Here is a 72,089-nt window from a genome sequence, read left to right as displayed (position 1 = left end):
AGGCCGGAGTGCAGTGGTGCGATCTCGGCTCACTGCAACCTCTGCCTCCCGGGTTCAAGCTATTCTCCTGCCTCAGCCTCCCAAGTAGCTGGGACTACAGGCAGGCGCCACCACGCCCAGCTAATTTTTGTATTTTTAATAGAGATAGGGTTTCACCATGCTGGCCAGGCTGGTCTCGAACTCCAGACCTCATGATCTGCCCGCCTCAGCCTCCCAAAGTGCTGGGATTACAGGCGTGAGCCACTGCACCCAGCAAACAGAAGCTTTTAAGAAAATATTTCCAATGGACATAGAATTGCGAAATACTGCTTTTCTCATGTATGAAAAAAGTATATTGTTAAGTGAATTAAAACATCATTAACATAAATAAGCTAACATAGGCTTGATTATCTTAGTTTGGTCATTTTTCTTCATTTTATTTCTTTTTATTCGTCACAGGAACAATCACTCTTCTTCAGCCTTTGAATCTTGACAACCCAAGTAACTCCAAAATCTACTCTTTGGAAACTGAGGCAACAGATAATGGGAATAATACCAGCAGCTATATGTTTACAGTTTTTGTGGAGAATGTAGATGATCCTATTTCCTGTGATCCAAGTTTTTTAACAGGAGCAGGTATAATACAAGTCAATTTTTTGATAAGATTCATGAGACAATAATAAAATTTAAAAATAAAACTGGAATTATAGTTTAAGCTTTCTAGTTTTATAAATGGGAGGTAAATAAAAGCAAATAAAGTGAGAGACATAGCATGTTCCTAAAAAGAAAAAAAATAAAGTTACTATAATTCAAATTTGAATTCAAATTATAGTTATTTCCGTGTGTGGCAGATAGGGGATTAGGAGTAATGACAAAATTATTCTGATTGTGTCTGTAACATATGGATTGATATGTAGCCTCACAAGTTATCAAACACATACAAATCTAAACAATAAAATACAATTTTCACCTACTAAATTGGCCAAAATATTAAAATAATAGGGAAAAAATCAGCATTGGCTAGGGTATACAGAAATTATCACTTTCATAAAGTGGGATTTTAGAATAGCCACCTAGAATACTATTTCATGAACAGTTATTTTAAAAATGATTATAATCTCTACCTATTTCTCCCTGAATTCATCTTTACAGAAATAATGGAGATATAATCAAGATTTATGTTCAAAGTTTGTAATAGTATAAGGTTTGAAATAACCAAAATGTCTAAGAATAGGAAATTGGTTAAAAGACACTATGTCCATTTGATGAATTGCTATCTAACCATTAAAGATTATCTTCAAAAAATAATAAGCATGAAATGATACATGATACAAACTATAAATACATTTCCTTTAATTTGGTGTATACAATAATATATATACCACATATAAATAGATAATTATAAACACATATAACATTTGTATAGAATCATTTATTTTTGTATGATTATAATAAATTATTCTTTTCCAACATTTTAGTAAACCTGCTCCACTATTCATTTTTAATGTTTCTTAAATTAAAAATTCTAGCTGTATTTATATAAAATTTCAGCCTCTTAAGTGTCATCATTACTCCTAGTAGTATGTAGTTATTTCATCTGCTATTCTTGCCTCCAAAAATACTTGCTTAAAATAAATTTTCAGTTGTACAAACTATAATAGATTTAAAGTAATATATAGAGGTAGCTTTCAGTATGATTACAATAGGCATAGTCTTGAAAAGTTTGATAAATTAAGTTTTGTAAATGAAATTTTATTCTTTCACTTACCTCATGAAAGAAAGCATGCATCATCTATTGGAATCAGTATGTCTTTGTGGATAAAATGATAAAATATGCTATTCTACTTTGTGTCAATCACAACCTCATACACTGTTCCCTAACCTCACTCTTAGGTGTATTTGTGTTTTTCATGAGGACCTAAAAACACAATCTTTAAAACATTTGAATATACTTGAGACCTTGCGCATGATTGGATCTCAGAAAACATAGATTGGCTTGATTTAATTTTGGCTGGGTCCACTGGATCTCAACAATTATATCTGCTCTATTAGTTAGTCTTTTCATTTTTTTCTCTCCATTTATTTCTAACTTTACTTGCTCACCTACCATAAAGACTTTACTCCTTCTGCTTTCTTTGTTTTACTGCTTTTCTTTCTCTATTTCTATTAAGAGAAACTACCCAAATAACTGGGAGGCAAAGAGATAAAAAAGAAGTTGAGGGCAAGTGGAACAAGGCAAACTTCATTAAAATAGTCTCTTTTTTTGTTTTGTTTTTCCTGGATGCCTGTTCATTGCTGCTCTATTTCTTACCACCAGAATGATCTCTTCTCAATGTTCAGAAACATCACCTTTTTGGAAACCCAAAAGTTCCAAAACGCACAACACACAGATTTATTACTTTGAATCAGAACATATCTTCTGATATACATAATAATAAACATATCTAAAAATAGAAGTTTATATTAAAGAAATTTGTTCACAGAAACTAAATTTAACCAAGAAAAGTCTCCTAGGTGAGCCTTGGCAATGTACCAACGAATGGGTTTGGTGTTTGTGAAGATATGATCTTTTGGACCACTTTGAAACAATTTAATTGATGTTCTTTGTAATTTCCTTTCAGTCTTCCAAAATTATAGTAAACTTTAAAAAGATACACGTGGATCTCAAGAAGGTCATTTTGACCCGATTTCTACTACAAGCTTGGCTGAACCAGCATAAACTGCTAGAGCAGTACCAAGATCGGGATGTCTTCCTCTTCCATCATCTGGGCTGTGGGCCTTGGGACATAAGAGAAGCGAGGACAAGAAGTCACTTTCTGTTTAAAGTAGGGCAACTCTGTGGGTCTCTGTGACCAAGAATTACCAAAGACATTGACATGATTTTCAAGCTGCTGATTTGACACACACGTATTCAATTCATTTACTGGGTTTAATTATCCAGTTGCTATAATTAACCAGAACAAATCACTAAATTAGAGAATCTGCCTACACATGTTCAGTTTGAAACAAAGGTTCAAAATAAGCAAGTCCTAGTCGCACCAAAGTTGTTCTATAACATCCTTAGAAAGTCCTGTAAAGAGACCCTTACAGGACTACCCAGTCTAGATTGTGATACAATATTCACTGGATTTGATATCCAAGATTCAGCTGCACAGTAAACATTAAGCCTTTTTTCTTTAAAAAAAAAAGTATTTGTAGAATCACATAACAGGTAAAGAAACTATCAGTAGTCTAAATGTGCATTTATGTTATTTGATTTTGGGATTACACAGAATCATAGTTGGTAGCATTGGAAAGAGGATGAGGGGCTATGGTTGGAAAAAGGCAAGTAGCATTTGTTGAGCATTTGAGAGTTGTGTTATGTATAGTATTCTATTTAATCTCCAAAACTACTCTAAGATTGGAGAAGTACTTTATCCCCATTGTACAGGTGAGAATAGTGATGGAGCAGGAATTCAAGTGCATTTCTTCCTGTCTTCACAGGCTGTGCTCTACTTTTTTGTACATGATTGTGAAAGGAGACAAAAAGCTTCAATATCCTAATATAAAAGAATAAAAGTAGAAATCATATCTTAGTGGCCATTGACTTTGAGCAATTATATCACATTCTATACAGTAGCCCAAAGTTTAAAGGTATGAATATCAACTTGAATTATGATGGCTCTTTTAAATGTTGATGTTAATGGGAGTAAGTATTTGTAGGGGTTTTTTGTTTCTCTGAAACAAATATGAAGAAGATCATTTTAAGGAAAATACAGCATGGTAATTTACGGTACCAGCATGAAGCAAGAAGTGAAAGAAAGACATTTGAATTTAAATTATTGTTCATGATTGTGTAATTGTATAGGTGTTTCAGTGTCTGTTCCTGAAAACATTCCTGCATCTACTTTTATATGTATGATTCTTTCAAGAGATCCAGATCTAGGACAGGAAGTTGAAGTAAGATTTTTTATTTTCATCTATTTATTTTTGCCCAACTTGGATGAGAAAAAAAACCCAAAAGAGTGCTCAATTTTTAATGCACAAAATATTATTTTGCCAGGCTGTTAATTAAAGTGTTCTTTATGTGTATGGTAGTCACTGAAGTGAGAGAGGAGACTTAAACCTTTGGAAGTAGTAACATAGAATTAAAATGCTCTGGCTTCAAAATGAAAGAAACAAGATTTCAAATGGTCTGAAAGCATTGTGAAAAAACTAGAGCTTACATCTATTGGCATTTATCTGATGACATTTACGAGCATGAATAGAATGTTCTTTCATTGTTCATTGCCTTTTATTCATCCCAATCAGGCATATTTTCTTTATTATACATACAATGTGAGTAAAGGATATTTTAGGCCTTCATATTAATTCTGGTTTTAGCAATAATTCATAAAGAGGAGAGAATAAATTTTAGGTGACAAAACGGTTACAGCTTAAGTGGGGGTAAAGAAGAAATTTAAGATAATTCATCACTGTGTATTTTCTCAGAAATTTTTCTGGTATACATATGACCTTTAATCTAATTATATTTGTAAGAAAAAAATTGTTTTCTTGATGATGCAATATATCATAAATCTGATTAATACACTGGAATACTCTGCCCGAAATTTAGTGAGTCAAATTCTCCATAGAAGAGACTAACTTTTTTTTCTGTTTGTTCATGCTTGCTATAAAGATACACATAAATATCACTTGGGAATATGGTTGAAACTAAAGTTTGGGAGAAAGCTCTGTGGAGAATTTAGTCTATATATAATTTTTCTGGTTACCTGATTATAATGAGATATTGATTAATCCACTTGATTACATTTTTTGCTCATGTGAATTTCAGACTGAGGACAGATTACAACACAGGAACAATGTAATTCCTGGTATATCAGGTTCAGCTCATCTATTTGTGTGAATGTGTTAGTGTGTGTGTTGGGAGGATAGAGTTAGGATATTGGGGTACGTGGGTGTGTGCATTTAAACTAGAATATGTCCATATGTGTGAAGGATGGGTGTCTACAAAAGTATCCATTATAATTATGTGCTTACATGCATAGTTTCCATTACCAAAAATTAATGTAATATCTAGATTTTATTGTAAAAGTCATTAGGAAAGAGAAAACAAACATTTGGAAAATGATGATGTTTAACAAATCTAAAACCATAATAATGGGGGAAAACAAAGAGATTATTTTCATAAGGACATTTAAGAGGATTTTAGTCTAATATAAGCCAACTTTTGTTGTTCACTTACAGGCAAATGAAAGATGGTTAATATGACCATCAAAATGGCTATTATGCATTCTTTGGAAATGGCATTGGGTATCAGATCTCCCAGGTTTTATTGGAGGGTTTTTTTGAGCTGGAATCTGGATGTGAGTGTTTATAATATAATTTCTTTTCTTTATGAAATCCTTTTCAAAATCTTTAATATTTGTCTTGATAACAATGGAGAGAAACATGCCGATGCCCATAAACATAATAGCTTTGTCCAAGGCAATATTTTATTTTTGCCATACAGAAAATCAATTCAGAGATGAAATCAAACGGCTTCTTCCAAATAATTCAGTGCATGTGCCTCCTTTAGATATACTTCCTGAGTATTCAAGAGGGAACAGCTTTTTTTTTATATTGGAAAAATCTGTAAATGCAACACTAGAAAGTAAACTAACTATGAAATTATTGAAAGCTATTCACCAAAAATGCTCTAATATTTTAGTATAAAATGCATTGGAAAAAAATACAACTAAAATGTGAAAGAATATATAGATTATTTTTGAAGTCTGGAACTGAAAGTAAGTTCAGATTTTAATTTATAGGCAGTCTTTGCAAAATTTATTTTGGTTTACATCTTGCCAAATCGTTGCATCAAAGCTGTCAGTTCAGAATTCATGCTTACTCAATAATGTATTAACCATGTTTGTGTGTGTATGTGTGTGCTGCAGTTTTTAATATTAAATTCTTCAATTAATGCCACTGCCTACTTTGCTTTGGATTTGCATAATGGTGTTATTTCTAAAACCACTGAACCTCTTTTGGACTATGAAACAAATCCTAAGGTGATACTAATTATAAAACTGAATATAAAACAATGAATACCTTTAAATACCCTTCAATAAAATAATTCTTAAAAACATATCTAAGTTGAAATGAAAAGTTATCAAATTTATGTAATTGCATTTTCATATTCACCAAGATCAAGCAGAAATTCATTTTAAAAGAAAATAAATTTAGACGCTTATGTGATTCATTATGTGTACTTTTTCATTAGACCTTAGTTAAATATTATTTCAATCATTGTGTGTGTTTCTGTGGGTGTATATAAAAGTTGGAGAAGGAATTGTCTTCATATTCAACAGCATGGAACAGAGGCAGTGTTCTGGGTAATTAAATAAAAGTACACTTCTTTAGTCTTGAATTATCTAAAAAAGTGCCTCTCTCTTTGGCTTTATGTGATTGTGGAGACCTGGTGTGGCCTTTTTTCCCTGCGATGACCTGATCAAATTTGAAATTTGCAAATAATTGGAAAGAAGAGTGAGGTATAAGGAGATGAAAACACATAACCAATCATTTTTTCCTACCAAATCATCCTGGAAAATGAGACTATTTAAATTTCAAATGTTTTCCAGTTTCTTTAAGCAATTCTCAACATTTCCAGTAGTAGACTTATCAGGCTGTTTGTTGTTGTTGATGTTGTTGTGTTTTGTTCTTGTGTCTGTTTGTTTGTTTTAACATCATCTTAACTAAAACATGACTTTCTAAACTGCAAATGTTTTGGCCAGAACTTATGTATAGTGAGATAACACCACTATGTGAGAGTTGAAGAAAAAAAAAAGCAACAACTATTTTTCCAGGACATTTGGCTAGTTGCTTATAATAATACTTTTCACCCTGGTATTATAGGATCATTTCTCCTATAGTCAACTTTGCTGTTTTCCATTCACTCCTAAACAAATTGCCTTTGTTCGTTTTGTTTCTTTGTTCTCTCATACAAAGTTCAGGATTAACTTTATTTAGAAAGTACATATTGACATTTTGATTTTATTTACTTATTTTAATTAATTTATTTATTTTGAGATGGAGTTTCACTCTTGTTGCCCAGGCTGGAGTGCAATGGGGCAATCTCTGCTTACTGCAACCTCCGCCTCCTGGGTTCAAGTGATTCTCCTGCCTCAGCCTCCCGAGTTACTGGGATTACAGGCACCTGCCACCAGGCTTGGCTAATTCTGTAGAGACAGGGTTTCGCCATGTTGGTCAGGCTGGTCTCAAACTCCTGACCACAGGTGATCCACCCAACTTGGCCTCCCAAAGTGCTGGGATTACAGGCATGAGCCACCGTGCCTGGCCGAAATTAAATATTTTAAGCACTTAAAAAAAACCCCCCACATTATAGCTTCTCTTATTTATTTTAGCATTTCCATTTAGTGATTGCTGTGAGAAATAGGCAAAACCTGTCTGTCTTTGGAGTTATGCGTTAGCACCATCAGTATCAACGTCCAGAATGTCAGTGATGAGAGTCCTGTTCTTACGTAAGCAATGAGTAATCTAAATATTTAAATGATAAGATTAAGCCACAGAAATTTTTCTCATAGCAGGATAAAGACCAGTGTTTGGCTATTGTTTCCACTGTTAATTTTTTAAAAATATTTTAAAGGATCTAGAAAGTAAACCTTGATGAGTTGTATTTTATTGCTCTTTTTACATGCACTGGAAGCCAACTCATTTATATTTCAGCCTTGAAACTGCAGAAGAGAACCAATTTTTTTGATGGAATAATCCAAAGCTTCATATTTTTCTGGTATTTATTTTTAATAATGAAAATATTCTAGAAAATGTACATTGATATGTTCATATTGCAAAGTCAATGTAGGTATTTAAGAGAATTTGGGCAAAAAACACTTGCTGATATGGACATATGACCAAACACAAAAATAATGAAAATCATTGCAAAAACGTCTGTAGTATTTTGTAATGTGGAATAAAGTAGCATTTACCAATCAGTAGAAGGACTTGAAAAAGGATACAGGTAAAAGAAAATTTAAGTTCATTTTATAAAATGTGAACATTCTCTAATAGATTTCATAATGTACAATGAAAAAACATTAAGAAGGCCAGACTTGAAACTGTTACACAATACATATTATATGAAATGTAAAATATTTGCTGTGTGACATAAATGAAAAAATACATTTGTTTATACTGATTGATAAAAAAAAAAAAATCCTTTCGTCCCACAGATATATACCAGATGCACCTATAAATATCTATGAAAATCTGTCTGTTGGAACAAAGTTGGTCAGGTTGACAGCAACTGATAGAGACATAAGGCACTCGGTACATTATCAACTTATAGGGACACAAAAATAATTTTCTATAAATGAAGGTACAATAATATTTTTATTGTGAATGATTTTATAAAATATATTCAACAGTGTTTTTTACTAGTGAAAAATAAACCTGATTATCATTCTATTAAGATGAAACCATCTTTAAAATATTTAGCAGCATATTTAGCATATTTTCATGAGGTAGAAATGATTATTTCTTCCTTCTCAGAAGTATGGAAATGGTCTGTATAATCTGGTTGCTCCAGGAGGCTCCCAAACAATTCAGACTCACAATAGCATTCCCTGGGATTTTATTGTATGATTTTTTTTTTTCTCTGAGAGGTAAATTTTCCTATGGAAACCAGAGCAGTAGTAAACATAAATTGAATATTTATTATATATCACATATATAATAACTTTGCATACATAATAACCCCTTTGGGTTTTTACTCTCCTAATTCTCACATAACATATGATGCCTGGAAAATATTTTAATTTATCCAAGCTCATGCTGCTGATTTCTGTGGCAGAACCAGCACTTGAATTCAATCTGCTGGATTTTGACATTTGTAACTCTAACTACCTTCCACGTGGCCAAAAGTTTGGAGTTTCTAACCCTAACGACATAAATATAAAACAAGAAGAAGAAGAAAAGAAAGATGTCTTCTCTTTTTAAGAGGTGATGTACATTTTCACACATGAAAAGAGCTGGGTTAAACCCAAACCATCTATCATATCAGCCAAAAGATCTCCTGGTAGAGAGCCAGAATCTGAGAAGGAGAGGGAAGATGACTTGTGGAGAGAAGGTTCGGTATGGCAAGTCAGAAGTTAAGGGGAGAGAGAGAGAGAGATAGATACAAAGACAGAGAGAAGGGTGCCAGAACTGGCAGTGAGAAGGGGATGGTAGGAGAGATGGGAGATTAATTACATACCAGGGGATTGATAAAAAGCTAAAGATAAATGAAGGATGGTTTCTCCTGTCAGAGATGTGAGTAACAATTGTGGAAAATGAGAAAACTGTAATGAACCATGTGGGGATACATTAAAATTGAAGGCATCAGAATGAACTTATATTTTTCCATATATATATGGAAAATATATATATATATTTGTACATGTATATCTATGTATATGTGCATGTGTGTAGTTAACAAATAAACATTGATGTAATTGTATGTGTACATATATGCAGAGACACAGAAACATAAATACATACATTTTGTGTCCCTACTTAAAGAGTGAAAGAACTTAGGAGCATAATATCAGAATAGCCATGAGTATAGCTATTACTCAGACAATGAGTTCTAAATACCATTTTTCCCTATAGAAGCTCTTTAGAGGAATGGCTCTTTTTGAGGCCACAGTAGTTAAAGTATAAAACGAGCAAGAACGCAAGAACATGCTTGAAGAATGATGAAGGTATGTCAAAAACAAAAATGCCAGAAATCAGCTTCAATTGTTCCCCTTTCCAATTCTAGAGCAATCTGAACGTCAAAATAAATAATACAGATTATAAATCATAAAATGAGAGTCCATGAGTCCATTAGATATAAATACAAAGATAAATGGACAGTTTGATGAAAAACAAGATGCTTATGTAGTTTCAAAGTATCTCTTTTCAAATTATTATTAGTAGTAGTAGTAGTATTATTATTAGAGACAGAGTCTCACTGTGTCACCCAGGCTGGAGTGTGGTGGCGTGATCTCAGCTCACTGCAACCTCTGGCTCCCAGGTTCAAGTGATTCTCCTACTTCAGCCTCCCAAGTAGCTGGGACTACAGGCACCCACCACCACACCCAGCTAATTTTTTTTATTATTATTATTTTTAGTAGTGACAGGATTTCACCATGTTGGCCAGGCTAGTCTTGAACTCCTGACCTTGTGATCCACCCGCATCGGCCTCCCAAAGTGCTGGGATTACGGGTGTGAGCCACTGCACCCAGCCTACAAAATACTTGTTATTTGCAAAGGGCGAAGTAGCAACTTTGGAGTATGGAAAACTGGCAGATACTCACTGAGTCAAGTAATTAAAATGGACTTCATCAGTAGTGAGACAAACTGATTACATTCAATAAGAATACAATATAATTTCTATGATATTTAATCAAAAGCTACATAACCTGAATCTCATTGTGAGCTCACATTAGGCAAACCCAGCTTGAGAGATGTTCTCCAAAATTACTAGTCTGTAATCTTCAAAAAGTTCAAAGTCATGAAACTCAAGGGAAGATTGAAGATCTTTCCCATATTGAAGGAGACTAAAGACACATGACAACACGTGATTCTGAACTGGATCTTTTGCTATAAAATATATTGAGACAATTACTGAAATTTAAGTGGAGGTCTTGGTGTTAGATGTATTGATGTTAACTTTCCGATTTTGATGAACCATGGCTGTTTCGAGAATACCCTGCTATTAGGAAATGTATGCTGAGGCAACAGGTCAGCTACTTACTCTCAAATTGTTCTGAGAAAGAAAAAAAAGCTCTTCCATCAACTTTAAAAAAATTAATAATTATACTAAAATAGAAATGAAAGAGAAAATGAGAGCTATAGAAGATAGGCAGAGAAGAGCCAACACCTTAAGTCATGTTCTAAAAATTCCTGAAGAAGCAAACAAAAGGCAAAGGAATACAACAAATGCTCAGAGGTATCATCCAAAAAAAATTCCTAAAATAAAAGATTTGAAAAGGCAAACTAGGTTCTTGGAAAAACTAATCCATAATGGCTGAATCTGAGTCAGATTTTAATAAACTATTAGATGTTAATTTTTTAGAAAAGTATTTGGGCCTTTAGGCAAAAAGAGTAGGTCACTTACAAGGGAATAATATTAATACATTGTTAACAGACTTTTCTATAAATCCTTTCTGTAAGTTAACGCAGTAACAATTTAGGAAACTTGAGGACACAAAATGTGATTTAACAAATTTACATTCAGCAAAATGACCTCATATATAAAAGACAGCATATAAAAATTTGAGAACATGGGAAACAATATCTCCTATTAGTTCTTCCTGATGCATCCGCTAGAGAATGCACTCTAGACAACCAAAATACCTAGAAACTAAGAACGCAGGAAATGAGAATGACCATCAATTATATTTTTACCTGTAGATTAAAAATCAAGCTTATAAAGGAGAGAGCACCTTTCACATAAGGGTTACGTGCTCTGCAAATATAGATGGGATAAAATTATTTAAAAAGGAATTCCCAATGAAAACATTGTCAGTTTTTCTTTTTGTTGATTTCTGTTGTTTTTCTCTTTGCCTACTGTCCCCCACTCCACCTACACCCTCTTCAACATCCCCACCTCACCTCAGTCATCTCTGCCTGGATTTCCTGTACTCATTTTTCAACACCCAGCCTAGCCTGCACTCTGTGCTCCCCACTCCACCCACCATGACCCTCCCATGAAATATTTTCTGAAATATGCAGTTAAGAAGACTTCTCTCTTTCCCTGTCACTTACCCAACCACCATTCCTTACAGATCCACAGTTGTGACTAGCGTGTGAGTTTCATCAGATCAATGACTGACCTTTATTTTATCCTTAGAACTATTTTATCCATGCCACTATTTTTAATTTATAACTTATTCATTTTATGAGTAATGAAAAAATTTGCATCTGCCTGCCTTTTAGATTCAGGAGAGGTCACACTTGCCTATCCTTTGGATTATGAAGACATAGCCACACCAAAGTCTTGGGTATTATATTTTAGAGCTTATGACAATGAGCGAATACATTCAACAACTGGGACAGTCAGTGTTTCTACAAGATGTAAATAACAATCCACCTCAATGCTCGCAGGATATTACCATGTAAGTTATGATACTAATTGTTTGGTCTTCAGATTTTGGCACAGAGAGAAGCAGGAGAAAAATAAATGGATAAGCATCGTACCATCCCTGGAAAGAAGCCAAAGCCTTTCATTCTTTCCTTTATTTTCAGACACTATGCAGCTTCTCTTTCCATTTCCTACCTGGTACAAGTGAATCTGCTTTATTAATTCTTTAAAAAGTATAAAAATTAAAGCTAGAAAGGATTCCAAAGGATTATTTTGTTTAGCTCATGCTTTCGGGGAGATAAAAGAGCTATTATATTAGAAATCATATATTTGTATAAACGCAAGGGTATAATTCGTTTTGTATTTTACTGACATTAACTTAATGACAGCTCTAAAGCCACATACAAACTTACTTTCTTTTTTCTGGCTTTTAAATTACATAGAAATTTAAAATGCAAGTATGATATGTTATTTCTATTATTAAAATGGAGTTCATTTACTCACAAAGTTTACACAGTTAATACATAGTAGGCTGGATCCTGAAACCTAGATTTTCTGATCCTTAGAGTATTGCTCTCTGCAGAATACTAGAGGGCTCAAAAAGACTTAACTTAGTCTAGGAGTAATCTGGTAACATACTCGTCTTTGATATTCTGGTAACGTATCTCTTTCCAACAGTGTGTGATTACAGAATTAACAGATCATGTGATAATCTGTTATTAATAATGATCACATGATGATCAATACTATTATATATCATATAGAAAGTTTGTGGAAAACCATAGCAATCTATGCTTCCAGCAACAAAAGACTATTTAGATGGACCTAAAATAAATTATACGCAGTAGAATTTTGATAGTCCTGCAAGTTGAACAATAAAAGCTCCTGCTTACTTAAAATTTTCACTTTCACAGCATAAATGATATTTTATAATACATTATAAAAGGCTTTTGGTGGTCTATGCTTGAATTACTTTCTCCCACTGAAAACAATATTTTATAAATACAAATGCAGGGATATATTTGATCACTTTATAATAAAAAAATGTCGAAAATCCACATACAAAAATGGTGCCATTGCTCCATTATACTCAAAAATCAACTTTTAGTTTGTTTGTAAACTTTTTGTCAGAGATGTTCTGCTAAAAACCAAAAGGCCAAAGAACAAAGAAGAATTCTGTAGCCACTCCAATAGTTGTTTGCTTTTACTTTCTATTCCAGCTAGTAGTCTACAGATTCATATTGGAAGGTATTAGAATTTTTTGTTTCTAAAACATTTTTCATGTTAACAAATTAGACAACTCACCTTTTATTCCTCTATTATTTTAATTCTAAGGTATTTTAAATGCTTAACATTAGATGTATTCTTTTAAAAAAGAGAAAAATACCATTATAATTTTGTGTACTAGTCAAGATACCACTGATTGCTGTTTTAAAAAATAACATATGCATATATCATTGGCTAAACCCAATAAGCATTTCTTTGCCCCTTATGCAAAGAGTAGTGCAGGTTGGTGGGCTGTACTGTGTGGCACTCTGTGCTGTGACTCAGGGATCCTAGACTACTCAATTGTTTGGCTTTGCAGTATGTTGCCTTGTGCTCCCAACCATATGAAGAGAAGTGAGAAAGACAGCATGTGGAAGGTACCCCCAAATTTTAATCATCATACCTAGAACTGATATAATGCATTTCCACTTGCATTTCATTTGCCAGCACATCTCACGTAGCCTACTTCAGTAGCTGTAGGGAAACTGGGATATGCAGAGGGACACAGGAATATTGGTAAGAATAAACAGTCCCTGCTAACTATCAAATTTAATAGTCAATAGTTCTCAGTTTTCTTATTTTTAAGTGGGAGACAAGTATATATTATCTGAGTAAAGAAAAAGCATGGAATATTTAATCTCAAGAGATCACATAGAGGTCTAGCATTTATAAATATAAAATTATTAATCTGAGATACTAATTTCCATTTTGTTCAATGATAATATGTGTGCATAATACTAAAGTTGCTGCTTATTCATCCAGCATAATAGCAATTCAATTCCCTTAGCCTCAGCAAGGATGCCGAATAATTTCTTATCTTACACAATTTTTCATCAACACTGTACTTTTCTTATTGGCAGAAGTGACTATTTAAAATATGAGCACATTTTTAAACATCTATTAAATATTATCATCTGCATAAATCTAGATTAACATGTTATACCACATTTTTCCCATATTCTACTCCTTTCAGAATTGAACATCCTGAAAACATCCCAGTTGAAACTCTTTCTTCTAGTCTCTAACTTGTACAGATAAGGATGGAACTGCTCCCAATAACAATATAACGTATCATTTGATTATGGATGCCTTTTCAAATGGAACATTTACCCTCACAAACAATGAACTGAGAGTATTTTTAAGTTGCTCTCTGATTGTGCCCCTGTGATTAACCTTAGATAGAAAAATATTTTATCGTCATGATTATAAAATTCTTAATGAACTACAGTAATTCAAATAGCTGATGGCAGAATTTGTTCCTGGATTTTTAATTGAACCTTAAATTACCAACAACATATCTTAGTTTGAGATGAATGCTGGAATGCAATTTTGATCTTTGGAACTGAACTAGGAAGGTTATAAATTTCCTCAAACAAATGGCTCTATAATAAAATACTGTCTATTTCTTTGGAATGTGCCAAAACTACTGAAACGGGACCATTCCCTTGACCCCTATGCAGGACTTGCGAAGGGGGTGGCTCATTTGCTCAGCCCTCAGCTCTCAACCCCTCACAGGATGGGGAGCATGCAGGTGAGTGGGTGCAGGGGCTGGAACTCATGCCTCTGGGCACTGGCAGGAGTACAACTCTGTGCTTCCCCATGGCGTCTAAGGGGGTACCTGTGACCCCGGAGCCCCAGAGGGTGTGTGTTACTGTGTGCTCTTTTAGCTTTGCTGTCCATGTACAGCTTAAGTGCTTAACAGCTCAGTGGAGGGTCAGGGTGACAGCCTTTCACACCCATCCTCTTGGTACCCAAGTTCTTGTCCAGCATCCAGGAAGAATCAGGCTGCACAAATGAACTGAAGAGTGGTAAATGTAGAAGAGCTTACTGAGTGGTGGAAGTGACTCTCAGTGGGATGGGGAGCGGGAAAGGGGATGGAGTGGGAAGGTGGTCTTCCCCTGGAATTTGGCCCCAACTGAACTCTGAAGTCCCGCTGTCAAGCTGCTCTCTCTGATGTCCAGCTGCTGCTTTTCTTCTCTCCTTCTCTGCTGCTCAGCCACTTTGCTGCTCTGCTGCCCCTCTGCCAGTGGAGCCTGGGGTTATTGGTACAGGATGGGGGGTGGGGCAGGCCAGGATGGTTTTAACATTTGGATGGGAAAACAGGTATACATGTGCTCACTTTGGGCCATAGTCCCAGGCTTGGGGGTGTAGCCTTAGCCGGGGACCACCCTTTTCTACCCAGTATTTCCCTGCCTCCTGTCCATATCACTACCATAGTTACTTTTAATAAATATATTCAATAACTATCAAATATGGTATATGAAGATAATTAATATGCATACTTTATTAGTGTATTCTGGGATGTACCATAGCTCAAATATATTACCAATTAAAGAAATTTAGAACTTTATTTCCAATAAATTTTGAGACCTAAGTCAGGCTATATGTTGTTATACTCACATATTTTTAAAAGAATAGGTGGGGTTAGATTAGACATTGTGTTCAACAAAGATTCCTGGGTAATGGCTGAACATTGCTGTGAAAAAAGTTGTTCAAACCCATGTTGAGTTTGTTTTCATTAACTGAGAAGAAACCAAACATGGTCTGGATGAGTAGACACAGGTAACAAGCACTACTTTTTTACCTTATTTTGATACTGAATTCATTGCAAATGGACCTCTATCCAAGTTGCATTTCACACAAACCCCTAACATTATCATTCTCTGTCTTATACTTTGTGGATGAGAAGCACAGAACCACTTTCACAATCTTAAAACAATGGATGTCCTTCACCTCTGCCTTTTAGTCCTGCTGTTCATGCTATTCATACTGCTAGAAATTCCTCCTCAGTTATGTTGTATCCCCAGTACTCACACACTTTTGCATAACCCTCATGGTTTTGTTTAGAGATTGTTTCTTTTAAGAGCCATCCCTGATACTTCTTCTCCCTCTTGTCTGGATTAGGCACGTCTCATTGGGTTCTTGCAGCATTTTGTATCTCTCCAACCATAGCACTAATCACACATTCCATCTGTTTCTCCCATTAGATGGTAAAAGAAAAAAATCTGTTATTAAACTAGTTTCTGACATATATTCAGTGTTTTTAGAGATATATATATTTATTAATGAGCAATTAATGGGTATAAATCTACCATTTGATAGAAGAAATAAGACCTAGTGTTTCATCAGTAGGGTGACAGCAGTTTACAATAATCCATTGTATAATTCAAAATAGAAGAAAATATATGGATATTTCTAGTGTAAAGAAAAGACAAATATTTAAGGTGATGGATATCCCAATTATACTGATTTGATCTTTACAAATTATACAAATATATTGTTGCATGTACCCCAAAATATGTACACCATGTATCAATAAAAAATAAAATACTGAATGAATGAGTAAACAAAATGAACAAAATTATACTGTAAAAGTCATTTTTGTAAGACATTGACAGGATTTAGTAACATTATTGCCAAATGCATCAATGCCACATTTTCATAATTCCTTGCAATTAGAATATATTGTTGATATGACTAGAATATCAAAACAGATACTTGTAAACTACATATATTACATTTGTATCCTGATAAACATTGAAAATAATAAAACATTAAAAATATCCTCAATTAGGAATATGAATATCATGGCACCGAATAACATTTCTTTGAATCTCCCTTATTCATGCAACTCTAACAAGAAGAAAACACATAAAACAAGCACACAAAATAAATGAGTAAACAACAACAAAATTTTTGTAGTGGACCTGTTCTAATTTGACTAAAATCATGAAACCAGCCACATAAATTTCCTAGAAGCAAAACTATTGACCCAGAGTATTTTATGATGGCTTTCTACCTTTGCCTGAAAATTATGAAATATTAATCTTTATTAAATTCCCTGGCATATGGTATAACCTCTTTTTCTTTTTTCCAACTATTATATTATTGGAATGAGAACAATAGTATTTTTCTCAAAGGGTGATTAAGTTCAAAAAGAGTCATAAAGTGGCAACATCCTTATCTTAAAGCAGCTAGAGAAAAGAAGCTAGTGTGTAAAAAAAGAAACTGACACAATTTTAATGCTTAGGGAATAAAAAATTTACTAGAAGAACATAGAACATGTGTTTGGCTTTCCAATGATGTTTGAATTTTAAACTCATAAAAGGGCATAATTAAAATACAAATTTTAAAAAATTAAAAATAAAACATTTGTTCTTAGATGCCATACATTGGCATGTGTATTATATTAATGATATAAAAAGAGCTTAGCAGTCACTCAAAACTATGATTTATAATAAGCATCAAGAATTTTATGTTAAAATAATGATTACAGCTCTAGTAGACTAGTAGATATTAACTTTAAATTTACCTTTACTCATTGAGGAATGATATTCACCAGGGTACCAGTGATAGCCATGTAATTGTAATGTTTAACAATGAATTACTATTTAATGAATCCAAATGATTTCATATGCAATATATTGAACTTATTAATAAAATAATAAAAAATGAATATTTCTTTAAGTCAGTATTACTAATCATGTATTTTATGAGGTTATTTCTCTTTAATGAGCATTGACCTGAAAAATCACCCCAATATATTTTTACTAGTCAATCCATTTTTTATTATTTTATGATGTAATATTTGATAGTAGATAACATAAGTAACATATTTGCAAGTAATAAAGCATAGCAATAAAATGAACCCCTGAGCCCATCATCTCACTTCAGAATTAGGATATTACTAACAGCTGTGCTGCTACCCTTTGCCATCCCTCTGCTTGTCTTCTAGACACAACCAATATCCTGAATTTTGTGTTTGTCATTGACTTGGGGATTTTAGAGTTTTGTCATCAATGTACATATTACTAGATAACATGGTTATGTTTGCTTAGTTCTTGACCTTTAAAAACGTGGTATATCTATGCAGTCTTCTGTGATTGATATTTGATTCATTACGTGTTTGAGTCAAACAGGGAGTACTCATTTATCATAGCTATCATCTATCTGTCTATTTATCATCTATCTGTCTATCTACCTATCAGTCACTTAGTTGCTGTAATGTCCCATTATATATCTTAATATTCCATTGTGTGACTATAACCATTCTCCCATTGGTAGAGATTTGAATTTCCTCCTGGTTTTTGTGTGTTATGTGTATCATTGTAATGAACATTCTTGTGTGTTTCTCTTAGTGCCCCCAGAACAGAACTGCCATGTTATAATGTATTTAAATGTTCAACTATATGAGTTAGTGCCAAGTTGCTTTCCAAAGAGGTTGTACCAGCTTATACTGTCACCTGAAATGGATATGCATTGCTCTTGAGCAATATTCTTATAATAACTTCTACTGTCACATCGTTTAACATGTTTCTGCCTGATTGATAATGAGATTGCACATCATTCCATATATTCACCAATTCTGTGGATAAACATTAAATATTTGTATTTCCTTTGTGTGAAAAGCATAATCATGTCTTTATCCATTCTTGTTTTGTTATTGTTGGTGTGATATACTCTGATATTTTGGAAAATATCCTATATTTTCTTGTAAATATTTTTACAAGTGGCCTTTCATATTTAACTTTTTCTAAATGTAAAAGAACTTATTTTGTGATCTACAGTAAAGTAGGAATGCAATTAATTATTTTTCACTATTTGGAGCACCTACTGTCACAATGATATTTCTACAGACTTCTAATGCTATCTCTGACACATATAGAATTTCCATAGATGCTGTGTCTGCCTCTGGCTATTTCCTTATTGTAGTTGTAGTTCTTTTCATTGCTAAATTTATTTCTGTATTTTCATATTCTCTCAATATCGATAGATAGAAAAGGCATACAATAAATTTACAAAATAATTACTGGTGTAAATTATTAACTTCCTGACTGATATATGATTCAGTGCCATTGTTCTCTTTACTTTTCTTTATCTATTTAGAATATAGACTACAGAATTCTAATATTAAAAAGCACCTTAGAGATCACTTAATATGCTACTTCATTGATGAAAAACTATTTTCCCCCATTTGACTACTTTTTACACATCATAGTAACTGTTTATGAAGAGAATGTATAAGAAAATGGCAATCTATGACAAATGAATCAGGCTGAACAAATGCACATAAATATGACACCCTACTTTTGCTTTTAGCATATTTTTACAGTGTATGGTAATTACAAAGTTCCAGAATATACAGTAATATCATCTTAGTTTTGCAATAAATTTATAGTTGTATATTATATAAAACTTAGCTCTCCAGTACGGAATCCACTATCTACATATGCCTTTGAGCTCAGGAAATATGTTTTGTCCAAATTAAGATATGCTACAGTTTTCAATTAAGCAATGAATTTCATAGAATTAGAATGAACAAACATGTAAACATATCAGTATTTTTGATATTGATTGTAATTTAAAATGGTAGTATTTGGGATATGTTTGATTAAATAAAATACTTTATTAAAATTAATTTTACTGTTTATTTGTATTATTTTAAAATATGGCTACTAGAAAGGTTTAAATTTCATAGGTGGCACACATTTATGGCTCACGTTATATTCCCATTGGACAGTGCTGTTCTAGAATATCACTTTCACTAATTAGTTACCAATATAAGTTTCATATGTCTTCATTTTGGATTCATGTAAATGACAAAAGAGATGTTTAACCAAAGAAAACAAAGTGAACCATTGATATACTGTTTTTCATCTACAGATTGGACCTAGACATCTAGATTTTGATAATGCTATTTTTGCAGGAATGCATTTCAAACATACATTGTTTGTGAAAGTGTCTAATGAAGGAAGTCCTGTACTATCAAGTAAGAAATTACCAATTTGAAATATTAAAATAGTTTGACATAGAAAACACCCAGTGCATTTAAAAATTGGATCTGAGAAGTTTGTCATATTTATAAGTATTCCAATAATCTGTTAAAGTATGCAATATATTCTTATATTAACCTATTTAGTGCTCATGCACAGCTATTTAAAAACTGAGAGTCTACATAAAAACAAACTAGAGAGAATGAAACCCAAATGTTTAATGCAGCACATTACAGTTATTAAAAGACAATGTCAAAAATCAACATTTTTAGAATACTTGTGTATTTAAAATCTTTCTCAAGGAATTATTTGTTTATTCTACTTTAGAGAAAATACTAATACTCAGATTCTCATAGTAAATAGCATTTATTTCATTATTATGCTGAAGTATTTTAATTATATTTCAATTGGTGATAGTATGTCAGATTTTGGAAACTATGATCTTTAATTCAGAATAGTAGTATTTATATATAAACACACTGTAAAAGACAATTGCTTTGACAAGTGTTCAAAAAGAATCAATGGAATGTTTTACTCCTAAACTTATTTTAAAATGCTTTATAAGTGAAAAGGCAATAATTTAATGTTAAAACATCAATATAAATGTATAATTTATGCCCTGAGATTTTAGTATAAACTATAATAAATGTAATATATAATATGAGGTGTTAATTAAAAAAGAAAAGAAAAAAAGGATTATTGATAAGACACATTATTGCCTAAGCTGCATTTTTATGTGCTTTCTTTTCCATAGCAATTATTACACTCATTGTAAGGGTGAGTCTCATAAATGAACTGAATCCAATTGGAAGTGCGTCGGCATTTACCTTCAGTGTATTTGAAAATAGTCCAGTTGATACACTAGTTGGAAAAGTTACATTTACCGATGCAGACTGGCCATTTAATAATATGGAATATACCATTGTTGGAGGCAATTTGGGAACACCTCCCAAATTTTACATTGAACCAGATACAGGTATTGTAAAAACGCTGACATCAATTAATCATAAAAGTAAAGAGCTCATATACACTCATTGGAAATTTATTTTATTTAGAAACTATGATCATGAGAACATCTTAAAAACTTTCTCTTGAACTATTTAATGTTCACCTGGATTTGTTAGCTGTATCCATAAATTCTTACTTACCTAAGGCAAAGCACTAAAGCTTTGATCTTTGCTATATTGATCTTCAGAAAGGCTATGCATATGTGCTTTTCCATGTATCCAAGAACATGACTTAACAGGTGAGTAAAATAGTGCATACTTTAATACCTGTTATAATTACACTTTAGGGGTATGAATATATAATGAATTGATTTGTATTAGTTAATTTCTATTCATTATTGTAATGATTTCATTTATAGAATTAACATTTTAGAATAAATTGAAAATATTTACTAATCCTGGGATAACAGGTCTCCCTTTATTTTTGCATCAGGAGTGATAAAGCTATTAGATTCACTAAACAGAGAAATTGAATCACAGTACAAGATAGCTGTAAAAGTAACAGACTTGGACAACGATGCCATCCCTGACCCCCTCAGACAGAGAAGTGGTACTGCTCAGGTGACCATCAATGTTCTGGTAAGAATGACATTGTTATCCCTTTGAAAGCACATTCTAGAGAAATAAAAATGAAGGAAAGTTGTAAATGGTTACATTTCAGGGTCTTGGGTATGGATCTAAATTGAGAGAATAGCATGTTGGTCCAAAAATATTCTAATTGTAACATACATTGATACAATTGTCATTATATGCAAATTAACCTGTGTGACTTCTAAACTAATTTGATTGTCTTACAAATCTGAACTTAGATGAAGAGTGCTGATACCTCTGGTTGTATTTCAGAAGTTGTTGGAAGGATTATTTTGTGGTTAATCATATTTCCATAAGCAAGCAAACATACATCCTAGAGTTTTAAGAAGTTAGTTTGATACATTTTAATCTGTTTTGGTGGTTTGTCTTCCTCTTCTCACCCTCTCTGGTTTTCAAGGAAGAAATATCTTAATATTCTTTACTAATAAAGATTCTGAGAGATCAGCCTCAGAGTCTCACAAACATGAAGTATAGAGGCAAAAATTCTAAGTTTTTCTAAAAAAAATTTAATGCAAGAATATATTTTACTTGGCTTGTTCAAGACTTACATCAATAAAATTCTGTACATTACTTTCATTGGCAGAAGCATATAGAAAGAAAATTTGCCTTTATAGATAGTGCCAATTTTTTAATCTTATGATTTTGTTTACACTCTTTTTGCTACTTGAGAACAGTAAGAATTCTAACACTGGATCCTATGGAAAAGACAATAACTTCTCATAAAAAAATATTTAAAACCACAGACATTGTTTAGAGCCTGTGCATACTCTTGCCTGGTGAACACTTTCATATGTGTTCTTAGTGAGCTAAAATAGTTAGCAGTGGTCATGACTCTGTTACAATCCCCACTTTAGGCTTATTATGTCTGGAAAACACAATAAACCAGGCCAAAAATCTTTGTAGGGAGAAATTTAATAAAGTGACTTGAATGGCTTCAACCATGACTCAGAAGATGTCATAAGCTAATGAACCTATTCTCCTTATGCCAGCTTTCAATAATACATCCCAATACACTCTAAGACACAGTTTCTCAGTAGATGTCCTTCATAGTTGCACTTCTGCAAACTTATTAGTGTCACTTTCATTTCATGTGTGAATTCCTACATTCCAATAGGTATAAGAATAAATGATCTCTGTTCTTCATGTATAAAATCATTCAAATTTTTTCTCTTATGGGACTTGAAGTATTGGTTCAGGAAAGAATATTTGATTTCTTGAGAGTAGGCAAAAAGCTATACATTTCCTACCATCAGATGGGTGAGCTTAACTTTACTGAAGACACTGTTACTAAATTTAAATACCTTTTCTCTAAAAATACTTCCAACCAAACTTTAGGTGGAAGTTATCAAAATGCATCATTTAGAAAAAATAAGTTGAAGCCAAAATTCTCTAGTACAATAAAATTTTTTATACTACACTTTGTTCAAAAAAAGATTGAAGCTGACATATGAAAGTAAACTCAATAGAGTATTATTACCTAAAGCCAGGGCAGAGATGGATGAATTTTATCTGTAAGAATAAACAAATAACAAAAATGTATGTTATTTATAAATGGAAGTTCAATACTGTTATGGACTCAATGATTATACCCCCCCTTCTCAGTTCACACATTGAAGCCATAACTCCCAGTGTGACTGCATTTGGAAATTATTCATGTTTGTATTTGGAGGTAATTAGGATTAGAGGAAGAAATGAAGGTGAGAACATGGTCTGATGGTATTCATGTCCTTCTAAGAAAAGACACCAGAGAGCTTGCTCTCCCTCTCTGCCATATGAGGACACAATGAGAAGGTGGCTACCTGCAAACCAGGAAAAGAGCCCTCACCAGAAACTGAACACTGCCAGATCTTTATCTTGGACTTACCAACCTCTAGAACTGTGAAAAAATAATTTCTTTTGTTTAAGCCATGCTATGTATGGTATTTTGTAATGGCTGTTCAAAGTATCCTAAGAGTAATACCAATTTTGGCTTAGCAAACATAAAAATGTTAGAAAGTTATAGCATTAAAATATATATTTCTAGTAAATGATAGATACATATATATATATATATCAATGGAAAATAATAGTACATCTAGGATCCAAGATATAAAATAGTAGGTTAATGATAAATTATTACATAAATGAAGTTAGAATAAGAATCCATTTTGGAAAACAATGAACACTGTTTCCTACTTTAAAAAGATAAAAAATTAATATGTAACATAATCTTTAATATGAAGAAACATATGAAAATAATTATGAAATGTTAATTTAGGAAGGGTCATCACAAGGCAAGCATGAATTCTCATTATATGCAAATTAACCTGTGTGACATCTAAGAGAGTTGGGACCTCATGTAGGACAAGATTGCTAGGTCTAACTACAAAGACAGTTAACCTGTCTTCAGTCCAAAAACAGCATAGAGCAAATTAAAAAGGAAACAAAACATTAGCACAAATATATTTGAAGCATTTATAAAGTAATTTCAAATATTAATATTTTTAGTCAATAAAGTGTTTTTTATAATCAGAAAGAAAAAAATCTCAACAGGAATTGAAAGTTAATATATGAAAAATATTACCAACTTTACTAGCAAGTAAAGAAAGGAAAATGAAACAATCTAATTTTTTTTTTGTATTGAATTATAAAATAAAGCAGATGATATTTTTTGTTGGAAATGGTATGGGGAATTGACAGCTCATTTCTCTGGGAATTCAAATTGAATTGGCACAAGGTTTTTCTGAAGGTTTTTGGCAACACATACAAATTAATATTCACATTTTATGTGTGAAGAAGCTCTTGTTTACAGAGTTAAATAACCAACCTAGCATAGTTATTGAAAGTAGAGCCAATCCTTAGTCCCAGCCCTTTAGTTACAATACCCTTCTATCATCTGACAAAAACATAACCACAAAGACTACTCTCACGATTCCTGTGGTGGAAAAGTATCTCAAATCATAGCAATCATTATTTTATAAACATCTGGAAATCTTTCATAGATGATTTTCCATGTGATTAAATATTTTTCTCCACATGATCTCTATGTCTTGAAAATTTTAATTGAAGCAATTCGGATATAGAGTGTCTACCTTTTGTTTCTAAAATAACAACAACAAAAGACTCCTAATATAGCACCCAAAAAACACGTACACAAGATTCTGCTATATCCTCCCAGATAAACTAATTTCCAAATGTATGTTAGCATGTCTTAATGAGATAAATTTTACAGATGCCATTAGCTATTGCCAACTTCAAATTTGTTATTGCCAATTGATTTATTGATCTGAAGCTCATGTTTCTAAGAAAACTCTTAGGTCATGGTAATAAACTGCATCATGATGATAAACTGGTTGCTAGAAAATGCATATTTCACAGAAGCAAGAATTGGGTGGCACACATCTTTGTTTTGACAAAATCAGGCACTAGATTTTCAAGGAACATTTTAAAAGGAAGGAAGTTCAGCACACATCCCACTTTCACCCTACAAATAATTATCACCTGTTTTTTTGTTGTTTATTTGTTTGTTTTTGAGATGGAGTCTCCCTCTGTCACCCAGGCTGGAATGCAGTAGCGCAATCTCGGCTCACTGCAACCTCCACCTCCCGGGTTCAAGCGATTCTCCTGCCTCAGCCTCCCGAGTAGCTGGGATTACAAGCATGTGCCACCACACCCAGTTAATTTTTGTATTTTTAGTAGAGATGGGATTTCACCATGTTGGTCAGGATGGTCTCCATCTCCTGACATCGTGATCTGCCTGCCTCGGCCTCCCAAAGTGCTAGCATAACAGGCGTGAGCCACCACGCCCGGCCATATCACGTGTTTTATAATAAAGGCAATTCCTAACCACTATGACTTCCAAGGATATTTGAAATCTCTTTTGGCTACTGTCATTACGTAATGACATCTACTCATCTGCTTTCATCTTTGGATTATAGCATCAGCTTTAAGAACTCTGGATTTTGAATTCAATTTAATGCATCCTTTACTCTCTTCTGTACCTCTTAGTATTCTTCTTATCCTTCAAGGCCCAATGCATTCCTTTTATATGAAGCCTCACTTTTAAAATACAGTGCAAACATTGGGCCAAACTGTATGGTAGTTCCTCTGGTCATTCTGAGAACTAACTTATCTGCTTTCAAAAAGCTTGCAGCCTGGTATAGTTATTCTTATCTAGGTTGCATGTCACTCACTAAGATGCTCCATTTGGGGTTGTAAGATGTACAAATTTGTTTCAAATGTAAATTATAGATAACTCAAATTAAGTTACGAAAGAACAAATTGCTGCTGCCTCCTGCTATTCCTGATCCCAGTGTTAATGGTGGAGAGTGTCCAGGTTCTTGGCCTCTTGAAAAAAGCATTGGACAAAACACACAAAGCAAGGAAGAAATGATGGGTTTTACTGAAAATGAAAGTATACTCCACCGTGTGTGGGCAGGCCTGAGCATAGGGGCTCAAAGGCCTGTTACAGAATTTTGGGGCATTTAAATACCCAGTACTTGGGGTATACCCTATGTAAATGAAGAGGATGAAGTAAAGTTACAAAGTCATTTACTTGGCCTACGGACCTATGGAGAGGATATTTCCTGTCATACCTGAAGTGTGAATCGGCTTATGTTCCCTGCCTCCAGACCCTATTTTCCTGCCTCATCTCCCCACTGAGAGATGTGATCCCCGTAAATCTTTGTGGGAGGCAGAGGGACCAATGATCTTTTTTCTGTAACTGCTTCATGCTGGCTTGAGGCATAGTGGCCCTATCTGTTGGGGATCACAGAACTCATCCTGCTCTATCTAGTGGAGGCAGGGTAGCGTCTTGATGGCCAGGGGTGGTGTCTTCACCTGGAACTGGTTGGAACCTTTGTTGCATGATCATCTGAAGGAGGATAGTCTCTAGGCGAGAGGAAATGAATTTGGTTAAAATATTTAATGGGAACTTCCGGGGGTGGATAACTATGCTGTCAGAAATGTTTGTTATAAAGATTTGCAGAAGAAAAAAAAAAACTTGTTCGTTCTCGAATCCATGTGTTTCCTTAAAGTCTTAGCACAAAGACTCCATTTTGGTTTGGTTTCGTTTGGTCTGTTGGGGCCTGGTGCATGAGCTGAGTCCAAAACAATGGCCTCCCAGACTTTTGTTTTAAAAATTCCCCCTTTTTGGTCAGGTTCTCACTTAGGTGAGAGTGTGACCAAAACTTAGGGCCTCAGCATCACTCTTAGTTACCATCATTTTGGGTTTCTGGTCTCAGCATGTCATTTATAGATTACAGTGTCCTTACTGTTGCACATTTCTTTCAGCTCTTGTCATTCCCATTGAAGAGAGACCATAAGACATTCTAGAGATGGCTGCATGCAAGCACTTAAAAGCTTTGAGAGAATACAGCTCACCAGGGAGACTATTACTATGACTATTGGGAGGATAATACCAATAGTTCAGAGTATGTTCCTTACCCAGGGTCCCCATAAACCAAACCACCTAAAATTAAACAGATTAAAGAATGAGCTAAATGAAGAATCTACTTGCTTGACTACGTGGTCTTTTCATTAATCCTCTACAACTGAATTTTTATAATCTGCATTTGATGTATTTCTCCATAGGCCACAAGTGTCAGCAACTGCACAGGTACTTTTCTGTTTACTAAATTCTATTATTTAGCATAATTTTCACAAGATAATTCAAAGTCTGTTGTTTAACAATAACTTTTAAGTAGAATTAGCTACAGAGCCTATCATGAGGTATACATTTCTAATCATTGCTTCTTTTACTTTAAACCATGGGAAAAGGACCTAACAAATGATGCCCTTCTAGAAGAGTGAAGGCCTCCTGGCAGTGTACTCTTTAACCCATGATGTGGGTTTAGAGGAGTGAACCAATGTTTTGTTTTTGACTGATTATGAGGCAATGTATGTACCATTAAACTTTCTTGCCTACATTGGGCCTTTGTCTTTGTCTATCAAAGATAAGGTTATCCATGTATAAGGCTGGCTGCAAACTCCTTCACAAATAACAGTATAACCCCATAAGTGCACATAACAGACCGCTTTTTTGTTTGTTTGTTTGTTTGTTTGTAGAGGCATGAGCAAGAAAAAAAATATTCAAAGAAAAGAGTTTCACGACAGTAAAAGTCTTAACCTGTGAACTTGGGAAAGGCTGTTCACATCAAGGATGCCATGTTCTTCTTGGGAGAAATTTCCCTGGTTAACTTTACCCTTGTTAAGGTTTTACAGATTATTGGTAAAATACATTCCAATAGGTACACAGTTCCAAAAGTGTGGTGGGATCTCAATTTTGAGACTATGAACCCAAAGCCCAAGGTCCTGAAGTTTTGCTGTAGTGTGGATGGCAAGGACAGTCTTTCTCCGATGTTCTCAGAGGATACAAACCATAAAAAGCTTTTTCACCTGGTGAAAATACAGTGTAGCATAATAATCTGTTATGATACCAGCCCTCTTCCATGGGAAAACTTTTATACAACCAGAAAACATGCATTGACAATGACCCTTTACAAACTGTTTAAATGGCCCACCAAGTGACCAACTGTACCTGAAGCTTTAATTATGTGCCCAGGAATACAGGATCAAGCACTGGTTATAAACTATTTAAACAATTTCAGTATCAGCTGGTTTAACATGAAAATCTGACAAGGTATTTTCCTGGTGTTTAATTAATTTTTGTTCTACTTGAGTTAGTAGCTTTATACAAGGAAATTTGGTTATTTCTGTGGTTTACCATAACTTAGCATAATAACCATAATTATAATTGATAGCATATACTATTTTAGAAATCCCATACTATTTTGGAACATATATTAGTATTATTCACAAAAATATAACCTAAAGAATATTGAACATCATTTTGGCAATTCCATGTACCTAAACATGACAAATACCCCTGTTTACCTCATTTCTGGATGTTTTCAGGGGCCCTCTGATCCATCCAGAAAACCAGGCATTAAGAAAGACAAATTTGAAACTGAAGTTTGATTTTGGAATTCCAGATTACCATAAATTACTTATTTTGTCAAAATGATGATGCAGAAATTTTAAAGAAGCAAAAACCTTTTATAACCTTTTACAAAAGTAAAAATACATTCTACTGTTTTTACACACCTTGCATGTGAAACTGTTTCCAGTAGTATTAACTGCAAGTTACAGTGGCGACTCTTAGCAATTTTAACTTTAATGTAAAACCTGGTAAGTTGTGTTCTAAGGTTTGACTATTTCCAGCATAGTTAGGAGTGTGGCCAACTCCACGTTTCTCCTGGCCTTATCTAGCTGGAAAGCAGGCAAGTTAAACAATTTTCAAAAGCCAAAGAAGCAGTTTATGACCTGAAAGCATTTGGAAAACCTAATATTTGAACATAATTTAGACCACATGTGTATATTTTGAATACATTGTATTTTACCAATAATCTGTAAAACCGTCTTTATTTCCCAAAGACTGCTAAAGTCATGTGAACTAAGAGGCAGTACGTTTTCTACTTTTCTGGCAAAATATTTTATTTAAGCTCTCATTATTATTAAACCAATTAATTTAAAACTTTACAGAGGTGATTAACCAGTTTGCACAGAAAAAGGCCAGAGATTGACTGGTAAGAAATTCTTATCCTTTTGCTGGCATGCCAGGTTTCTGAGTTCTCTCTCCCTAAGCAGCCTTAGTGACCCTGCTTGACTGTATGCAAACAAACATATTGCCATGAATTAAGAATATTCACAAATAGTTTACAAATTTTGGAGAAATTAGGCAGAGAGAGAGAAATATGACTCCAATTCTATTTATGAAAGTATACTCAACATGCTTAAAGTATTAGCCTAAAATCTAAAAAGTTAGTTTATAAGGATAAAAAGTTGGTGTGTTCCATTAATTACTGCGGCCTGACCAAGGTACCTTAGGAATTCCAGATAAATGGAATAAATGATGACTCCCTATAAATGCATAGGAAACAAAATAACTATTCATAGAACCAAATACAAGCCTTCCACTAGAAACTAAAAAGCATCATGCTTTTATATATAAGGATACACAAGCAAAGCCAGAGGAGAATAAACAGCAAACAAATGAAAACTAGAAGCAAAAACAAACAGGAAACCAACCCTAAATTTTCCTACTCAATTTACCCTGGAGACTATAGTGTTACCTAGGGCCCCCAAAACCCACATAATGAATATTTCATTCCTGACACACAATTCAATATCCTTAAGTTCACCAATATCATTATACATTCTGTCCAATCAAGAAATCCACCTTAGGCACATGACCAATAAGTACTCTAGCATTATCCATGAAAAACAGTAAACATAGTGTGAAGCAAAGCAAGCATGTATGTGAAATTTGGCTCCATGCTAAATCCAGCTTAATGCTTAACTATATTAAAAAAAAAATTGCCAAACTGCCTATGCATTTTTTACAATACTTCTTATTTGACTGTAATCAAGACCAAGAGCTTTAACTATGAACATGTTAATTTGCAAAATGTCCCCAATTCTTTATTAGGTTCTTAAGAATATTTTATTATATAAACTTTTTCCACATCTTTCTCCCATACTTAATGATTCCTTACTACATTGTTTCATAAACAACCTTTTTAAATCTGTAATTTAACTTTTAGATAACTTTTGAATTAGACAAAATTATTCTTTTTCCACTGATAACGTAACTCTTTCTGGCACATGTTGTATACAGAATTATGTGTTAACCAGAATTTTATCCTTAGTAAACTGAAACTTTAGTGAAACCCTAAAAAGCAAGAAATCCTGAACTATTAGATATGGGCATTTATAGATAAGAACAACTCCACAATTTTAGTAGCATACTTCCCCATATTACAACACTTTCTTAATTGGAAATGACCCAGATATTAAATGAGCATTAAGAATAACTTTAAGATTTTAATTTACACAAAAAGTTTACCTCAAACATTTATCCTAATCACTGTACTTAATTTTTTACTTTTCACAAGGGAGATGAGACACTAATCAACATATGTAAAATGAACCATCCTTTGGTCCTGAAAGGCAGGACAACTCGAAGTGGGAGGGGAGTTGGGGCTTCCAGGTCACAGGTAGGTGTGAGAGGAATGGTTGCATTCTTTTGAGTTTCTGATTAGCCTTTCCAGAGGAAGCAATCAGATATGTATTTATCTCAGTGAGACTTTGAATAGAATGGGAGGCAGGCTTTCCCCAAGCAGCTCCCAGCTTGAATTAACACTGACATTTTAAAATATCTAGCAAAGACAAACATAAAATTCAGACAAAAATGTATACTGACAATTCTGATGGCATTTCTATTTTTATTCCATCAATAATTTTAAAGCTAGCTTGTTTAGTAAAGTTACACTTTAAGTCACGTGAACTTGAAAATTACTTACACTTATTTACTTAATTTATGAGCGTTCTTTTACTTATAAGCCAATTTTGGTAAAACATATAACAATAAGTGTACATACAAATAAACACTTCTAGACATGTATGCACACACAAATGAAGATCCAATGGCTTGGAACCTTAGCCATGAGATAGCAATAAAAGCTTGCTGGTTTTACTTCTTTGCCACAGTAGATAATCCAATAAAGGCTGTGAACCAAACTTTCGGGTAAAGCAGTCTCCATAGCAGTTTGATTTTTCTTTTTCTTTTCTTTTTTCTTTTCTTTTTTTTTTTTTTTTTTTTTTTTTTTGAGACAGAGTCTCACTCCGTAGCCCAGGTTGGAGTGCAGTGGCATGATCTCGGCTCACTGCAACCTCCACCTCCCAATCCCGGTTCAAACAATTCTCCTGTCTCAGCCTCCCAAGTAGCTGGGATTATAGGCATGCTTCACCATGCCCAGCTAATTTTTTTGTATTTTTAGTAGAGATGGGGTTTCACCATATTGACCAGGCTGGTCTTGAACTCCTGACCTCATGATCCATCCGCCTCGGCCTCTCAAAGTGCTGGAATTACAGGTGTGAGCCACCGCACCTGGCCTGGCAGTTTGATTCTTAAAGGCCAAACCTCTCCAGACTCCAAAGAGCCCTGGTGCCAAACAGTACCAAAGGGGGGTGTCACACATTAATCAGTCCCCCTGCTTAGAACCGCAGAACAAAAGCCTGGATACATGCAATGCCATTCTGCTTTCCCATTCAACAGTAAACTCCAGATTCCAAACAATGTTGGGGCCAAACAGCATTGCAACTGTGAGAGAAAATTCTAAGGAGGGCTTAGTACTAGACCTCAGAACCTCTGCGGAGAGCAGAGAGCATCCCCTTGGGGCAGGTTGAGGTCTGCAGGTCCCCTGGAGGGTCCTCCTGTGGGGTCCAATCTGACCTTAGGTGGGCACCAGCGGCGCGTGCCGGTTTTCCCCTCCAGAGCATACTATGAGCTTTGTAAGAATAGCCATGAACTGTAATGAGAACTGGGTGCCAGGTGGACCTTTTTGTCCTTAGCCAGTTGAGTATGATAAGGGAAGAATTTAGCATAAGAAAAGAATGTTTAAGTCCCCTGAAACATGTGTGAGTTTGCTCTGAGGCGCACCACACGCAGGGATCGGGGAACACCTGCAGAAAAGATTTTTTAAAAAGTCCTTCCCCCTTTGGGGCAGAGCAATTATAAACAGCCACTGAAAGACTGAAAAAGAAAGAAAGGAAACAAAAATCAAAAAGACCCAGATTCCTTAAGCAAACCTGGTGTTGGCAGTTAGGCGTCTCCGCATGGAAACCCCTTAGTTTCACTGGCCATGGCCAGAAACCTGCAGTTGCTTCCATGTTTAGGCGCTGCCCACCAAGGATCCCCGGTTGGAAAGGAAAAGAGAGAGAGAAGCAGAGACAGAGACGACAGAGAGGGAGAGAGAAAGAGAGAAAGAGAAAGAGAAATTCCCCTGTATGGAGCAGAAAGGAAAAGGAGAAAGGAGAAAAATAAATCCCAAACTTTGGGCTAACTTCTTCCTCCTGGCTGGCTCTCCAAAATATGTTAACAGTGGAGGGTGTCCAGATTCCTGGTTTCTTGAGCAAAGAATTGAACAAAACGCACAAACAGAGCGAGGAAGGAAGGAAAGGTTTTTATTGAAAATGGCAGTACACTCCAGGCCGGGCATGGTGGCTCACGCCTGTAATCCCAGCATTTTGGGAGGCCAAGGCGGGCAGATCACGAGGTCAGGAGATCGAGACCATCTTGGCCAACATAGTGAAACCCCAGCTCTACTAAAAATACAAAAATTAGCCGGGCATGGTGGCCCACGCCTGAAATCCCAGCTACTTGGGAGGCGGAGGCAGGAGAATCCCTTGAACCAGGGAGTTGGAGGTTGCAGTGAGCCGAGATCGCACCTCAGCACTCTAGCCTGGCGACAGAGCGAGACTCTGTCTCAAAAGAAAAGTACACTCCACAGTGTGGGAGCAGGCCTGAGCATAGGGGCTCAAAGGCCTTGTTACAGAATTTTGGGGCATTTAACTACCCTCTATTTGGGGTATGTCCTTTGCAAATGAAGAGGATGAAGTAAAGTTACAAAGTCATTTACTTGGCCTTCACCCTGTGGAGAGGATATTTCCTGTCATAGCTGAACTGTGAATTGGCCTTATGTTCCCTGCCTCCAGACCCTATTTTCCTGCCCCACCAGGAGCACCATAATCAGCAGTATTACAATTTACATGATTTACAATTTATTTCCATTTTCACCTAGAAGGTAAATATTCCAAAGAATTTCCTGGCACAAAACACCTGGAAATATATGATAGAATATAACTAGCCTTTAATGTGGAAATGTGACCTCAAAAAAAAATTAGGGGATATTTCAGGGGCCAAAAACAGAGGCTCCTCAATGCTGCCAAGTGCCCTGAGAGCACCTTCTCTGTAAAGAAGAGGCTTAGGTTTTCACAGTCACTTGGAAACAGGAAGTAAAACTTTGGGAGCAATAAGGGCAGGCAGTTGGAACCTCATAAAATAAGAGGTCCTTCAGGATGAAAACTTGGAAAGGACACCTTCACATGCTAGCCTGGAGTAGACAATAAGAAAGTTTGCCCATCTAGGCCTAGGCTCTGAATTAAGGGGAAAACGCGTCCTCCAAAATGTAAAGGAAATATATTCGGTTTGAATTATGCACACTGCAAATTATTGGAAAACCCAGACAAGACGTTAAAAGGAAAGGGGTCTTGGTGTTTTATTGTGAGGAATTCCTGGCAGAAACAAAAGCAAAGCTTCCCTAGAGAGGCCTAACATCCACCTAAGCGGCAGAAAATTCCTGAAGAAAAAAATTTGGCAGAAAATGGGCTCAGAATCTAAAATTACGAACTCTTAGAAAACAGCCATAACTTACAGACCAATGCACAGCTATTTCACACCCATTTCACTGGCTGTAACCCGAAATGACTGGGGAGAAGTGGCTTTGAACCTGGGTACAATGCACAGGCTAGTGTACTTTTGTAAGTTGACTTCGTGAACAGGTATTGTTTACTTCCTCCTGTTGTGAGATTTATTTCTGACTTCAGTACAGATGATAATATGACAGTGTTGTGGCTTTATTTTATATTAGTGAGCTGCTAATTGTTATTGAGATGCTAATTATTAACATATGTTATGGTGTTTACTTCACAATAAATCTGCACAGAAGCTCTAGGTAGTATTGGCATATTTGAGTATACCTTTTGTAAAAGAAATATGAAAAAATAACTTTTTTATAGATCATTTTTGCAATGACAATGATTAGAAATTAGTGACTACAATGTTTACATTGTACCTAGTTTCAAATCACCAAGGCATTCTGAATATTTCAACAAAGTGCTCATTAGTGAAAATTAAATGTGGTCCTGATATTTACAAGGGCACTATTTATTGTAATAAAATAAGCTGTAGGTCATTTAGTATTGTGTCGGTTGAGAACTTGTTACTAGAAGCATCCAACCAAGTTGCATTGTTACAAGACAAGGAGCCTCACGTTATTTGTAAAAAGTGAGAAAAACAATTTATTGGAAAATTGAAAAATAGTTCTGAGACCAGATGAGCTGAAGAAGTTTCAACAGATTTTCTTATCAAATCATAATTTGTGAGTTGAGTCCTGATACCTGAAACAAGTTTTTACAAAGTTATAAAAACTTGTCCTTTTAAATGGGTGTGACCTTGGTGGCTTCTCTTGGCTATCAGTGTTGTACCTTATGTAAATTAGGAAAAGCACATAGAAGGAGGTCTTTCTTGTGAAACAAAGCAAATAACTGCAAGGAAATGTACATTTATCTAATCAAAGACAAAATTTTTGTATCTGTAACACACAAGGTAAGTAAATCAATATTCACCAATAATGCTCCTGCCTAGATCTGAAGAAAAATTAAGAATATCTTTACTGATATACAAAAAAGTAGCATAATCATATATTGTCTATTACCCCATCATGTACTTGCTGACAAGAATTTGGATTAAAAAAAATGGAAGGCTCTTTTGTCTCCTACAAAGAGCATGATAAATTTCCTTAGAGCATATTTTCTAAATAATCACTGTCACTTCAGTGATTCTTTTAAAGAAACTGTTACCAAACACATGCCCTTTATTTGTAAACACTAAAAGGAGTATAGTGCTTTAAACTGGACATGTAAAAATATAAGCTATTTCTTTTACCTCTAAAAATACTAATAGAGTCAATGATATAAATTAATGTTTGTCTTTCTTTGAATGTGTTTATGGATAGTCAAATTCTTAAAACTGACTGCTGTTTTAAGGAACTAGTCTGAAAGTACATGGCAACAACCCCATTAAATTTATCTAGTTTTATAAGAAAATTGCCTCTTTGGAAAAGAAATTTTAAGAATTTTGCTTTCTAACAGAGAGATGTTAGAAAATTCAGAAATGACCATCTGAAGCATGAAGGCATTACCAAGAGCTGAATGTCTGTCTGTGGCTATTTTTCTCTTGGAAAGCTTTTCATGCCAAAAAAATAAAAATAAATGGATACTGAATCTATTTATCTTTAACCTGGATGCCTACTAACCGCTAGAGCCATTAACTATATGCACATGTATTTAGTGACAATGATGTTGCCAAATTTCTTTTATACCACTGCATGATGTTTAGAGCAGAGATTCTTCAGCCAGAATGCTTGGCTAAGAATCCCAGGTTCACCACTTAAGGTTTTTTGTGAAGCTGGGCAAGTTATTGAACCTTTCTTAACTTGATTCCTCATTGTAAAATGGTGATAATAGTAGTGCCTACCCCTGAAGGTAGACATGAGGTTTTTAAAAGCAAATATTTGTAAAGTACTGAGTGGCTCATAGTAATAAGCACTATACAAGTGTTCTATAAATGAATAAACCAGAAACATTTCCATAGCTGGAGAAGAAAGTGATGAAAATTGTTGTTCTTTTGCTTGTACATAGTTAAGATTGGATTTTCGTCATTGCCTCATCAAAACAAAAACTAGAAACCGCTTAAGTGTGACTGATAAACACTTCAAAAATATTCTAATTTTTTGCAGATTATGGAATAAAAGCCTCAGCATAAAAATCACTAAGCTTGGATATTTTTAAAAAGCATAATGTTTCGTAACTTGTTTATGTTAATATAAAACTGAGACTGTAAATCAATTTCTTGCATGCACTAAATATGGCATAACTTAAAAATTTTAAAAATATAGCATAAAGAACTAACCTACTACAGATTTTATTTATAAGATGTGAGATCACACTTTGAGAAAAAAATTTTGAAAAATGCAAGCTGAAGGAAACAAAAGAAGAAGAAGGAAAAACCCCATCACAGTTCTAGTAGAAATTTAAATTGGAAATTAATTGTTCTTTTTCAGTGTCCCAGTGATTTTTTTACATCTATATTTTGTCACAGAAATCTTTCTGGCTTATATAATAATAAACACTCTTTATCTTATGAGGTAGTTAAGCCCTTGAAGGCGGGATTCTTTCTTGTTATCTTTTATCTCTATGTAATAAGCATAGAATTTCTTTCATGTATATATATGTATATATTCAGTAAATAATTAAGTACATAATTACTGTCTGTAAATCAATCTATCTATCTACATATCTATCTATCTATCTATCTATTTATCTATCTATCTATCTATCTGTAAATTTCTTAGGAACTCTGAGTAGAAAAAAATGCATTGTGGCCTAAGTGCTTATTGTCACTAAGTATGAGAATTCTAGAGCTGGAGAAAACCTAAGAGAAACCTATATTTCTCTATCATTTTACACAAAAGAAACTTAGACTTGCCTCACTGATATTCAAAAGCAATGTGACTATTGATGTTTTCTCAAACGTGCAGCTTTGCAGTCATGTAGTTGAAGTAATGGCAGATAAATTATTTTGTGCTTACCAGATCCTGTTTTATTTTATGGGTACAGAGGGATACTACATTTTCTGACTTCTTTTCAGTGAGATTGGGGCCACATGACTCAGATATAGCAGATGCCCTTTCCCAAGCCTGCAATAAAAACCCAAGTGTAAAGTCCACTTTGCCTTTGCAAGGTGATTTTAGGTCGTCTTTTAAAGACAGAAACATTATGACATGAAAGGAACTTGGATCTCTAAGTCACTCCTTGAGAAAACTCTTCCAAGGTGAGCTTCTTAACATGTTTTATTGTGATAGGGAAGAATTAACCTTGTTCCAAGTTAAGTGAATCAGATTTCATGTTTTAGTTGTTACTGCAACATGGTATAGTCTATTTTGCCTAATGCAGAATTTCCTGGATGATAGTCAGATGTTCCCAAATAGTTGGAATTTCCACAAGTTTCTTCCCATCTTTATGTTGCATGCTTTTATAGCAAACAGCAATCTTTTGTTTTTTTTTTTTTTTTTTTCCTGAGATGGTGTCTTGCTCTGTTGCCCAGGCTAAAGTGCAGTGGCGTGATCTGCAACCTCCGCCTCCTGGGTTCAACCAATTGTCCTGCCTCAACCTCCCGAGTAGCTGGGATAACAGGCACATGCCACCATGCCTGGCTATTTTTTGTATTTTTTTAATAGAGACGGGGTTTCGCCATATTGGTCAGGCTGGTTTCCAACTCCTGACCTTGTGATCCGCCTGCCTCAGCCTCCCAAAGTGCTGGGATCACCGGCATGAGCCACCACACCTGGCAACAGCAATCTTTTTCTAGTATCAAGACACTTCTTTTATGCTCTCATGGTTTTATTTAGGTTATAAGATTATGTAAAAATTTATATAAGCAACTGGTTTGGGGAAAAATTATAGGTTTCAATTTTACCAGTTAATATTCTTTGAAACTATGTGCTTTTCTAATTGTTTGATATTTTTTGCAGTACTGGTAAATGATAAAATATAAGGAAACCCAGAGGTTTCTTGGTAAAGTTTAATATTTACTTATTTTAACAAATATTTATTTCAGCTTCAACAATAATAAAAGATAATATTGTGTTTCGAAAATCACAGAAAATGATATTGAAATATCTGTGCAATCTGAAATTTATCTGTATTGGCATTTTTATTCCAGTATTAAGTGATTTATTAAATCAACTACTTGAGATGAACATTGTCTCTGATTTGGCCTCATCTTTTATTTTTACTGGAATACAATTGACCTGGGGCTAATGACTCAATGTTATATGAGGGTATTATATATCATTACAAGAAACCAGTGTATTTCTTGGAAAAAACACACAGATATATACTCACATATAGATATATGTGTTTATCTGCATGTTTGCATATTTATATATATAATATACATATATGTATCTACAGAGAGAGAGAGATTTGATAATTAAACAAAACCAAGAGACAAAAATGGACATAAAATGGCATTTCCTGTCTTGAAAATTTCAAATTCTTCTGTAAATTATTCCATTGTTAAGTGGGGGAAAAATAAATCACAGGACTTATTCCCCATAATACATTATTAACCAGAAATACAGAATCTTTTATTTAATTTAAATTTTAGCAAAATTAATAAAAAGTAAGCATATATAACACATCTTTAAATAAAAGCATGTATATTTATTTCCTAAATGATAATTCACATAGTATTATTATTATTATTTTAGATGCATGAACTTAAAATAATTTTAATTATTTTCGTGGCATTATAATCTTGGGGATGGGATTTATATTCTATAACAGTACTTTCCTAATGATCTGTAAACATTTCTGAAAATATGAGAAATATGTGCATCCTATTAGCTTTAAATGCTGAGTGTACTTGATTATTTTTGTTTGCTTTCTAGGGCTGCTGTAACAAAGTAACACAAACTGGGGGTGGCTTACAACAGCAGAATGTATTCCCTTCCAGTTCTGCAGGCTAGAAGTCTAAAATCAAGGTGTCAGCAGAGCCATGTTCTCTCTGAACACGCTAGGGAATAATCTCTTCCATGCCTCTCTCTTAGCATCTGCTGTTGCTAGAAGGCCTTGGCATTCCTTAGTTTGCAGACACATTACCCCCATCTCTGTCCTTTTTGTCATCTCTGCCTTTGTTGTCATATGATGCCCTCCCTGTGTGTCTCTGTCTGTGTTGATTCTCCCCTTCTTATAAGGATATTACATTGGGTTAAGAGTACACACTACTCTAATATGATTCATCTTAACTTGATTACATACACAAAGAATATATTTCTAAAAAATATTAAACTCATAGGTATCAGGAGATAAAACTCGAACATATATTTTTGAAGGGCTCAATTCAAATTATAGCAATCACGTATGTCATCTTAGTCCATTTCTATTTTGGAAAGCGAGTTTAAAATAATGGTTAGAAGCATGGATTCTGGCATTAGGTAAACCTGGCAGACATTCCCATTTTTTCCTTATGGACTGGATAGCTTAAGAAAGTTACTTAACTCTGTGGACCTCAGTTTACTCACAAGTGACATCTGCTAACAATACTTACTCAAAGGGTTTGGCAGATGATTAAATAAAAATGTGAATCCCTCACAGTGCCAGGGACATAGTGAATACATTTTAGTATTTATTATTGTTTTAGCTGTTACAATCACTACTTGAGTTTTACTCAACTTTGAATGGTTTCATAGAGAGACTGAAATGCTCTCTAATTTTTACACTATCATGTGCATTTACCTACTTAATATGATAAGCATACTTTTTTGTAAAGGTTATTTGGGAAATCTGGCCAGAATTCAGTAACATTAATCAAAGTAGAACTAGATTATAATGTAGACAGACAGACAGACAGGTAGGTAGGTAGATAGGTAAGTAGGTAGGTAGATAGACAGATAAATGTAGATATATATAGGAAAGTATGAGATCAATAATTTCAATTTTTTAAATCCTCTGATCAAATTCTCAGGGTGTTTAATACTTATGCCCTATGAATTTCTCTGAGAAGATTGGGAGTAATAGTTTATAATAGTTTCCAAAGTCATTGCCCATGGAATAACTTTTATGGCATATCTTGGGAAAGCAATGCTCCTTACAACATGCATTGAGAAATAATGTACAAAAATTAGATAATTGAGATGAAAAATAAGATCAGGAACTGTGAATATAACAACATGGCTTAGATTATCTAAGTACTAATGAGCGGTCTAACCACTTACGCATGCATTTTGACAGGTAAAACATTGATTGATTGATTGATTGATTGATTGATTGAGATGGAGTTTTGCTCTTGTTGCCCAGGCTGTAGTGCAATAATGTGATCTTGGTTCACTGCAACCTCTGCCTCCCCAGGTTCAAGCAATTCTCCTGCCTTAGCCTCCTTAGTAGCTGAGATTACAGGCGCCTGCCACCATGCCCAGCTAATTTTTGTATTTTTAGTAGAGACGGGGTTTCACCGTGTTGGCCAGGCTGGTCTCAAACTCCTGACCTTGTGATCTGCCCGCCTCAGCCTCCCAAAGTGCTGGGATTACAGGCGTGAGCAACTGCGCCCAGCCCAGATAAAACATTTTGGAAAAATTATCTGTTGCAGTGTTCTGGATGGCAGCTTTAGGGATTAGTTTTAGGGATATTACTGCTGAAATTATTTGAACTTAAACAAAATGTTTTGGTTGACACGTCCTGATTCCTCTTTTTTTATCTTATTAAGACCATCAATATCTACTTGACTTTTCTAATTGTTTTATATTTTTTTACATTCACATTAACACTCAATTGGTCTTTTTCAAGACAAAAAAATTATTTACTTTCAAAACAACATGTATCTATTTTATATGTCATATTTTAGTTCAACAAATTTAAAGAGGAAAAATACAGTGGCTAGAACTTAATAGACATAACATCCCCAAATTATATGCTCTCAAGGTACAGTCTATCGGGTAAGTTAATATTCACTTACACATAACTATAGTACAAAGCAAATGGGCCAAAAAGGAGTCACAAGCAAAATGCTCTGGAGGATAGAAAAAATTTATTTTAAAGAGGCCAGGTTTGTGAAACTTGTAACTAAATGAATCCTGACATAAAAAAAAAAAAAAAGACTAAGAACAGTTAAAATCAATATGAGGTTTTGAACTTGATTATGCAAGTATAGAATAGGACCTAGGTGAAATTATGATTCAGGCTTCAAGTAGTGAAAGGGAACCAATTTGAAGATAGATAAAAGGAAATAGAAATAGGTTGGATCTTTATAAATTAGGTATCAAAATCAGGATGAATGTCTTATTAATACCGGACTAACATTAAGACCTTTTAAAGTAAGGAACCTGGTCTTGCTTTTAAGACTGCAAATTTTAATTCTCCCCCCAAAAAAGAGAAAAGAAAAAAGACAACAGACAAATGATTGCTTTGCATTTCTTTGTTTTCTACCCAAAACAATATTATGATGCATTTAGAATCTACCTACTGATAAAATAAATGACAAAGTTTTTTCTTTTATAAGAACAAATTTTTGTCAAATTTTGAAAATACTATTGTCCCAAAGTATTATACCCACAACCATATGCCTCCTTGTAAATAGAAGTTTTCTGACCCTTGCTGTAACCTCACTGGGGCAAAAATAATTGGCAGTAATTTCACAGAACCATAAACGTATTGCTTATTTTGAGTCATGTTAATATGCAGGCACCTCTCTTGTTTTTAACTACAAACAGTGCAAGCTGGTTCCGTTTCTGGACAAAGCTGTCAGAAGTACTTTGTAAGAATTTTGTGTTCTGTTTGTGTAAAGGTACAATTTATCTATTTATTTTAAAAAGGTGTCATGTGGCCAGAATTAGTCTAATATCAAAACTAGACTAAGACACTATTCAGAAAACTACAGACCAATATTTCTTATGAAAGTAGATGCAGATATCCTCAATAAAATATTCGCAAATCAAATCCAAAAGTCTATAGAAATAATTATATGTCATGATCTGGTGTTTATCCAAAGTATACAAGGCTGGTTCAAAATATATAAATCAATGAATATAATCCATCAAATCCCCAGGCTGAAGTAGAAAAATACCAGGAGCATATCAATAGATGCAGTAAAAGCATTTGATAAAATCCACCCTAATTCATGATAAAATCTCTAAGCAAACCAAGAATAGAGGAGTGCTTCTTTGAACTGATTTTTAAAATCTACAAAAAACTACAAATAACATCATATTTAATGGTGGAAAACTGGGATTTCCTGTTAAGATCAGGAATAAAGCAAGGATTTCTTCTTATACTACTGCTTTCAACATCATTGATAAGGCAACAGGACAAGAAAGGGAATTAAAAAGTATACTGATTGGGAAATAAGAAATAAAACTGTCTTTGTTTGCAGATGGCATATTTTTCTATGTAAAAAAACCCAAAAGAATAGACAAAAAACTTCTGGAACTAATAAACCATTATAGCAAGATTGCAGGATACTAGTTATATATATGTATATATATATATATGTCATTTATTTATGTATGTATTTATTTATTTATTTATTTGAAGATGGAGTCTCGCTCTGTAGCCCACCCTGAAGTGCATCTCAGCTCACTGCAAGCTCTGCCTCCCGGGTTCACACCATTCTCCTGCCTCAGCCTCCCAAGTAGCTGGGACTACGAGCACCCGCCACCATGCCTGACAAATTTTTTTTTGTATTTTTAGTAGAGACGGGATTTCACTGTGTTAGCCAGGATGGTCTTGATCTCCTGACCTCCTGATCCGGCTGCCTCAGCCTCCCAAAGTGCTGGGATTACAGGTGTGAGCCACTGTGCCCAGCCTAGTTTAATATATTAAAGTCAATTGCTTTCTTTTATATATCAGCAGCAAACAGGTAGAAATTGACATTAAAACTGCAATACTGTTTACATTAGCACCCTTAAAAATGAAATACTTAGGTATAAATCTAACAAAATATGTATAAGATGTATATGAGGAAAACTACAAAACTGACTCTAAAAAAATTGAAGAAAAACTACATGGAGAGTTGTTCCATGTTCATTGATAGAAGACTCAAAATTTTTAAGATGCCAGTTCGTCTCAACTTGATCTATAGATTCAATGCTATCTCAGCCAAAAGCCCAGCAATTTATCTTGTGGATATTGACAAACTGATTCTAAAGTTGATTTGGAGAGGAAAAAGGCCCAGAATTGTCAACACACTATTGGAGAAGAAAGAAGATTGATACTACTATGGGACTTCAAAATTTACTATAAATCTACAGTAATCAAGACAGTGTGGTACTGGTGAAAGAATATACGACAGAATAACAGAACAGAATAGACAGTCGAGAAATAGACCCACATAGTATACTCAACTGACGTTTGACAAAAGCAATACAAAGATAGCCTTTTTAACAAACGATGCTGAAACAACCAGAAATTCACATGCAAAGGAATGAACTGAGACAATGACCTTATGCATTTCCTCAAAAAATTAAGAATGGATCATAGCTCTAAATATATAATGCAAAACTGTAAAACTCCTAGAAGATAACATAGAAGTAAACCTAGAGGACTTTGGGATGGGACTGAATTTTTAGATATTATACAAGATGAAAGGAATGATACATGAAGATAAAGAATTGATCATCTGGACTTCATTAAAATCAAATTTCCCTTTACTATGAATTACAATATCAAGAGTAAGTGAAGAAAACTCACAGTGAGAGAAAGTATTTGTAAAAGACATGCCTGACAAAAGACTGTTATTCAAAATATATAAAGAACTTTTAAAAATCAACAATAAGAAAACAAGCAACCAGAATAAAAAATGAGGAAAGGACTGAGCAGGTAATTCACCAAAGAAGATAGATAGATGGCAAGTAACCATATGCAAAGATGTTCAATATCATGTATCTTTAGGGAATTACAAATTGAAGCAGTAATAAAATATCATGATAAACCTATTAGAATGATGAAAAGTATTCTAATACACTGACAACACCAAATGCTGGTGAGTATGTGGAGCAGCAGGAACCCTTATTCATTGCTCTGGGAATGCAAAACAATGCAGCCACTTTGGAAGAGTGCAGTAGTTTCTTACATACTCTTACTGTATGATCTGGCAATCGTGCTCCTTGGTATTTTACCCAAATGACTTAAAAATATATGTCAATACAACACCTGTATACAAATATTTGCTGTTGCTTTATTCATAACTGCCAACATGAGGAAGCAGCCAAAATGGCCTTCAGTAGGTGAATATATAAATATACTGTGGTACATCTAGACATTGGAATTTTATTCAGTACTGAAAAGAAATGAGTTGTCAAGCCATGAAAAGACAAGGAGGAAACCTAAAAGCATATTATTAAGTGAAAAGAGCCTGTCTGAAAAGGCCACACACTATATGATTCCAATTATATAATGTTCTGAAAAATTCAAAACTATAAATATAGTAAAAATATCAGTGGTTTCTGGGGTTTGGGAGAAGAAGGAATGATTTAGCTTGGGAGAACACAGGATTTTTAGGTAGTGGATTTTGTATGATACTACAATGGTGGATACATGTCATATTTTTGCCCCAAACCATACAACATACAACACCAAGAGTAAACCCTAATGTAAATTATAAACTTTAGTTGGTAATGATGTGTCAATGTAGTTCATTGATTACAACAAATGTCCCATTGTGGTGCAGTGTATCCATAGTGGGGAGGTTGTGCATGTATGGGAAGAGGAAGTATATGGTAACTCTCTATTTTCTGCTCAATGAACCCAAAACTGCTCTAACAAATGAAGTTTAATAATTTTTTTAAAAGGTGCACACAGATCAAAGAATGGCTTCTTTTCAGTAATATCTGTAGTAACACTTTTAGTGCTTTTTTTCTGCAAAGGGAAAAACAAATGTATGATGAATATTGTGAGGATTTGGGGGTCTGTAATGGAAAATTAACCTAGGTTCTTTGCAAGTACTTGTGAAAGAAGTCCAAGTTAGACTCAGCATTTATGAAGTTTATAAATATATGTTTACTTGGATTTTTCCATTGAATATTCACAAGTTCACTGGCATGTTGGAAAGAGCTCATACTGGATTGCAAATGTTTGTTATTAGTGTCTCTTCCCAACGTTTCATTTAGTAACACCTTGGTAGCTTAAATATTTTAAAAATATTTACATCATGGAATTTGGCAAACTATGGATTAGAGACTTCTTTTTCTTTGGAGAGGGGGTTGAGTCAGTTGTTAAGTACCAGCACACCAGTGAATCCCACTAGCCTGTAAAGTTTCTATTGTGGCATAGGGCCTGTCTCATAGTTGGAGTTCAAAAAATATACACTAAATTGATTAATCAGTTTTATAAAATGATTTTACAGTGATGTTATGATTGAAGCCAAATGAGAGAACTCAGTCACCAAAGGTGGAAGTGCATTTGAGAAAAGAGGGTGAAATTAGAGTTTGGTAGAGCATTTCTAGTAGGTAATATAAGAATTAAAAATTTGGTACATTTTAACAGAAGAACTGAAATGGGAGAGTTCCCTAACCCCTTCGAGGGACTTGTGACAGGGGTGTGGCTCATTTGCTTGGCTGCTTCTAACTCAAACCCTTTATGGGAGGGAGAGCACGCAGGTGAGCAGGTGCTGGAGCCAGGGCGAGCACTTTGGGCTCCGGCCCCATGGCAGTGTCTAGGGGTGATACAGTGCTCTTTCAGCAGTTGCCATCCATGGGCAGCTAAGTGTTAACCAGCTCAGTGGAGAGTTAGGGTGACAGCCTTTTTCACCCTACCCTCTTGTTACCTGGGTCCTTGTCCAGGATCCAGGAAGAATCACGTCACTCAGACTTGAAGGAAAGTGAATGCTGAGGTTTTATTGAGTGATGGAGGTGGCTCTCAGTGGGATGGGGAGCAGGAAAGGGGATGGAGTGGGAAGATAATCTTTTCTTGAAGCTTGGTTGCCTCTGGCCGGGCTTCTCTCCAAAATCGTGTTGTCTGAAGTTAAGCCACGTCTATCCATAGTCTCTGACGTTCAGTTGCCTCTTCGCCTCTCCACGTTCAGCTCTTTGTTTTTTCTCTCCTTCTCTGCTGTGCTGCTCTGCTGCTCTGCCAGTGGAGCTTGGGGTTTATATGGGTACAGGATAGGGGTGTGGTGGCCAGAGTGGTCTTGGAAAAGGCAACATTTGGACATGAAAACAGGAATGCCTGTTCTTATTTAGGGCCGTGGGTTTCCAGGCTTGAGGGTGGAGCCCTCACCAGGGACCCCACCCTCTTGCCTCCTGTGCATATCAGAACTAAAATGTAAATTCAACTTTGTGCATTCTATTGCAAACTGGAGGTGTAAAAGGAAGTCAAGGGTTTTATATTCTGCAGAGAGTGAGCCAAAAGTTACTATTTTTTTAGAAGAGTAGTGGAGCTAAAATCCAAAAGGCAAAAATTGATGGATAATTGAGTGTATAAGTGGAGGCAGAACGAGTGTGGGAGTGTGAAAGAGTACACTGTTCCCTCCCAATAGGAGACCTGACTAGGTTTCAAGGCTTCATTCTACTTCTTAGGTGGTGCCTTTTTTCTTGCACAAAGAGGTAACTTCTCTGTGGTCTATGTGCCTAATCAGTGAAACAAAGATGATGAATTGGAAGGTCATTTCCAGCTGGAAAGTTACATGATTCATGCATGGTTCTTTGAGAGAAAAAAATTGAGTCAGTAGAGGATAAAAAAAAAGATGATACTTAGAGTAACAATGTTCATTTTTGCATGCATAATAAAGAATCCTGAAAATGTTGATAGACAGAAAAGATCTGAGGTAGAGAGTAAGTTACAGTATTTAAAGGAGGAAGGATATTTATAGACTATAATGAGAAAAAGAATATAAGTAGGGGTACTAAGGTTACAAAGCGATGAAAAAATTATTTCTAGGGAAAAAATAAAAACAATTATATTTATTAACAACATACCATATAGTTGCTGTTCTAAATACTTTGTATAGAACATATCCTTTAATTCTTACAAAAATATAAAAGATAAAAAGGTTTCATTTCTATTTTACAAGAAAGTAACTGTGAGGTTCCTTGTCTAGGAACTGCCATGGAGACAAAATTTGAACCCCAAATTCTGACTCAAGAATGTGTAGGCTGGTAGGCAGAAGCCTGTGGCTGGCACCTGTTTGCTCATTCACCAGGCTGGTGACTTAGCCAAGCCATTTACTACTCAGAATCTCTGTTCTCTTACTCATCAGATAGGAACAATGTTTTGTTTCCCATCTAACTCCTAGAGCGATTATGAGGCTTACTTGATAAATTGTGCCTGTAAAAGGTAAAGTATGATAGATACGTGGTTTTTTTTTTTAAATGGACAGTCATTGAACCTTTATGTCAGGGGATAAAAATTAGGGGATTTAATCTGGAATGCCCTGTATTAATTCATTAAAGTAGACAAGGCCATATGCTGAATATAAATAAATAGTATTGGAAACTTAAGGGGCATGGAAAAGATTTGGACAAATTAATACTGGTTAATCCCCAGTAGTATTATATTTTTACTCCAGTTTGATAGTGGGAAATTTGCCAGATCATAACAAAGGAAATTCCAGATTATGATTTAGCAGAGACTTTTGTGTTGGCTTCAGTGCCATTTTGCTTTCTGTCAGCATTCATACCATCTTAATATATTAGTGCTGTGTGTCAGACATAAAACTGCACTTGCAAGGGAAACAGATTTCTCATGAGACTCTGAACATTAGGATGACAACAACATTGGATACATATACACATGCAAGTTTTCTTTCTCAGTTTTCTCTTTTCTTCTTTGGCCCAAACAAGAAAATGCAGAAATAAAGCCAGAAGGATGTTAGATTTATTTTTGTTATTTGTTTGAACCTGAATATGAATTTGCTTAGATTTTTAATGATGTTGTTTAATCCTTACTACTTTACTCGTGTTTTTCTAATGCAGCAAATCTTAGAAGCCAGGATGAAAGCAAGGGTGGGAAGCATTATTATTACTTTTTTATTTTGTTTAAAAAGAAGAGTCTGTATGAGGGGGAAAAAGAGACAAAGGGAAATTATGTCCATGCCCACCCACAATTCCTCAGCTGGAAAGCCCTCCTAAGTTAAAGTAATTAAAGTCCAGCCTCTGGCTGGAGGCTGTGTATGTATAAACCCCAGAGATAGCATAAAAATAGCCTTTGGGCATCCTCTGAGACAGAGGATGTTCAATCAGATTCCGAGAACTCAAGAACATGTGTTTTACCAGGGAGAAAGCCAAAATACAAACTTTCCTGTAAGTACTACAAATACCATATGGAAAACTGATCCCATAAACTAAGAAGAAAAACATAATAAAGGAATGATTTTTGAATCCCATTATGCCAGTTAAGGGATATATTCCAGTCTTTCAAACTAATTTCCAAAAAGTACAACCGAATTAAAAGGGAGGATTTGAGTAATAATTCAAGTACCATTTCTGGTTTTCTTAGCAAACCTTTGTACAAATGGCTACCCTGACTTCTTACTTGCAAACTAAACCCATTTTCAAAAGAGAGAGAAAGAGATCATTACTTTCCATTACTTTCATTGGTTCCTGTATTATATGGTAGTTCAGATTAGTGTTTGTTTTCCTTCAAATAAAGCTGTTGAATGGTAGCAAAATTATCTTGCCTAAGTTGTAGAGAGCCTCCCACTATGTAGGGATACTTGACAGGCCATATTGTCTGTATTTGGGAAATTACTTATTGCATTTGTTTATAATATAATTATTAAGGCAGAGTAGAGTTCAATAGTGAGATCATAAACTATAATTAACATAAAGTCTGTCCTTACATAAAAATATTTGTTACATGGTGTTTACTATAATTTCCAAATTATAAGGCAGGAATAATGACATTTGATCAAATCTTATATTTTTCATATGGCCTTATGCTTTGCTTGTGGTTTATAATATTTAAAATTTTACTTAATATAAAATAAGTATAATTCAAATATACTTATATTTATTGTCTATTTTAGGTAGTCCTATTATTTCCTGGACGATTACTTCTGTTTTACCATTTTGCGCACTTATAGGGATTTTTAAAAATAAAAAGCCCATTGATTTTAGCTCATAAAATTATCCCTCTAGAACAAATTTGCCTTTATTTCTGTCTTGCACTCTGTGAATACCGTGTACTCTGAATCAAATTTTTTATTAATCTCTTCATCAGGATTTCCGCAGTATGAAAATAAGGTAAATTTGAACTCTGTACCAGAACAAACACAGGTTTGTGACTTTAATTTATCTAAATGAACTTTTGATTTTCCTTACCAGATCTCTGGGCTGAGAAATCTTTCTTGCTGTGGAATGTATGTAGTTCTAGTCCCAGTGAGAGTACCAGCTTTCATGACTTGTGACTCTGCACAGACTTTCCAGTTTTAACTTCTTGTCTCACACAGTCTCAATGCCTAGCGTCCCATGATCCCTGAGCAAACCATAAATGGCAGGCCTTTTTACCGTTTGGGCCATGTGCAAAGCTGCCCAAATTGAGCCTCTAGTGTCCATGCAAAGTGAGTTTGCACTCTTGTTGCTCTGGCTTTCAGTTTCTTCTCCATGGGTGACATCTATAAACTTCCCCTTCTATCCTGTAAATTCAATTCTGTATGCTCAGATTTATCATTTCAGGTATTTTGTAATAGAAGAGTGTGATAATTAATTTTATCTGTCAACTTGACTGGTCGAAGAGATGCCCAGATAGCTAGTAAAACATTATTTCTGGGTGTGTTTGTGAAGGTGTTGCTGGAATAGATTAGCATTCGAATCCGTAGATTGAGTAAAGGTCTGCCTTTGTTGATGTGGGTGAATGTCATCCAATTCATTGAGGGCCGGAGCAGAAAAAAAGGTAGAGAAAGGGCAAATCTTGCTCTTTTCTTGAGCTGGGACATCCATCTTCTCCTGACCTTGGACATCAGATCTCCTGTTTCTTAGACCTTCAGACTCTGAGACTTATACCAGCAGATTTCCACCCCATCCCCTCAACCCTGGTTCTCATGCCTTTGGTCGGAGACTGACTTATATCACTAGTTTTCCTAGTTCTCCAGCTTAAAGGCAGCAGACGGTGGGACTTTTCAGCCTCTCATAATTATGTGAGCCAATTCTCTATCTATCTATCTACCTACCCACCCATATCCTATTGGTTCTGTTTCTCTGAAAAATTCTGAATAATACAAAGAGGCTTCTGTCAGATTTTTGGAAACAAAAGCCTGAAAGGACATTTTCATTTAATTCATAAAGTTGACTTCAAGTACACAAAACTGGACATTCATGACTCACTGTCATCATTGTTATGCTATGGCCTTCTTTCATTAGATAAGTCATTTTTATTAAAAATTAGCACCTACCATACAAAATAATACCCAAGATCTTGATGTTGTGTAAAAACAATGGTAAATAGCAATGCAGTTGTCAAAATGAAGAAATTATGGTGAAATGACCAGTAATAACACCCAGCAATATGCATGGGACCTAGCAATCTGCTATTCATTTTTTTAATGACTTAATTAAAGGGGAAGATTAGGCTAATAATTCAAGTACCAAAAGATTACAAACATCATTATAGACACTTTGTAAAGTTATAAAGTTAAAACAAAGCAAGACAATTTTGAATACTTGTTTCAGGATGAAGGTTATATTTGATGATGGTATTATTTTTAAATTTGTACAAATGTATGCAGTATATGTGCAATTGTGTTACATACACACATTGTGTAGTAGTCAAGTCAAGGATTTTAGGGTATGATAATGATATCTTGAAGGCAGGTAGAAGAATGAAACAATGGGGGCAGGACAAACCTCATAATTAGGCATATATTAATTTCAAACTTCTTTTTTTTTACCTTTTATTTTAGGTTAAGGGTATATGAGCAAATTTGTTATAATAGGTAAACTGTGTGTCATGGGGGTTTGGCATACATATAATTTTGTCACCCAGGTAATAAGCATAGTATCTGATAGATTTTTCTCCTGATCCACTCCCTCCTCCTACACTCCATCCTTAAGTAAGCCCCAGTGTTTGTTATTCTTCTCCTGGTATTCTTGTGTTCTCATTGTTCAGCTTCCACTCATAAGTGATGACATGTGTTACTTGGTTTTCTGTTCCTGTGTTAGTTTGCTTAGAATGATGGCCTCCACCTCTATCCATGCTGCTGCAAAGGACATAATCTCATTCTTTTTTATAGCTGCATAGTATTCTATGGTATATATGTACCACATTTATTTATCCAGTCTACCATTGAAGGGCATTTAGGTTGATTCCATGTCTTTGCTATTGTGATTAGTGCTGCAATAAACGTATGTGTGCATGTTTCTTTATAGTAGGATGATTTATATTATTTTGGGTATATACCCAGTAATGGGATTGCTGGGTTAAATGGTAATTCTGTTTTAAGTTCTTTGAGAAATTGCCCCACTTATTTCCACAATGGCTGAACTAATTTACACTCCTACCAGCAGTATATAAATGTTCTCTTTTCTCGGGAACCTCATCAGCATCTGTTATTTTTTTCTTTTAATAATAGCCATTCTGACTGGTGTGAGATGACATCTCATTGTGGTTTTGATTTGCATTCCTCTAATGATCAGTGATATTGAGCAGTTTTTCAGTGTTTGTTGGCTGCTTGTATGTCTTCTTTTGAGAAGTGTCTGTTCATGTCCTTTATGCACTTCTTAATAGAGTTGTTTATCTTTTGCTTGTAAGTTTATTTAAGTTTCTTATAGGGGCTGGATATTAGACCTTTGTCAGATGCATACTTTGCAAATATTTTCTCCCATTCTGTAGGCTGCCTGTGTACTCTGTTGATAGTTTATTTTGCTGTGTGGATGATTTTTAGTTTAATTAGATCAAATTTGTCAAGTTTTGCTTTTGTTGAAATTGGTTTTGCTATCTTTATCACAAAATATTTGTTCTTTCCTATGTCCAGTATAATATTGCCTACGTTGTCTTCCAGGGTTTTTATAGTTATGGGTTTTAAATTTCAGTCTTTAATCCATCTTGAGTAGATTTTTGTATATGGTATAAGGAAGGGATCCAGATTCAGTCTTCCGCATCTGGCTAGCCAGTTATCCCAGCACAATTTATTAAATAGGGAGTCTTTCCCCATTGCTTGTTTTTGTCACCTTTGTGGAAGATCAGATGGTTGTAGGTGTATGTCCTTATTTATGAGCTCTCTATTCTGTTCCATTGGTCTATGTGTCTATTTTTATACCAGTAACATGCTGTTTTGGTTACTGTTGCCCTGCAGTATAGTTTGAAGTCAGGTAGCATGATGCCTCCAGCTTTTTTCTTTTTGCTTAGGATTGCCTTGGCTATTTGGGCTCTTTTTTGGTCCCACATAAATTTTAAAATAGTTTTTTTCTAGTTTTGTGAAGAATGTCATTGGTAGTTTAATAGGAATAGCACTGAATCTTTAAATTGCTTTGGGCAGTATGGACATTTTAACAGTATTGATTCTTCCTATCCATGAGCATGGAATGTTGTTTTCATTTGTTTGTGTCATCTCTGATTTCTTTGAGCACTGTTTAGTAACCTCTTTATTTTCAACTCAAACAACATTATGTAAAATTTGAATATTACCACACTGCATTCAGCCCTCTGTGGAATTTCTTTTTACTTTGCAGCCCCAAGCAGGATTGTGTGGGATTGCACACAAAAGTGTCTGCGTCAAGCTAGGGGGGTATTAATGTCCCTTTTATAGTCTCCTTATGACAGAAATAACCAGTAATGATGAGATTAATTCGTTGATCCATTATTTCATTTGAGACAGATTCACTGGTTGAGCAGATATTTTATGGTACCATACAAAAATAAACTGACAATAATGAGATAAAGATGTCTCACAAAAATTTGGTAAGCACAGCATATGTCATTTGTCACAATAATGTGTAATTAAACTTTTTGAAGGAAAATCTTATTGTGACTTTAAAGAAAAATATAATTAACAAAGATTTTTTTATTCCCTTTTCTCCAGAGAAAGGAAAGATTATTGAATATTTGGTGAATGTCTGTAAAAGTTAAGATAGTTAAATAGATAAAAAGAACCCTGGAACCAATTGCAAATTAATATTCTCTCCCTAAGGTCCATAATGTTCTATGACCTCTGCCTTCTCCCTGGTCTTGGAGTTTTTAGGAATAGACTAATTATTAAATACCTTTTCAATAAGAGCAGGTTAACTTCCAGTCAAGATCACATAGTCCATTTTCTCCCTGCTTTCCTGCCAGACGAAACTGTGAACCCTGGAAATAACACAAGAAGCAACCTAGGAAGAACTTTGAAAGATGGGAAGAATATATTATTTCTTGGAACCCCAGGATTTGAGGAACAATATATTGGCATATCACCTCACGTCTTCCCACCCAACAGGAGAAGGTAAGCCAGACTTTATTTCCTGAGCCCAACCTAGGAACAGAAGGCAGCCTACAGAGTACTCATTTCTCCTCAGGAGGGAATGGGAATCCTTCTGACAATGTCAGCAATGTCCAAAAAAATTGAGGATTAATCAGGATTTTCACCAACAATAAGCAGCTCTTAGAAGCGCTCTCTTGCGACTAGATCTCTTACAGAGAGACAACAAGGCAGGTAAGCTGAACAAGCAAAAGACACGCAACCACTATAAGTGGCCAGCCCTGGGATACCTTTCAACCTCATAGGCCTGAGATTCTCCTCCACTGCCTAGGGACACTGGGACAGCAGAAGACACTGCAAGGGGGAATTCTCAGTACAACAAGGACCTGGCCCAGAAAGTGGTCTATGTCTCCTAAAGGCAAAAGCAATGCTTTTCAACATAAAAAGTGCCTAGTCAAAGAAGCATCTTTATCTGTGTATGCCTGTGACTCCTCCCTTCCACCAGTAAACACTGGGGCAAGTGGGAGTAACTAGAAAGATGCAGACAGAGTCATCAGGCTTGAAAGACACTTTGTCCCTGTGGACTTCAGATCCACCTCTTGATGGAGCGACACCCAGTGGGAAAAACCTTTTTACCACCTCAGAAAGGACCAAAGTGAACAGCAAAAGTCCCAGTGGCACCAGATATACAAACTAGACTGAAATAACATTGCAAAGCATCTGATAATTAAACTAATCATTGGGAACACAGCTCACGAAAGTGAGCAATGCCCGTGTGTTAAACCTAAACATGACAGCTGTTGCTGCAAAACAATTTAACTAGGACCCAGAATCTTTTTATATAAGAGAAAATATTCAAGATACAATAGAAAATCACCTGTAATACAAAGAAGTAAGAAAATCACAAGTGGAATGAGAAAAAGCAATCAACTGACTTCAGCACTGAGTTGAATCTGATTTTGGAATTGTCTGAGGAGGATTTTAAAACATTTATCATCAATATGCTTCAATGTGTAAATATGAATTCACTATCAGAGTATGGGATGCAACTAAAACAGTACATGAAAGTAAATTCATATCAGTAAATGCTAAAAATGAGTAAAGTTTCAAATTAATAATCTAAATTACTACCTCAAGAAACTAGAAAACCAAAAACAAAATAAACTAAAAATAAGAAGACTATACTATCAAGCTTGGTCCAGCAGCTAGACCATTTTACATACCCATCAACAAAGTGTGAGTGATTCAGTTCCACCACATCCTCGCCTGCATTTGGTGTTGTCACTATTTTTATTTTAGTCATTCTGATAAATGTGTAGTGGTATCTTGTTATGGTTTTAATTTGCATTTCCTTAGTGACTAATAACATGTTGAGCATCTCCTCCTGTGCTTATTTGTTTAAACTATGCTTATTTGCTTAAATGAACACATTTCTTTTATTCTTTAATATATGAATGCTGTTTATACCTAATACTGGCCTGCCATTTGTATTTATCAACTATCTGTCCTTTTTCATTTTACTTTCAACCTCTCTGTGTCCTCATACTTTTGCTATGTAAAAAGCTCTTTGTATAACTCTGTAGTCTAATGTTCAAACTCAATATTGTGGTATTTTTTTCATTGGCAACTGAGTACATTCACATTTATTGTGGTTGTTGATATATCCAAATTTGACTTTTATGATCTTAGCTGTACTTTCTAAAAACTTTGTCTATTGTTCCTTTTCTTAATTTTTTTCTCTTTTAGTACACTGAATTGTTTTCTGTTCTTTCCCTCCACTGGTTTCAAAATAATACATTATATATATATAATATATATATAATATATATGTAATATATATATAATATATATATTATATATATATTATATATATATATTAGTGGTCACCTTGAAAATTTTTCTTGAACCAGTCAGAACGAATTCATTAAATAGACAAAAGCCTTACTCATTTGAACAGGCAAAATTTAATATAAAGAATTTTACTTAAAAAGTACAAGTAAGATTATACAAGTCAATCCAAATATATCAACAACCACAATGAATGTAAATAAATGCAACTTGCCAATTTAAAAACGCAGACCATAAAATAATATACAGTTTAAAATTCAATATAAAGATGTTTTAACTAATAAATTGTAATGAATTACAAAGGTGCTATAAGAAAACACTAAGTGTTCCAAAAATAGCAAGTATAAAAGAATAGCTACTAACTCTAGGCTCAGGAAGAAAGGACAGTGAAAACACTGTAAGATTAGGAGAGGGCCTCCCTCTCTGAGGCTGAGAATATTACTGCTGGAGGAGGATGTAGCTACTACAAGAACATGCAGCCTCTTCATGGTAAAGAAAGCTGCCAGAAGGCTCTGGCCTGAACTGGTCTTTAGAAACAGACAGAGTATCCTGAAGACACAGCTGGCATTGCCAGGAAAGTAGTCCACTGATGGGAAAGCAGCCCACCAATGCTGCTCTGAGAGCATGCCTGAGGGTGTAGGTGGAACTACCAGTGGAAGTCATTTCCTGGAGTTACTTGGAAGCTGCTAGGTGGGGAATGTGAGCGGATAGTGGGTAGGACGCTGTCTGAGGATTACTGGAATCCCATGACAAAAATAAATAAATATATATATATAATGATTATAATAAAAGGAGGATTGAAACTTGGAAGAGAGGCATACTTCTGAGGGTTTTGCTTGGTACTGTAACTCCAGAACTCTCTATTCACAAAGCCTAGAACTATATCACTTAGTAAAGAGAAATGTTCAAAAGTTAGAGCACTCCAGCTTCACAATCAAGGCAAAAAGAGTGATTTAAAGCTGAAAGACAATAATTGGAAAACTGGTATAAAAGCTTAACAAACATTCGTACTAAATATTGAAAGCTTCTCCCAGTCAACTTCAAAATCTTAAAATACTTAAATTACCTCTGTCTCTTTGATATACATATGATTAATATGTATTCAGTGTTTGTATTTTTAATAACACTATTTACTTATTTTTATTATCATTGATTTTAAGCAGACATGGAAAGTTGTAGGTTTAGATGTACCAACCCATTGCCCCACTTCTTTGCTTTTCCTTCTTTCTTCAAGTTCAGACATTCCTTCTGTGATGATTTTTTCTTTTCTTCAAATAAATATTTATAAATGCCTTTAGAATGTGGGAATAGTAATGATAAACTATTTTTTATTTCATTTAATATTTTATCTTAAATATTCTTGAAAGATAATGTAATTAACACAAATTAATAGTAGCAATCATTGAGAAGTCTGCAAATACTACTTCTGTTAACATCTTTTCTTCTTTAGTGTTAGTTTTATGATGTGTTCTGATAGATTCATTTTTAGATATACTGTTTGAAGTACATTCTGCTTTCTATATATGTGAATTTATCTGTTCTTGAAAATATATGGTCACCATGCTTTCAAATGGTGCATATTTTTCTTCCTTTTTATTCTCTAGAACTTGGATACCAATTAGATATGAGACACTCTCATTTGATTCTCCATTTCTCTTAATCATTCCTCTTTATTTGTATTTCTTTGTACTACATTCTGTGCAATTTCTTTACATTTACATTCCAATTTACTGATTATTTCACCGACTACGTTTTGTCTACTGTTAACCTATTCATTGTTTTAAACCATTTTTTTTTAAATTTCTAAAAGTTACGTTTAATTCTTTTTAAATATGCTTGGATCATTTTTTATAGTCTTTGCTTCTTTTTCCTGATAGTCTATGTTTTACTTTTTAAACATTTTATATTTATCTCTTAATAATTTAAATATATGAAGCACTTAGAGGCCTAAACTCCTATTGACTGTATTAGCAAATGCTCATTTAATGGGTCATTTTCCTCTATGAGATCTTTGGTTTTGATTCATATATGAGTGATCTAATGGGAATCCTGGAGTGAAAGCTGAGGATGCCTTCTTCCAAAAAGAACTTACCTTTTGCTTCTGTTTTGAGACAGGGCTCATTACCCATTAAAAACTACTGTAATCTTCAAGCAGCCTTTTGTACCTGGTTTTCAGCTATCTTATTTCCTGCTGCTTCAAATCTGAACCTCAGGATCGAAGTGCTGATAAAGTCACTGGCCAGTTTTATCATTTACTTGCAAATTTGAGTTGCAATTTCTCTTTTTTAAAAAAAATTTCTCCTGACCATAAAATGTCAATTCTATAGATCCCATGGTACACATTAATCATAATATTTTACTAGAACCTTTTTATTTGTAGCAGTACAGCCCTTCAGAGCTGCTGATCTGATTACCATCAAAAGCAAAATTCTCAAATAGACTTTTTGATTACTTTAATTCAATTAATGTATGCTGGTGATAGTACTACAACCTGCTCTTTGGAAATCACTGGTGCACACAGTCAACGCACTTAAGAATATTTTAGAGTAAAAATTATGTATTTTGATTACAAATTTTAAAGAATTATCCCCCACTGTTCTTAACTTTTTATCTGATGAGCATCATCATGTTTTTCTGAGTTTCCACTTGAGATTTTTAAAGGTTTAAAAAAATATATTGATATATAAAATTTAAAGAGATATTTAAGTGCATGTTCCAGATGATTTTTTTAAATTGCCACCTAAACATTTTCTCCACGCAGATAAAAAATTTAGTTCTCATTAACTTAGTAAAAATGGGAACCCAAATCTAAGAGCTACATTTATGCGGACAATAAATTGTTAACTTTACAGCTCTACTGAAATTTCATGTAAACTAAATGAAATGTATCATATGAATAGTAGTAGTGCTAGTATAGCTCTTGTTGATTTAGATTATTAGTCTGCAAAACTGAATCATGACTTGTATCATATAATGAATCATACATAATCCATCATACTAGTGTTAGAAAAAATAAAGCCATAAAGCACTCACAAAATACAGTTTATAGTGGAAAATCTGTCACTTTACAAAAGGCAAATACAAAGTTCATATAACAAATAGAAATACTTGAACCTAAATCTAATTGGGGAATTGGAACATTTTAGGAATCTGTAACTATCATTTTGCATCTTGAACTCTACTGCAAAGACTTGGAATTTTTCATCAAATCCTCAACCATATTTAGTATTTATTGGACAATTCATTGAAACAGTGATCTTACACATTCTGCACATCACAATCAGATGAGTAGCTTGCTCAAAACAGAAATTGTTGGAACCCATCATAGGCCTACAAAATTAGAATCCTTGGAAAATTAGGTATTTTTAATTTTTAAGAATTTCAGATAATTCCGGAACAGACAATTCAAAAACAGACTAATCTCTAACTTAATTCTTATACTCAAATTATGTGAAATAAATTGGATCTTACATTAACCAACAATTGGACATACATTTATTTAGTAAAATTAAAATGGAAACATAATTTTTGAAAGGATTTGAGGTTTTCTTATCTGGCCGTTTATAATGGCAAAAAAGAAAATAATAAATTGTAATTTTTTTCTAGCTGAAGATGAATTTCTGTACTGTATTTCTCCTCTACTTCCTGTAAGAATTCTTTTCTAACTGCTGTCTCTTTCTGTGCTCTAAAAACCTAAAACACTCTCAGGTGATTGATTTAGCATACAGAATTTTTTAAAGATTTAATATATAAATGTTTTATCTCACAACTACAATGTTCATTTTTTGGAGTTAGACATATTGCCATATGGTATTATGTTTTCCCACAATTTCTAGAACAATATTTAAAAAGTGTACAAACACATTATTAATGTTTGGTAGTTTTATATTATGGATTATATGTACAATTACCTACAAATGTAATACTGCGATTACATTTATGATTTTTTTATTTAGCAGAGAGCATGTTACATTGACAAACAGAAACAATCAAGCTACCAATGTCCAGTTTAGGAACTTGGGAATTCTTTGGTTTGATTGATTGTGCACCACTGTACCAGAAATGCCTTCTGGGATCTCCTTCCTTTCCAAGTCAGACTATGCTCTTCACCAGAGATCACAGCTATTCTCATTTATAGGAATAATAAATGTACTATATTGTTCTCCATTTGTTTTGAAACAAGAAAAAGCACTTATCTTGCCTTTACATGAAGACATCTCCCTCACTCATCTGTCCATGTCTTAAACATACATAATTAGGTATTATAATTAGCATTTTATGCTCTGGTATCCCCAAGTATCCCCTCATGTGCATATGTGTCTATAACCACAAACACACACACAATTATAAATATATGTAATTATATATGTGCAAATATATGTACAAGTATAAATGAACATATATAAATATAGATATACAAATATATATCTAAATATAACAGGTATAATATTATATATACATAGATATGTATATAAATACATATATAAGTATGCATATACGTACCAAAAGATAGAGACATCTACAGGTGCAAAAGCATAAATGCCAATAGAAAAAGAAATGCCTTTCGGTGTTTTTACTTGAACTGTGTTTTGAAACACTTTTACTTGAACTGTGTTTTGAAATGATGAGGCTTCAGTTCCATATATATATAAATTAAATAGGGAAGAAGACATGAATAGTTAAGATTTGAGTAGCTACATTTTAAAGGCCCCACAAATTTTGATGTACAGCCCAGTTGATGACTTCTAATCTAGAAAATCTCTAAATTTCTTCTACCTTTCAAAGTCAATAAAATAATTTGAGTTTACATTAATTAATAACGGCATATACATTTATTTTAAAATATATATAATAAAATCCTAAATTTAGAGAATTTTTGTCTGATTATTCAAAATGTAAACAAGCCAAAAATATTTATATGACATTATAGTAAATTCTGAATGTTACTGCCTGTTAGTCTTCTATAAACTGTTTCTTAACTGTTATCACTGTGTCTTCTGAACTTTAACAGTAACACTGGAGTTGGCACATCGTTTTTGTTTCATGTTTCCAGTTCTATCTTATCAAATAGAAACAAACTCCTGGAGCTTAACTGCTATGGCATACTCTAATGTTGATTATTAAAGTTCTAGTTAAAACGAAAACATCATATCACTGTAAATAATAGAAGTTGCCCAGGTTAAGTACTAATTTCAACAAGAATATAAGCAAACTAGTTTATGTTAACAAAAATGTAAAGAATCATTTTATGTTAAATTAGTATTGTATAAATTTAAAAGTGATTGTGTTTGTAATCTTTATAATATATAGTAAGTATTCTTCACGTTTGAAGATGGGTTTGTTCTTGAGAGATTTGGTGTCAAATATAGTTAAAAATAACATGAAATACAGTGGGATTCTTTAATAGAGTTGATTATTTTATGAACTGAAAAATTTACTAATTTTACCTGATTTGGGAAATTCAGAATTCCATTTTGTTTTTTATAGTTGGTAAATATATAGGTAGAGACCAAAATAAAAGCTTCATGAACTTGTCACCAACTTATATGTGATATAATTTATAGAATATTACATTCAAAGAGTTTTGCCCAAATTATCACCATTTAGTCTGTTAATCTATGAGGGCCAAAATTTTAAAACACTAAGGGTAATATATAAACCTGTTTGTCTGTCCATGAACTCCTAATAGGCATTGAATATTTATACAAATAATTGTCTATCATGTTAAAAGAAATATAAAAATTTCACACTTTCTCTAAACATTTCTGCAAGAGAATGTCTTATTTACAAGTACTCAGGCTCTTACTTTCCTCTTGTAGAGTGAGTTCTCAGCTTCATAATTTTATGACTACTACCCTCCTTCAGGTAATAGGAAACAGTATATAGTGTCCATTTTCGCTTGGCATGTTATTATTTAAAAATTGGCTCAACTCTACTAAGCGTTCATGTAAAATAATTCATTTAACTGAAATTTATATTAAGGAAATGGCTCTTAGCTGTCCAAATTGTCCAGAAGTTTATCTTATTTGTATTCTAATAATTGACACAAATTTTACACTTAAAAAAATCTATCCTATCTCCAGAATGCAAGAAGAAAATAATAAGAAATAATATTAAAATTATAATTTCTATATTGAGATCATGTATTAAAAATAAAATATAGATAGCTTTGGTTTCTTTAATAAATATTTAAAAATTTATAATATATTAGCTAGTATATAACAATACAGAAATTAAAATCTTTTTCTTATTAAAGATAATTCCAACTTAATTTATGTCTCTTTAATAGGGAACAGTTTTTAAAAATATCCCAGATAAATTGGCTGTTTGTTTTAGTTATTGAAATTTACTTAATAAATAAATGTAACAAAATTTTAGAGTATGAGCATTCCAGAAGTTTAATAATTCCAATTATTTAAAGTTTATAAATAGCTAAAAACTTTCTCTCTCTCTTGTAGATTTGTATCAAACAATTTTCCACAGACCAATAGTTCTAATATTTTAATTGGGAACATTTAGAAACGTAGATGTGCTATATTGTGTTGTAACTGGAGATTCAGTTAGAGAAATCATGGTCTTTTGCCAAGATTAATTCTGGCAAGCAACATTGGCATAATATATTAAAGCCCATGTCATAGACACAGCACCTCAGAAATGGGAACTGAGGATTCAAGACTGGCAGAGTCTCCTAGTGCTTAATGTTAAGAACTAGCTTAAAGGGTAGTCATAATGATATTGGAGAAGGAATAATTCTTCCTTCCAACATGTTCTCAGAGTCCAAAAATATAGAGGAGATGGCAAAAAGATGGTTGAAAAATTACAGCTCTAGAAAATTAGGTCAAGAGATGAACTTGGAAGCCACCAATAAATAAAAGCCATAAATAATCATATAAATATTTTTGAAAGTCTTTTGACAATTTCTGGATAACGAATATTATTATACTCACTAAGGATATTGTCCTTCTACTTTATCCTTTTTAATAATGCTTTTACTCTCTTTAGGCTTGTTGAGTCCTCATTAAAGATATGGATTCCCTTTTTTAAAAAATTTAACTTTAAGATCTGGGATACATGTGCAGAACATGCAGATTTGTTACATAGGTATACATGTGTCAGGGTGGTTTGCTGCACCTATCCACTCGTCATCTAGATTTTAAACCCTGCATGCATTAGGTATTTGTCTCAATGCTCTCGCTCCCCTAGCCCCCCCAACCCCCAACAGGCTCGGGTGTGTGATGTTGCCCTCCCTGTGTCCATGTGCTCTTGTTGTTCAACTTCCACTTATGAGTGAGAATGTGCGGTGTTTGGTTTTCTGTTCCTATGTTAGTTTGCTGAGAATGATGCTTCCAGCTTCAACCATGTTCCTGCAAAGGACATGAACTCATTCTTCTTTATGGCTGCATAGTATTGATATGGATTCAGTTTTAAAGGTAACAAGCTTCATAAGAAAATGCATGGATAATTTCAATTCAATTAACTAACTCATGCTCTTCCCATTTAATAATTCTTGTTCTTATAACCATAAAGTGCTTGTTCTTAAACAATTCTCATTGCTTCTTTATAAATTGACACTATGCTTACAGTGATGATACTATGCTAGAACCCCCATAATCAAGCCATTAGAGGTCGTAAGTGCTATTCTATGACTTTTTAGTGTGAGACAATTGAAATTTAAATAATATATTGTCTTATAATATATTGTTTATGGAAGACCTGCTGCATATTCCAATCAGTAGTATTAGTAGTTCAGTATATCTGCTTTATTTCACAAATGAATACTTGAGGAGAGAGGAAAAGGTGAAGGAATGAGTAAGTCCAGTGGGCAAATGAGTGGTAAAATGAATTTTCTGTGAAGAGACACATCATGCAAAGTTGTAGAGGTGAGGAACCCTGCCAATGTCCAGTTTTGAGGATTTAAAACAGCTTGATTGTTCTGTAATCATAGGATCTCAGCCATTAGATATAGATGTGTGTGTGTGTGTGTTTGTATGTGAAATGTATCTGTAGTTTGTATGAACGTATCTATAGCATAAAACTCTATAACTTAGCACTCACACTCTGCAAAGCAAGAAAGCTATGTAGATCAGTAGGTCCAAAAAATATAGTTATCTGAAGAACTCTCAGCTTACTCCTAGAAAGGTTACTAAGCATTCCTTACATGGAAGAAATATCATTTCCTTAAGGGGGAGGGGCATCTTAAGGATAATATAAAATTAAATAACAGTATTATAGGACGTGAGAGTTATTTAAGTAATGGAGTGGATTTCAGTGTGTGTTCATATTAATAGCAAATTCTCTCTAGCTCAAAGGAAAACAGTTTTTCTGAAATTTTTATTCTACTCCAGGGAAAATCAGAATATAAGATAATACAATAAACAAACGTATTTTAACAGTAACTTCCACCCACATCTTATTATAGCCATTGATTATTGATTTCTGCAATGTTTTTCTGTTTGTGCCTTCAATATCTTTTCCACATCTGGTTTTATACAGGCATTTTCTTGAAATATATATGTACATATTTTTCCTTTCTTATAAAATGGAAAGAAACAAATAGGAAGAAATGAGAGTTTAGTTTAAATACTGGGCAATAATTTTTCTTTTCATAGACAAACCTAGATACCTGTGTTTGATTTGAAAGTGTTTTATAACCAAAATTTCAGTTTAAAATGTTACAAGTATGGCTGGTTAATTTAAAAAATATTTGATCAGCAAGGGGAAAGTGTTTAGAATTTTATTTAAAATGTAAGCTTACGGCCTGGCATGGCGACTCATGCTTGTAATCCCAGGACTTTGGAAGACCAACGGAGGTGGATCACTTCAGCCTAGGAGTTCAAGACAAGCCTGGGCAATAGAGACCTCATCTCTACAAATTTTAGTTTTTTTAAATTGATTGGGTATAGAGCATGCTGCCAGCTACTTGGGAGGCTGAGATGGGAGAACGACTTGAGCCCAGGAGGTCCAGATTGCAGTAAGCCATGGTCACACCACTGCACTCCAGCCTGGATGGCAAAGTGAGACTCTGTCTCAAAAAAAAAAAAAATAAATAAATTAAACATAAAGAAATCATAAAACAGAAAAACCAGAGTTTGTTAGATGTGAAACAGCTTTGAGAGCATGGAAACTGAACAATCATTTAAAAGACTGAGAAATGCCCCTCGTTCAATGAAGTGACACTATTCAGAATATCTTTTAAGATATAAAGGAGACTTTTTCTGAGAGCACATAACAGAAGCAGAACATTTGGTAACAGTGTAAACTCTGATAATGGTGAAGTAGAAAGCAGTATTAAGTAGAGAGGCAGTATAGCACACCAGTTAAAATTTGGACTGTGGAGTTATGTGTTTTGACTTCAGGTTCTCTCTATTTATGTTTGAGCTTGCACATTTTATTTTGTCTGTTTTCACTTTCTATTGCAGGATATTTTTCATGGTGTTATTGTGTGGTATATGTATTAATGTAGGTAGATATTCAATAAATATTAGTTGTTTTATTATTATGTGCTATTACAAAAGCAGCTATGAAAAATATTGTGAATGAACAGATGCTATCTTTCCCTTTTTTAAGCTATACTTGGAAGGAGAGAGGGAGACTAATGATGTGTCATTTCCTGGGAAATATGGTTAACAATGCCTTAATTTTAAAGGAATCAGTATTTAAATAGTGAAATTGAGTTTAAATATTAGCAACTGTCCTTTATGGCCTCCAGCAGACAATCCAGCAAACCAAGCTGCATCTGCAGTGGAGAGAAAAATACAGTGGAATTTGCTCTGCACTCTCAGTTGGGCTTCTAAGAAACTAACTGTTCAAAGAGGAAGAGCCCAAGGATGCTCAAGTATTACTAAGGAAAGTAAGGAAAGTATAAGTTGAAGTAGGCACTTCATTTTCTTAAATCAAGGGCATAAACTGGATTGATTTTACATTTCATTCTGAAAAATTAGTAGTGTCTTCGTTGAGTATTACTTTGAAAATAACTCTGAGACTGTGTATATTCTTCAGGAGCCATAACTATAGTAAGAATTTAGGAATGAACCATAATTCTAGATAGTCTGAATTAGTTGTAAACATAAAAAATGCTTGGGAACTCTCACGGAGTTATCCGTATGTTTTGGCAATGACAGATATCAATGAAACAGTTACTTTAATAGACTAGCAATGTCCGTTACAGGGAAGAAGAAAGATGGTGGCAAGTAGCTTATCAGACAGTTTGTATCAAAGTCAAAGCTTAGGCTCTTTGATTCTATAATCTAGAGTCAAATAATGTAAACATTCCCAAAGATAATATAATTCCGCTGTCAATCTAATTGCTGAAATCATCGGTATGTTTGAAACAAGTCACATGATCTACTAGAATGTGAATTTCTTTAGAACAAAATCTATGCTGAGTTTACATGCAAAAAAAAGGACTTGAAATCATTAAAAGTGAATGTTTCTAACAACAAGATTGTCTAATAGTGAAATACGCTTCCTTTTAGGTGGTGAATGCTCCTGAGATATTGTTTAAGAGACTTGATGTCATGTATCTTCTGGAATAAAGGGAAATTATTAATATTGTCTATAATAATTTAAAGATTAATAATGTCTATACCACTAAGTTTCCAATCTAACTTTAAAATTCAATAATCTCATGAATGTCATGATTATCTGTCCTAGCCTTATTACATAGGAAATAGGCATCTATTAAATAAAAATTAATTCCTCATTCATAAAATTAAAAATAAGATGTAGAATTTACTTCTGAGTATCCTCAAACTAGAAAGTATCTGTGATGAAACACTAAAATATATTATTCAAGATGAACTGTAAGTGATGAGCAATAAATAATTAGCAGTTATAAAGCTGAAAATAATGCATCTAAAATTAGTCAAATAATTTATGAAGTACAGCAAGATTTTTAAGACATAACCTGAAATAGAATATATTTATGTTTTATAGAATATGAATGATGAGCCTCCTGTATGCAATCCACCACATTTGGAAACTCAAATTTATTCCACTGTTGAGTCCTTTCATTCAGCTCAACTGTTCAGACAAAGATTCTCCACAGGAACATCTGAGCTATTCAATTGTAGGAGGTAAGTCATATAATTTCAAAAATGTTATTTCTCTGCTATTTTACAAGATACTCATGTGAGATATTTTGTAACCATTGGAAATATATTATGAACCATATTTTAAAATAAAAATGTAAGACAGTAGAAATCACAATACATAATGTAATTTTATTTCCTTTTTATTACCTAATCATTCTCAGGAAATACAAATAATCAATTCACACTTAGGAGACTAGGTGTTAATCCTCCTTTCTGGCCATCACACAAAATTTCCAGTATGAGGTATTTCAGTGGGTTCAGAGCCCTATGACTTTCCAGCTACTTATTGAAGTCACTGATGAATTAGGTGGGAATAAGCCTAGTCAGCTGTCAGCCACTACAACAGTCATAATTCATGTCCTTCCCTGGACCACAACACAGCCAACTTCTTCCACAAAAACAGCTACAACTACAGTAAGTACTTAGTGATGAAATATAATTCTAATGTCATCTGAATTAGTCATAAACATAGAAAGTGCCTGGAAACTCTCACAGGAGTTAACCTTGTGTTTTGGCAATGAAAGACATCAATAAAACAGTTATTTTAATACATTTGGATTCTCATCATCAATGTAAGGAGAAATTATTGAAGCCATTAAGCATTAATTTTGAATCAAAGTAAATATATCAATGTTAATCATTTTTATGGGCCCTTTCAAGATTTAGTTCAGAATTCTTAGTAATTCTGTTGATTCTCATCACAGTATACTTTTCTTGATTTAAATTAGAACTTATAAAGGTTTTTAATGTAAATAACACCATATTGAGCTCATAAAATATTTAACAAGCTTGTTTTTTTTGAAAAATATGTAGTCTGATGGGAAGACAAGATATACACTTTGGCTGAGTCAGTTCAAACTGCTTTTAAAAAATGCCATAGACTAGGTGGTATAAACAACAGACACATATTTCTCATGGTTCTGGAAGCTGGGAAGCCCAATGTTAAGGTATCAGCACATTTAGTAGTTTTTCTGGTTAATAGATGGCTATCTTCTCACTATGTTCCCACACCGTGGAAAGAGGGATAGACAACTCTCTGGGGTCTTTTTTATAAGGACTCTAATGTCATTCATGAGGGACCCACCCTCATGACCTAATCACCTAAAAAATGTCCCACCTCCTGATACCATCACATTGAGGGGTGAGGATTTTGACATGTTAATTTTGAGGGAACACAAACATTCAGTCCATAACACATTTATTTAAAAAGTTACAGAAAAGCCTTCCCATTGCTTGACTTAATAGTCAAGAAGTTTTGCCTTAGTTATACAAAATCAGTATAATACAAATTTGAATATTCTTGATCCACAGGGAAAAAAATTGATTGGGGTGGTGTAGGACTGGTCATTCTACCAAGTGTCTCAAAGAAGCAAATTAAAATTTTCCCTGTAACACAGTAACAGTATTCTAGCCTTCCAATTAGTCTAATAATTTTTCAATCCAATTGACATACCACATGATTAAATATAGCCAGGCACATAAGAAGATAAGATACTATAACCAACTGAGAAGTAACAGAACCACAAAAAGCAGAAACACAGTAGCTATAACTAATGGATTATCAAACATAAAGTCAATTATTATTAAGCTCATGAAATGTAAACCAAGTTTGAAATTTGGTTAGGGTGTTGGAGACTATAAAGGTAATAGAATATGTTAAAATAGTTCAAATATATCTAGAAATTGAAAATACAATAACAAATTACAACTTGATAGATGGATTTAATGGCTGATTAGAAACAGCCAAAGAGACAATTAAGAACTGAAGATATGTCAGAAGAAACTATCTAGAATGAGATATGGAAAGACAAAAATGATGGGAATTACTAACGGAGAGGGAGGACATAAAATTGAGAAAGAGAAGAGCTGGTTTATTTTAACTTGAGAGATGAGACAGGGAGAGGAAAAGAAGCAGTGTCTAAATATTTTTGAAATTGATTAAAGATAACAAACTGTAAATTGAAGAAGTCTTATGATTCCCTAGAGGAAAAAATGAAAAGAAATTTATACTTAAACACAACATAGAAAATCTACATAAAATCCAAATAAAACAAGAAATATTAAAATCAGTTGTGGAAAAAAAGGAAAGATTTCCTTCAAATGAGTGTTCACAAGACAGCTGACTTTATAATAAAAATAATGGAAGCTAGAAAAATTGAAATGTTCGAGTAACAGAAAGAAAATAACTCCACCTAGAATTCTATACCCAGCAAAAAATACATTTAGGGGCAAATATATAAGCTTTCAATTTGGCTTTAACTGGATCTCATAGTATTTTTATTCATTCATTCTAAAATATTCTCTGTTCCCTTAACTTCTAAAGATATGGAGAATTTTCTAGTTATCTGTTTCAATTTTTAGTATAATTATTTAGGATCAGAGATTATAACCTTCGTGACTTCAATCAACTGAAATAGATGGGGAATTGCTTTACAGTCTGATACATGATCCAATTTTGTAAATGTTCATGGGGTCATTTGATATTTGTCAAAATGAAACTACAGAGCAATGGTAAAAAGATGAGAGTTTCAAGAAATTATACTGGGCAACTGATATGCATATAGACATAGTAGAAACAATCCCCTATAAATCAAGTCTAAATGCATTATAGACATAAAATGGCAATAATAAATAAAATAACTATACTTTAGAAAGAATTTAAGAGACTACCTTATTAATTTTGTAATAGGGAAAGATTTCATAAATAAGACAACACAAAACTAGAATAAGAAAAAAATTAGAAAATTGAATACTTTAGAATTAAGAACTTCTTATGGATGAAAGGATAGGATGTCTAACCTTTGGATTAAAATAATTTGGGGTGGAGAGGAGTAAGAAAGAATAAAGATTAAATAAAACAGTATACATTGACAACTATTGGTATTGTATGATGGCTATCTGGTGGATTATTGTAATATTTTTATACTTTTGTGTATGTGTTAGGTATCGTAAAAAGTAGTTGTAAAATAATTGAAAGGAAAATAATCTGAGATGCCCATGAACTTTGTAAAACTATTAGTATTTAATATGGTAAAGTGCTCCTCAAATTACCCTCACAGATAAAATATTCTCACTTATTTAGTGCTTCACTAAAACTGTGTTATCTGCTTTAGAGCTTTTAGTCATACATTTTATATAGTTAAACTCTATAATTTATTATTTAAATCATGAATATTCTCCTGGTCATCAGCAAAATGCTTCTGAGTCCTGCTCCCCACTCCATGGCATATGACAATATAACTTTCTTTCATATTCCACAAATATATATTAAAATTGTTTGATAAGTCAGGTAAATATTGCCTAAGACTAAGTTATATTGTCAGTGATATTGTAAGGTATTATCGTAGAATTTCAAACAGTTAAAAAATGTTGTTTTTCATTTCTGGCTCAACATGAACCTCATCTCTTTAACTTTGAGTCAATTTTCTCTGCTATAATAGATCTTGCTCCTTTGGGAGAGATCATATTTAGCCTGTATCATCGAGGAAAAAAAAGTTCCTAATTTATGTTAACACATGGATTTCCACCATTCAGTTTCCCAATTAGTAAAGCAAAATCTAGCAAAGCAGAAGACATTGTAATAAAACATAATAGACAAACAAATTTTGCAGCAAGATGTGAAAGGATTCTAAAATTTGTAGTTGAGCTAAGGGGTATTCTAATCTATATACTTCCTTTAGTAATCTACATTAGGCTTGCTAAAAGAGGCAAACCAATTAACATTGTCTTGAAATGATTACCAACCTGTGACTTATGAATTTATTACCAAAGACTGTAGCAAATGGTCCATCTTTTCTCCATAACCAGTATCAGCTTTTATATTTCTATGTGTACTAATATAATACGCACATCTCTGCAGGGAGACATATGTGCAAAAAGTGTAACCAAACCAGAAGTAACCTTAGAAATTCTGTGTTTCAACTAATTCATTGTGTAAGAAGGGAAAATGATATGCAGATAGGTTATCACTTACATTTGCTTGAGAGTGAGTAAACACACAAACACACCTATATATTTTACGATAGCCTTTAAAAAACTAATATTTCTAAACATTTGTTAAATGCAGCATTGACTAGCCATTATTTATATTTGGGTACATGTATTAGTCTGTTTTCACGCTGCTGATAAAGACATACCCGTGACTGGGAAGAAAAAGAGGTTTAATTGGACTTACAGTTCCACATGGCTGTGGAGGTCTCAGAATCATGGCGGGAGGTGAAAAGCACTTCTTACGTGTTGGCAGCAAGAGAAAATGAGGAAGAAGCAAAAGTGGAAGCCCCTGATAAACCCATCAGATCTGGTGAGACTTATTCACTATCACGAGAATAGCACAGGAAAGACCAGCCCCCATGATTCAATTACCTCCCCCTGGGTTCCTCCCCCAACAAGTGGGAATTCTGGGAGATACAATTCAAGTTGAGATTTGGGTGGGAACAGAGCCAAACCATATCATTCCGCCCCTGGACCCACCAAATCTCATCTCCTCACATTTTAAAACCAATCATGCCTTCCCAACTGTCCCCTAAAGTCTTAGCTCATTTCCGCATTAACCCAAAATTTCATAGTCCAAAGTCTCATCTGAGACAAAGCAAGTCCCTTTCCGCCTATGAGTCTGTAAAATCAAAAGCAAGCTAGTTACTTCCTAGATATAATGGGGGTACAGGTATTGGGTAAATACAGCCATTCCACATGGGAGAAATTGGCCAAAACAAAGGGGTTAAAGGGCCTATCCAAGTCTGAAATCCAGCGGGGCAGTCAAATTTTAAAGCTTTAAAATGATCTCCTTTGACTCCAAGTCTGACATCCAAGTCACACTGATCCAAGAGGTGGGTTCTCATGGTCTTTGGCAGCTCCACCCCTGTGATTTTGCAGGGTACAGCCTCCCTCGTGGCTGTTTTCGTGGGCTGGTATTAAGTGTCTGTGCCTTTTCCAGGTGCACGGTGCAAGCTGTCTGTGGATCTAACATTCTGGGGTCTGGAGGATGGTGGCCCTCTTCTCACAGCTCCACTAGGTAGTGCCCCAGCAGACACTCTGTGTGAGGGCTCTGACCCCACATTTCCCTTCTGCACTGCCCTAGCAGAGGTTCTCCATGAGGGCCCTGCCTCTGCAGCAAACTTTTGCCTAGACATCCAGGCATTTCCACACATCTGAAATCTAGGCGGAGGTTCTCAAACCTCAGTTCTTGACTTCTGTGTACCCGCAGGCTCAACAACACGTGGAAGCTGCCAAGACTTGGGGCTTCCACCCACTGAAGCCACAGTCCGAGCTGTATGTCGGCCCCTTTCCACCACGCTGTAGCAGCTGGCACACAGGGCACCAAATCCCTGGGCTGCACACAGTACGGGATCCCTTGGCACAGCCCACAAAACCACGTTTTCTTCCTGGGCCTCTGGGCCTGTGATGGGAGGGGCTGGCCTGAAGGTCTCCGACATGGCCTGGAGCCATTTTCCACACCCCCCCACCACCCCCCACCCCCACCCCCCGTCTTGGAGGTTAACATTAGGCTCCTTGCTACTTATGCAAATTTCTGCAGCTGGCTTGAATCTCTCCCCGGAAAATGGGATTTTCTTTTCCATGGCATAGTCAGTCTGCAAATTTTCCAAACTTTTATGCTCTGCTTCTCCTATAAAACTGAATGCCTTTAACAGTACCCAAGTCACCCCTTGGATGCTTTTCTGCTTAGAAAATTCTTCCTCCAGATACCCTAAATCATCTTTCTCAAGTTCAAAGTTCCACAAATTGCTAGGGCAGGGATAAAATGACGCCAGTCTCTTTGCTAAAACGTAACAAGGGTCATCTTTACTCCAGTTCCCAACAAGTTTCTCATCTCCATCTGAGACTACCTCAGCCTGGACTTTATTGTCCATATCACTATCAGCATTTTCGGCAAAGCCATTCAACAAGTCT

The 72,089-nt window shown here is 34.2% G+C and overlaps 1 protein-coding gene across 1 annotated transcript; it reads left to right on the top strand.

Annotated features, from left to right (window-relative positions):
• Positions 1–19,990: 19,990 nt before the first annotated feature.
• Positions 19,991–66,050, top strand: LOC107976085 (desmocollin-2). The gene is made up of 5 exons (XM_016958590.3): positions 19,991–20,096; positions 20,855–21,076; positions 21,541–21,686; positions 53,118–53,265; positions 66,025–66,050. Exons 1-4 carry the CDS (start codon positions 20,036–20,038, stop codon positions 53,127–53,129), a joined length of 441 nt encoding a protein of 146 aa, XP_016814079.1. The 5' UTR covers positions 19,991–20,035; the 3' UTR covers positions 53,130–53,265; positions 66,025–66,050.
• Positions 66,051–72,089: the final 6,039 nt, after the last annotated feature.

The sequence above is a fragment of the Pan troglodytes genome, chromosome 6, assembly GCF_028858775.2.
Source record: "Pan troglodytes isolate AG18354 chromosome 6, NHGRI_mPanTro3-v2.0_pri, whole genome shotgun sequence".
NCBI lineage: Eukaryota > Metazoa > Chordata > Mammalia > Primates > Hominidae > Pan > Pan troglodytes.
Note: the sequence above shows the minus strand (reverse complement) of the source record. Positions and strands in the feature narration are given on the sequence as shown.

Excerpts from the sequence above, each read along its gene's own strand:
- LOC107976085 (XM_016958590.3), top strand. The coding sequence starts at position 20,036 with ATGCATTTCAAACATACATTGTTTGTGAAAGTGTCTAATGAAGGAAGT. Across the intron at positions 20,097-20,854 it reads AGGAAGTCCTGTACTATCAA|CAATTATTACACTCATTGTA; the intron begins GTAAGAAATTAC and ends TCTTTTCCATAG. Across the intron at positions 21,077-21,540 it reads TTACATTGAACCAGATACAG|GAGTGATAAAGCTATTAGAT; the intron begins GTATTGTAAAAA and ends TTTTTGCATCAG.